The following is a 70867-nucleotide window of genomic DNA, read 5'->3' on the forward strand; positions in this document are numbered from 1 at the left end:
CAACTGAGGAGTGCAGGGAGGGGAGGCTAAGGCCTGGCCCAGCCCCAATTCCAGGCCATAGAAGTGCAACACTATAGCTTTAAGAGACAAAAGTGGAGCTCACGTTCCTAATCACCAGTTTCATTAACGATGACATTCAATTACAGCCCTTTCCGATGACCTGAACATAGACCTCTTTTAGCCACTGCTCTGGTAACCCACATTTATGCGCCTGTAAAAAGAAAGGATTAACTTGATAATATTCATTTTGGAGTACAAGATTTAAATTTTCCAAATGCTTTTAGATTCACTCTTAACCAACAATAAAATAATTACTGTACTTCTGTGGAGTTTTACGGTTCATATAAGACTTTTATATCCATTACCTCAGGTGCTGCGAGGAGCGGGTTATTATCCCATTTTGCAGGTGAGGAAGCCAAGGCTCAGAGACAGGAAGTGACTTGCCCACGGTCTCACAGGTGGTCTGGGCAGAGCCAGGGTTGCAGTCCGCGTGGTCTCCCCTCAGCCCCACAGGTCGAGGTCCACCTATGTCTCCCACTTCACAAATGAAAGAACTGAAACTTAGAGAGAAATCTCTTGCCCAGGTTCACACTCCCAGTAAAGAACCCAGCCAATGACTCTCACAGCCATCGTGAGAGTTTGTTTTACAGCGCCGACAACAGGACGGGAAAGAGCAGGAGTAAAAACCCAGGGTGGTAAGTGTACGCAGACCGTCTCTCCCCTTCACAACAAAGAGAGGTTGAGCCTGCCTTGTAACAGCAAAATGGGTCAGCAATCTCAGTTTACAGGGGTACAAAGAAAACACCAAGCAGCGGCTCTCTGCTTTTGGAAGATGTGCTTCCATTAACAGCATTTCATCTAATGCTACAGGGCATAGTAAAATAACCACCCATTTTGCAAACGCTGTTATTACAATGTTTCCTTGACGCTGCTGTCATTTTAAAGAACTTCGAGCTCCACTAAGTTCCAATGAGCCAAAAGAAAAGGGAGGGAGGCCGCAAGATGTGACCTAGCAGAGAAAGCAAGTTCAGTCCTTACACAGCACATATCGCGGCTTAGTCTGGGTGACTTGGCATAGAAAGGCGTTCATGTCAAAGCAAGGGGTGTTTGTTGGAAGTCTGGGATTTGGCACGGGGAAGGGGCTGACAGAAAGATGGATAGCACAGTTCTTGACTTCAAGGAGTTGGACATCTGCTGGGGTAGGTGGACCCAACCACCGCTAACTCAGATGTGAGCCCCACGGAGCAAGTTCTAGAACTCTCCTCTCCCAGCTTCTTGTATTTATGCCCAATGTTTTAACCCTCTTGGCAGCTCCCTTTCATGTGTATGTGAAGTAGAAAAGGTATCTCTTCCCCCTACATCAGCTAATGACAAATTCCACCACAATAATATTATTTCTAACGAGGGTAACAAGAATTTGTATTGTGCTTTGAACTTTACAAAGCACTTTTCCACTCAATGGGCCTTGAAACCACAGACTCAGGGATATCGAAGGCAGGCAATATTTTTTTCAGTTGAAAGCATTTATGTTCATCTTTTTCACAACTAGCAAATTTGAAGGATTACGCTTTCAAATATTGTGAGGAGAACCCCTTGCGGGCCATTCCCGTCTCTGCCAAAACGCCTGCTGACACCGTTCAAGTATTAAAAAGAGCAAGCCAAACATTTCAACTCTTTTGACTATGCGAACTGAACCAGTAGGGAACGCACATGACTCTCCAGAAACAAAGAACATTATTCAGCAAAAAAGACATGCATTCTGCATAAGGCTATACAATAATTTTTCCTAGAGCATATTTTTAGATCGTTGAATCGCAAGAAGGCTGATTTCTTTCTGAAACAAATTGATTATCAAAAATTGCCAAAACTCTGTTAAAAATAGCAACTAATCTAAATTCCTTGTCTGATGAGCATTAAGAAAAATTATGTACCCATAACTGTTAGAGGGATATGTTATATGATTCATAAATATATATGTAATCACATTAAAGCTAATAATTTCACTCAGCTAAATTCTTACTCAGTATACCAGATGCTTTTATTTCCGTCCTTAATTTATGGATGCAGGAAACCATGGACAGCCAAGGATGGAGTGCATGGGCGGGGGGTTGGGGGGCCAGCTCGGATGAGCTGCCGTCCCAGGGTCTGGTTGTCCCTCCTCACCCTGGCGGGCCAGACTCAGGGTGGGGATTTAGAACCCTGTCCTAGCTCTGTCATATGCTAGCTCTTTGATCACGGACAGATTTCCCACTCGTTCTCTCTCAACCTCAGTTTCTTCAGAATGTAAAAGAACAGGTTGAACAAGATGGCTCCAGCATCCTATGATTTGGTGACTTAAAATGGACAAAATATTTGAGCAAGTCACAGGGTTCTCAGTACGATTCGGCAAAATATTATTATGGGTGATGTCTTCTATATCATATACGGGGTTAGGCACTAACAATACCGTGATATATTGGCATCTTTTCCATTGAAACAGACATGACACACACTGTCCTGTGTGGGGACAGAGTAACAGTGATGGAATAACTGTCAGGATTACAGCCGGGACGAAGGTACCATTGGCGTGTGGACCCGTAAACCCTCCGACCGTCTTTCTGAATGCTGTTTGCTTTATTCTCATGAGGTTTTCTACTCAGAAGGTGTGCGGTAGTCAGAGACTGAGATGAACCTCAATTACCTGAACCTCCTAACACTCATAACCTCGTGCAATCCCCTCCCTTTGAATGTGGGAAGGCCCGTGACTTGCCTGTAACCAGCAGACTGTGACAAAGGCGATGGGGGCCACTTTCGTGGTGACATTATATGAGACTGGAGCATCTTCCTTGATAGCGTGTTTCCTCTCGTTGGCTCGGAGGAAGCCGGCGAATGTGCTGGGGACGCTCACGTGGCACAGCGCCCCGCCAGCAACCAGGCAGGAGCTCAAGGTGGCCTTTGGCCACCAACAGCCTACAAACCAAGACCCCCCTGGTCTTATGGGTCACGAGGACCTGAGCTCTGCCAACAACCATACTAACTCGGGTGGGGGGGGATCCTTCCCTACTTGAACCTTGAGATGAGGCAGGAGCGCCAGCCAACCTCGATTAAACCTTTCAGATGAGATCCAGCAAAGTTATGCCCAGACTCCCGACCCACAGGAACTATGAGCTAGTACCTCTGTGCTGTTTTAAGCCACTGGGCCTGTGGTATTTTGTTATGCAATAGATAAATCATACAAGGGGCCTGGTTCCTGAAATCCTCAGACGTACATCTCAAGCTTTAGAACTTGGATGGATCTGGAGACCACTCTTTCTCCCTTCGTGTTCAAAATCCTAATGAAAACCTCTGATTGGCCCAGCCTGTGTCAGGTTTGCGCTCTACTAACCACTGTGGCCGGAGAGGTTGGAATCAGCCAGGGGATGGCCGCCCATTCTAACAAACTGAGTTAGAATATTTCCCAGAAAGTGACATTCTGGGCAGGCAGAACAGTAGCAATGTGCTGTGCAGGGTGGGTGACGTAAACGTGCCCTATGCCTGTCATCTAAAGGTAAACGTTGACAAGTCAACAGCCTGGGAATGTGCGATCGTTCACGTGCTGCAGTACAGAGAAGTCCCGGTCAAAGAGGGACCCGTAACGCAGACTTGAACCTCATGTGTCTGAGACACAATGAAGTATTCGGTGGGCTCCCAATATTTTTAAAGCAGTCAGATTACAGCCAGGAGGGTGTGGGGGAAGTCCTAGGGTTTACGTCAGATTTTATCTGAAGAAAGAAAAGGAGAGACTGAAGAAATGTGCCAGGGCTGGGACCCAAAGGCCTTGTACTGGTCAGGATTCACGTTAACGGATCAAAGGCTCCACCCATCTGTTGGCTCCCGGAGCTGGGAAACCATGTGGTCAGAAACAATGTGGCCACAGCTAACGCTGAGCATGCCAAGATGCCATGGTTGTCCATACTCATCACGCTGCACCAGCCAATGCTGGGCTGCATGCCAGAAGCTGCCCCGGAGGAATCAGGTTCCTCCATTGTTTGCCTGACAAAGACCATCTTCTCAAGGGCTCTGATCGAGCCCACTCACTGCCTCCTGTAACACTTCCACATCCAGTTCTCAGCATGCCCAGGGTGGGGATCGAACTGGGAGAACCCAGGTCATGTGCCTGCATCCTGCCTGCAAGGAGCCTGGGAAATGTTGCTGTTGATGCTGGTTTTCATTTAGCCATGGGGAGGTGGGAATCATGTGTGGGAACTGTCAAATTATAGACAGATTGATCAAGAAATGTTAGACATCCATGAATGACAGCTGTCCATGTCCTGGGAAATGTCGCTGAAGGGGTTAAATAGGGGAATGGCATGGTTCCTATGCCAGTTTAGGGGGGCTCACCAGGCTTACAGGGTGGAGGATGGATTCGAGGCAAGAAGGCCAGGTGGGAGCCTGCTGTAGTCACCCAGGTGAGGGAGTCTGGGCGCTGCAGGTGAAGCTGGTGCAGTGGTGATGGGGAGGGCATGCCTGGGTGAGTCTTAAAGGGCATGTAAAGAAATGCTTTCTCTTATGTAGATGGAAGTGCTCAAGACATGACCCTGCCCTTCCTGCCTCCCATCTTAGCAACTACTGAGGGACCTCCCTTTGAATAGAGCCAGATTTGTATTTTTAAACCTATGTTCCTGAAGCAACAATGTTAGAAGTGATGGCCTATTTGGGGAACCTAACTAACATTTGTGACATTTCTTCTATGGCAAATTGGCTTCCAAATCTCTACTGAGCATAAAATCTTTCTTCAAATGAAATCTGACATAAAGTATAGGAAGATGGAAGTTTGGTTGGAGGGTGGGGCTTTGGATTCAGAAGCCTTCTCTCCTTTTCTTCCCCAAACGTTATTCCTGCAGAGGCTCTGTCGGAGCCTGGTGTCGTGTGGTACCTGGTTTCAGGGTGTGAGCCCCTTGACACTGTGCTTTGAGTCCACCACACAGCTCACACCCCAAAAAATGGCTTGCAGAAGAATGATATCATGTCTGCCACTATCAATGCTACAGGAATTCATGGGGGTGAGAGAGAAAAAAGGGAGGCTGGAGTTTCCAGAGATGTTTGTTTGGAGGAAGGTGTGACTGCCCCAGAGCCTCGCTGGACAAGAAAGGCCTGGTGAGGAGATGGAAGCAAAGGGAGCAAAGGCCTGGAGCCTGGACTCCAGCGAGGGAACTAGAAGTGGGTGGGTGGGTGTGGCTGGCAGACTCAGACACGCTGCCCCCATAATCGCGCCCACAGGGGCTGAATAGTCCCCTTGAATAATCCCCTTGTCTGCAGCCTGGGCAGGACCTGTGATTTGCTTTTAATCCACAGAATACAACAAAGGTAATGGGGTGTCACCTTCGTGATTAAGTTACATAAGAATGTGGTCTCCGTATTTCCAGCAGACCCGCTCTATTGCCATCCTCACACATGCGCATTGATGAAGCACGTTGCAGTGTTGGAGATGCACGTGTGGCCAGGGACTGAGGCTGGCCTCTGGCCAATGGGCAGCTAGGAAAGGAGACCTTCAGTCCAGTTTCCCTCCAGGAACTAAACTCGGCCAACAATAACGTGAGAAGAAGCCTGAAGCAGATACTTCCTCAGCTGAGCCTTCAAATGAGACCTCAGCCCTTTGGGAGAGACCAGCTAAGCCAAGCCCATATTTCTGACCCACAATAACTGTTTAAATAATACACGTGAGCTGTTGTAAGTCATAGAGTGTTCTGATAACTCATTACGCAGCAGTGAGTAACCAGTGCAGTGGCCGCAGGCGTGTTCTTCGTATCTCTGGCCCTCGACTTCCTTCTCTAGAAGGGACGGTAATACCTGACCCCCTGTCAGGTTTGGTAGGAGGGTTAAATAAAACAAGAGGTGAGAGTCAGCGTTTTGCAAGGTTAGTGGCAGGGGTTCAGTAAATGGAGGCACAAGGCTGACCGGCCACCACCGTCAACCTTGCCTGAAGGAGAAATAACTCTCAAAACATTTGCACAAGCTCTTCTTCATGTTTGCCATTTAGAAGGATGCAGAACTGCCCCCAGAAGTGTATCCCCAGAAAAAGGGCAAAAAACCCAAAAAACAAACAAAAACCAAAAACAAACAAACCTCTAGTTGCCTGAAACTCCTCAGTTCCTGGTTGTTCCTGACTGGGCGTGCTTCTCAGGGACACTGTACCAGAGAAACCGCTGGGTCCCTTCCTGTGGTTGGACTCAGCGCATGTATCAATGCATTGATCTTATGGTGGGGGGAGGAGGGCAAAGGTGTGCTAGCTTTTCAAGGCAGCGTTTTCCCAAGTTACTGTAAAAAATAAGTCTGCATTTTCTTTATCAGTCCCCCACCACACTTCAACCCAGTGCAGGCTATAACTTTTGGCTACTCGTCACTGTGCGGCGGTCGTAGTTAAAATGAGCAGGGTAAACATATATTCTGTAGTGCTTTGCCAGAAAAGCTTGGCTGATCCAACAGATTTTAACTCTGTGGGGCAGATTCTGCTGTATTGGTGCTTTCCTTTTTTCGTCCCGTCTTCCCCGGAGGAGTGTGAGCTCAGAGTCCTCACAAGAGCCCCTTGCTGCGTGCTGCTTTCTGTGCTGTCACTTGCGTCTCTCCTCTCGGAATTTCTCCAGCCGCACCGTTCAGCTCCTACCCACTCTCTCTCACACACGTGCAGGAGGCCACCCACTTCCGGAAGGGCAACAATTTGCCGGGGAGGTGGAGAACGCATAAACGCATTTTCATTTTTCCTGATTACACTTGCCTCTACCTTTTCCATTCTGCTCAAGGCAGCAGCGGGACCTGCCCTTTTAACGTAATCACAGCTACAAATCGCAGCTAAGGAGTGATCTTTGCAAGGCCTTAAGAAGACCCACGTGGAGTGGCAGCTCACAGAGAGGTACCCTCTGGGCTCATATGTTCAATGATCTCTGAAAACCTAATGCATCACAATGATGTGCTAACAAGGTTGCTGGTACTTAAATCTTAATGGTTTAGAAAAAACAGATTAAGAGATGGAAGGACATTTTTTTCTTTATTCAAAAGTAGGTGCGGTGACTGGTTTGAGTGGGTAAACTCTGAACATAATGGTAGCTTAAAATACTTGCTGTGAGCAAGGAGAAGAGGTAAGTCTCCTGGCGCGGCTTGTTTCGTTGCTCTGAAAATATTTTGTGGAAGTTCTGCATTTATGGTCCTTGGTGTGAGCGAATGCATTGCATTTTATTAGCTCTAGCCTTTGGCTGGTCAAATAGAAATATACTTCACTGTCACCATTAAATTCATGACTTTTAACAATTTGAAATATTCATCAACTATGTTCAGATTTTTAAAGCTTGAAAATAGCCTTGGGCCTTTGGGACCATTGCTTCTTTATCTGTTTAGTGGGGGTGAATGATTTGGACTTGTAGTGCTTCTGTGAATTTCGGACTGACATGTGGCAGTGCCTGGCACAGACTGGGGTCCATTAGGTGCTGGTGGTGGTGACAATGGTGATGATGATGATGTTGATGACTGATGAAGAAAACACAGCAGGGATTTGCATACCCTGATTATTCCTATTGCAAGTTTTCTTAACTCAATGAAACATCATTGGAAATCTTCCTAGATGGCTTCTTTGCATAATCACCCTAGCAATTCAACATCCGTAAGTTTGATAAGATGACTACCTTTCCATAATTGATCTAAAGCCCCTCCTTCTTTATTCATTTATTCATTTAGAGGAACGAAATGTGAGGCAGCCAGCTTCCTCGATCCAAACTTGTCTTTCTATAGAGCCTCGAACAGGCCAAATCTGCCTCTGGGCAGCTTGTTGAAACAAATAAAAATCTTAGCAAGGACTTTGATTGGAAGGACAAGGTGGGGAGACTTGTGCCTTGTCTGTAGTCAAGAGAGACTCATTCCCTACATATGACTGAGGTGACAGAGGGGTGGAGCACTTGGCATTGGCAGAGGACATGGTTAACTGCATGTGTGGGTTTGCGGGGGCAGGCTCGAGAGACCCACTCTGATCACAGATCAGCTCTGTGGCATGTTATTGCCTAACTCCCCCGGCTTCCCTGTCATTGGAAGTATTTGTCAGCTTGTAGAGCAATTAACGTTACGAATAGCTGAGACTAGGGAAAAATGAATGACTTCAACCAAACTTCATATTTTTAGTAATTTTATGAAAATGTCTCTTTTATGGGAAGATCTCCTCAGCAGAGGTAAATTATGACATTAATATTAATCCATAGAATAAGGTAATCTGTGTTTGAATATACAAAGAGAGATCAATTTAACAATACTTTCCAATTTCACATTGGGAGCTGAAACCAAGCATGCTGGCAGCAGGTAATTATCAATAAAATATCTAGGAATCATTTTATTTGTAATTAAACAGGCTGTTATTACTTCACCCCCTGCATTGTTAGTTGTCTTAACAATGCTTAACATATCTTAAACACACACACACACACACACGAATCAACTCTCATTTAAGAATACAACACAAGCTATAGCTAAGAGAGACAGTGAACATAAGACCAAGTTCAGGGCCACGTGTTCTCTGGCTCGGAAGAGAGGCGAGGCTGGACATGAGGCCACAGCACTGAGATGAGACAGCCCAGGTAGCAGATACAAAGGAAGGGGAGACGGAGGGGCACCTGGCTGAGGGGATCCCCAAGAAGCCTGGAGCACCTGCAGCCTTTTGTTTACGGCCAGGAGGAAGTCCCCGGCGTTCACTGTGGTCTTTCTCAATTCTCCGTGAATGCAGAGAAACACTCAGATCTCCCCTAGTGGAGAGCTGGCAGAACTTTGGCTCAAATGGGTTTCGATCATGATTAACTGCCTGGGGATGGGTGCGTCCGGGCCTGAATAGCATCGAACGCTTCTCAAGAGAAGAGCCGTTAGGGGTGTCTGTCTCTCAGCTGGGGAACCCTGCCAGTGGCAACCTGCCATCAAATACCTTGATTATCGGTCACCTGAGAACAAAAGCAGCAGGCAGAAAAATATGAAATGTAAAAATGTGAAATGAGTTTGTTGCTGCTGTCTTTTCACTGCAGTAGGGGAAAGGAATAAACACCCAGAGCAGCGATGGCTTCAGCAACGTCAGTCCCTGGAAGTCACCGTGGTGGGAACTGGATGGGCCACCTCGGGTCAGGGAGACAGGCTTTCTGCATGCAGACCCCAGGAACAGTATTTAATCGGTTCGCCGACGCTCCTTTCCAGGGTGGAAGATCTTTGCTTCAGCACGCAGGCTCTGGATTACTGCATGAGAAAATTTTCTTTTATTCCATCGGGGTGTTTGCCAGACGGTCTGTGATGGGGAAGTCGAAACTGTTTGTACTCTAGCTGAGAAAAAAGAAGTGAAATGGCCAGAGACTTTTTTTTTTCTTTAAAGAGATCATTTCGCTTTTCTTTGTGATCCCACTCAGAAAAAGGAAAAAAAGCAAATTTCTTTTCATAGCGCTGCGCAGCAGGGTTGCTTTGCTGGATAAATGCACCTGGCTGAGTCAGTCTCTCCCCGCCTTTGGGATCTGCCAGACGTGCATCTCATTCCAGCCAGGTTAGCTGGGTCTAGGTGACCAGCTCTTCAAGGGCAGGTGCTCTGCACAGTTCAAGGTCTAAATGATGTCCCCAGAGACCCCAACAGAAGCCCAATAAAGCTAAATAGCTTAGACCATTGCTAATCCCTTTTAAAGACACAGTAATGTGTGAGACCCGTAGGCATGTTGGTGGCCCTGAGAGGGTCTTCACGGTCACTCAGCAAGGAGTTTACGCGTGACTGCATCTTCCCCGGGGGGAGAGGCTCGGCTGTAAAAAGATTTCCAGCAGATGTTCACCCTTGAGCTTGCCTGCATTTGTACGTCAGCTATCTTACATTAAACAGGCCGAGAATGCCATTGCTCTCTTGCATGGACTTCAGGTTTAGTGATGAAACAGTGTAGGCCTGAGGTCCTACCGAGGCTGCTCTCTAGATGGATGGATTACTTATCGATAGCTGTGATGATAGTGACTGGCAGGCAGTGAAGAAATTTGAAAAATTGTTAACTGTTGGACTCTTAAGATCTCCAAAGAACCTTAAAGGTCAGTTGGGCACTTTGAAACATCATGCTTATCAGGGGCCCAGCTTTTACTTGAATGCCACGGGGATGGGGAACTCACTACCTGACAAGGCAACCCATTTGGTATTTGAATTGCTGTAATGCAGGGGTTGGCCAACTGTTTAGCAAAGAGGCAGATACTAAATACTTTAGGTTCAATGGGCCATAGAGTCTGTGTAGCAAATACTCCCGTCTGCTCCTGTAGCACAAAGGCCCCACAGATGACACATGAATGAAAGGGCAGGCTGTGCTCCCACAGAACTTTGTTTATAGAACTCGTCAGTGGGCCAAGTTTGGCCCATGAATTGGCCGATAATTGCTGTTACTCTGCCTTGTCCTGAAAGAGCCGTGGTTCCCTGGGGGCCTCATTCCACCCTGTGGGGCCGCACAGCGCGCTAACCAAACTCTCTCCTGTCATTTCAGAGACTTATTTGAAGTCAACGATACCCTCTTACCATCTGTTTTCTTTTCTCCGTTTTCCTTGCCTGTCTGCGAGTGTCCTGATTCCAAATCTCTCGTCCCCTGCTCAGTGTGGTTGGGTGGACTATTTTATTTTGAGAATCACTTTAATGTGAGTGCTGCAAGGGAAGATTGCAGACCCTAAGACCCCCTTTCCTATACCAAAACAGTGTTGGCGTCCTCTTTACTTCATTTCACCTGGCCCCAGGCCACCCCCGCCCAGGCCCAGGCCATCCTGTTAGCACAAAGGCAAGTGGTTCGAACGGCTGCCCTCCCCAGAGGCCTGGGCCTGTTGGAATGAGCCCAGTGACTCTGCCTCCAGGTCCCTGGCTGACCAAGGAGCTCTGCCGGGTGGACTCCACCCCTCCCTGGGCCTGCATTCCTCTCTTTGAAGCTGGAGCTGTTGGCACAGCCAGGTGAATGGACTCGGAGAGGTGGATGTGCTTGGCCAACCATAAAGAGCCAAGTGAAATTATTAGAGATTATCAGGACTGGACCACCTGAAAGGCAGCCCCAGGTTTAAGTTGTGGGGTCTACCAGGGGCCAGCTTTGAGGCTGAGGGTCCTCCCTCCCACCCTCCCATGTACTTGACGAGGGCCAGTGAAAGGCTTTGAACTCTGCAAAGCACATAAAAAACTGGAAAGTCATTAAAAAGTAGAGGTGCTGATTTTTAAAAAGGAGGTACGCTCCCGACTTTTCCTGAACCATTTCTACAGGAGTGCCTTCCTTCCTCCCTCCCAGGCCCTGCGGGCCCCGACCCCACAGCGAACACTTACCTGGCTGAGCTACACAGACATGTTCTCTAAGAGTTATAGCTAGTTTTGACTTTTCTCAGGGGCTACGTTTCTTAGTGTTTGAGGTTCCCCACAATTCACCTCAAGGACCCGGCAAGTGCTATCTCTGTGCGTGGAACATTCTTCCCCCTTCCCCAACCTATTCCCTTCCACTTGGCTGACTCCCACTCATCCTAGACAACCTCTCCACCAGGAAGTCTTCCTCCGTCCCCCACACCCGGGGAGGAGCCCCTCTTTGTGCACTGACCGCAGGTCTTCCCACGCTGGGCCACAGACTGGCGGCCCCCCTCGCACACTGAGTAACGCAAGGCCAGGGGCTGAGTGCCTGGAGCCAGCAGTGCCGGGCACGCAGTAAGTGCACAAATGAATGAAAAACCTGGGGGAAACCCTGCGAATGGGTGAACTGGTCATGCCTGGCCATCGATGCACCTGCGACAGGTGGCCAAGCCCTGTCTCACACAGTGGCCCTGCAAAGAGCTGAGGTTGGCAGGGATCATGAGCCCATTGTCCCTGTGGGTGACGGGAGGTGCCCCAGTCCAGCACAACCAGTAAATCTTTGTCTGGGTGGCTGCCTGGAGGCTGGGTCCTCTCCTCTGGCTCCCTGTCCCACTGTCTCTTCCCACACTGCACCCCAGAGGCTCAGCGGATGGCCTTGTCTGCACCTTTAGGGACAGACCATCACTAGCAGAGGCCACAGCCTCACCAGCTCCTGTCCATCCTCTCGCTTTCCTGTCTTGGGTCTCTTGGTTCCTACCCAGATGAGATGCTTGCTCACAGCTCTGTGTGTGTCCCTGAGTACTTTTCCTGATCAGCTGGTTGCTTCTCCTGCTCCCTCCGCCCACCCAACACCTACTCCTGCCTGGAGACCCACCTCAAATGCACCTCCTCCGTGCAGCCGGCTGCAGCCCCGCAGACAGATGTAGTCACTTTTGTTTATACCACCAAGAGTAGTACTCGGTAATCCTTGCCACAGCGACTTTCAACGAGAGTGTGCCAAAACTTTTAAAACATGCAATACCTGACTATTTAGTCAGGGGCACTTAGCTCTTTTCCCTTAGATTGTCAAATTAAAAAAAAATAACAATGGCCAACACAATAATAGCGGTCTAGTGTGAACACCCTGTTTCGAACCATAAACATATAGGTCACATAATAGAGCTGCATCTTATTGGTCACGTCACATAATAAGGTTGTGTCTGATTGGTTAACTTTTGGTACCAGAACTCTTTATATACAAGCACAGGCACCTGATTTTTTAAAAAAAGTCACGGTGGAACAAAGAACGTAGTAATTACTGTTACTATTTTTGTAAATCAATCAAAATTATACCTTTTGGGTCAGATCAGCAGAAAATATATTTTTTGCTGTGCCACAGACTGTTAGTAATTAGTTTGTGTGTGCCGTGAGATGACAAAGGTTGAAAATCACTGCCCTATCAGATAGAGCTTGTCAACTCAACACAAACCGAGGGTCGAGTGATGATAACAATGGCTGCCTCACTCTGAGCATTTCCTCTGTCCCAGGAGCCAGCCTGGGGTCTCTGCACACCCATCTCACTTGCTATCCTGCATGCCAGGTAGGCTCTTCTAGAGTGCTGTTGTCTCCGTTGTCCTTTATCCTGGAGGACAGAATAGAGCGATGGTTACGAATGTGGGCCTTCGGGTCAGGGAGGCCAGGCTGCGACTCCCAAGCCCGTCATTGGCCAGCTCTGTGACTTTGCAGAATGCAAGGTGCCCCTGTGAGCTTCCCTGTAAGAAGGGATATGGACACTACCTTACAGGCTTTGGGGAGGTTACACTGAGCTCTTGGGAAAAACCCTTCTGAGCTGGAGCCCCAGCCCCAGTTAAGCATCCCCATAAGCGCCCCCAGGAGGGTCTAGGGAATGGAGAGCTGATCTCATCCACCTTTGACTCCCCAGATCCCAGCACCGTGCCTGACTCCATGGGTGCTCCTTACAATGGGGCCATGTTCCTCCACTGTTTTGTAGGTGGACACCTTGGAAATACGTGGCCCTGGAGATCCACAGGTTTCCTTAATCCCAAGGCCCCCCCGCACTCCCCACCTCTACTGAAAAAAGCATGAGGAATGACAATGCAATGTACCCCATTTCCCCTTGTCCCCCCCACAGTACAGGATGGTCGTGCTGGCTTTGGATATAGCACAAGCCAACATTTCCAAACCTCTGTGAGCTGTGAATGAGATGCTTATGCAGTCCAATCACACCTCCCCACTTGCTGCCTCGTTTCCTGGAAGAGTGGGCCCCAGACACTGGCCGGACGTGGAACACCAGCTCTGCTATTCCATTCGGTGTAAGCACTGGGTTCCCGGATTTACTTCGGTGTTCAATGACACCTGCACGTGGGAAGTCTGGGCTGAAGAAGGACTACCTGCCGCAATGGCGCCAGGAAGCAGTCCTTCTGTGGACCAGCTGCATGGCGGCCATGGCCCATAAAAATGGGTGGGGAAATTCAGAGGTTTTGCTCCCAATTTCACTGGGAAACATTGGATCTCAAATCTTGAACCTGGGCTGGGGTGCGAAGTCTTTTTCCCAGAAAAGTGCTGTCTTAGGGCCTCAGTTTCTCAAGACACAGGTTTCTGTTTGGACAGGTTTGCAGGATGTTTCAACAGAAGTTACCGGCATCTCAAAAATGTAGTAATAATCGGAGAATTTGTCCCATCACTGGGACACCCAAATCCACTCAGGTGGTGATATTTCCAAAGCCCCCCAGGGATGGGATCAGCCCTGAGGAAGCCCACCAAGAACGTGGGTGGTTTAGGGAAGGCGTGTTCTCTGTTTTTCTCATAGGCTCTGTCTTCTACCTCTTTCTCCCCACACTCGTACCAGAGAAGAGAACAAGGCTGCAGGTTTGGTCCCAAGGGAGAGGAGACAGGCAGTTCTTATACTGTAGCAGGAATTGGGGGGTCTGCTGAGGAGTGGGGAAATGGGATCCCTGCACCCAGCTGTTATAGAGGGGCAGTGGCGGGGTGGGGGGATGAAAACAGGAGGCCTGGTTCTGGATCCAGTTCTGTCTTGAGGCACCCAGGGCACTTGGGCAGGTTACCTTGCTCCTATGTAAAAGCAGTGGTCAATGCCTGCTGTGAGGAAGGTACCCCCCGGCTTGCCCCACTGTCTTGCTGGGGTGTGTTTGGTGAGGTCCCAGCGGGACACAAACTTCAGGCCTTACAGCAAATACATGTTCACACACATGGAGTGCCTTATGTGCTAGCACTTAGCTGTGAGCTTTGGGGACAATTGCTCCATTTTACTGAAGGTGTTAGGTAACTCAGGGACCATTCTACATATGGCAAGCGACTGGACGGGAGAGTGGGGATTTGAATCCTGGTCTGAGAGGCCCCCAATCCAGAAACAGGATGGTTCCTGCAAGCAGGTTTGGGGGTCCCCATGGGTAGATAACAGGACAGGGGGGTGGGTCGGGTAGGTGCTGCCAAAGGGTGGGGGGAAGACGGTGGGAGCGCGGTTTGGGGAGGTTGGTTAACACACTGCTACCCCCACCGCCTAGGCCTTCCTTCCCTTCTCAGGAAAGGAGGAGGGGCTCAGAACAGGGAGCTGAGCGACCTGAGCTTCCATGATGAAGGACAGTCAGCCCAGGAGCAAAATGTCCAGGAAGGAAGGGGGGGACACCAGAAGAAGGAGGAGGGTCCTCCTTCACCCGAGTCCTCAGGTCCCCAGGTACGCCACGTGGGTGGGAGCTTGTCGCACACTCCCACGCGCCCACAACCACCTTCGCCGCGCTCCCACTCGGGCTGTGCCAGTCTCCGTGCCTGTGGGCGCCGGCCTTCCACCGGCCACATCGCCGCCACCTGCTGCTGCATCCCCAGTGAGGGGGGAGGAGCATCTTCGTGCCTCCCCACATCCGGCCTCCCGGTCCTCCTGGACCAGGCTGAGGCCACGTCTTCCCCGGGCCCCCTCCCCAGAGCCAAGGAGGCAGTGGAGGGAGGAGCTCAAGCCGCAGCCGCCGCGCTCCTCCCTCCGAAGCTCCCCTTCCTCTCCGCTCGTTGCCGCAGCCCTGCTCGCATCTAGCGTCAGAGTGGGCTCCCCAGAGCGAGTCGCTAGGTAACGGGGCTGGCTCCGCAGACCCGGGGCTGGGGAAGCCCGCGCGCGGCGTCAGCAGCGGCGCCGGCGTGGGGCGGGCGCGGGGTCGCACGGACCCTCCTCCCTCGCGGACTGCAGACCTCGGGTGGCGCTTAGCCCCCACCGTCGCTGCCGGGGTGCCCCTCCCTTGCAAGGACCCGGACGCCGCCAGCCCCCTCCTTCCCCAGCGGTGCGCACTTCTCTGCGCGAGACCGGGTGGGCGCCCCACCGCCGCGGTCGCCGTCGCGGCCGGTAAGCTGAGCTCTGGGGCCAAGGCTGTGGCGGGGCGGGAGCAGGGGGCACTCGGTGAGCGGGGCAGCTCCCTCCACCGCGGCCGCGGGACTGGACATGTGCTAAAGTTTGTGGGGCTCGGCTCCTTCCCGGGCGCGCAGCGCGGGGCGCAGCAGCGCTGTGGGTGGGGCGGTGCGGTCCTGCTGAGTGCCTAGCGTCCCCGGACCCCGTGGGGCGCAGCTCCGCGCGCTCTCACGATCTCTCTTTCTCTTTCTCTCCGCGCTACCTCCTTGAGGTCCTCCCACCGAGCCCCCGCGCGGGGCATGAGGAGCCCCGGGGCGCCGCCTGGAGACCACCTGGTTTCGCTCACGGCTCGCCAGAGGCGGACCGGGACTTGAGCCGCGCGAACCGGGTCCCGCGCCCGGCAGCCAGCCCCAGCCGGCGACAGCCGGCGGGTCAGCGCTGCCCGGGAGAATGAGGCAGGAGCCGGCCGCAGCCTCTTCTTTCTGCTTCTCCTCCTCGCCTTCCTCGGGCTCCGGCACCCCGGGCCGGGGCCGGGCTGTGGCTCTGCTGCCTGCCCCGCGCGGCCCCCGCTCGCCTCCGGATGCGCTGCTGGGTAAGCCAGGCCCTCCGCCTCGGGAACAAAGCCCCTTCCCCTGCCCCGGAGGCCGCCTCCGAGATCCCTGCCCCGCGCCCACCCAGAGTCTGGAAGCCTGCGGAGCTTCTGATTAAGCCCCTCCGTTTCCCCACTCCCCAAACCCTGTTTGGGGGCTGAACTGCCTGGGCGCCTTCTAGATCTGGTGCTTTCCTCCGCCATCCGGAGGCAGATGCGGGCTTGGCATGCTGGCAGAAGTATACCTGTTTGGTCTGGATGAGGGTATATGTATCCTGGGGTCACAGGCATTTGTGTGCGTGTGGTGGGGTGGGGTGGGGACGACTCATGCGTAGTGACCACGTCATGGGGGTCCAGGCCCTGCTGGGTAGTGCTCCTCAAAAACAACCCGAAGAAGTAGGTTTCCTCCTTCCGTGGCTCAGATTTGGAAACTGAGGCACAGGGGGGCTGACTGAATGACTCAATCAAGGTCACAAGGCCAGGAAGTGGGCGGCCAGGCTGGGAAGCCAGGGTGCTCTTTGTACTTCTCCAACCCCATCGCTTTGTAACAGACACGCCTGTCCCATTTCTTTTCCTTCTGGGTGACTGCTTTCTTCTGGATTCATTGCGTGTGCATGTGTGTGTGAAAATACTTGTGCAATGAGTACCTGCTGAGGGGAAGTACACTGCCGGTAGCGTGCATTCTTTGTCCATCCCTCCCTCACGTGTCTGCTGGCCCCTACCTAATGTGGACCGTAAGTCTACCTCCGTTTTGATGGGAGGGTGACATGTTCCCCTGCGTGCTGTGCCTCCTGGGATCCTCTTTCTCCCAGGCCTCCTATAGGATGGAAAGGGCAGCGTTTGGCTCCTGCTGTGTGCTCCTCCCATGCTGTGCCTGCCCAGCACTTGCTCAGCCTCCGACCGGTGTCCTAAACCTTGCCATGGGGTGAGAGCTAATCAAGGCTACCTGCCCCTGCTTGTGTAAGTCTCGGAGATGGTTACTTAACAGGCGCAGGGGCTGATCCCAGATGGCCACCAGGCAGGAGTCGACCCTGCTGGAAATTCCATCTTGGTTCACATCTGACAACCCTCCCTGTCAGCAGGACCTCACACAACCCAGAAAGGAAGGGGAGGGGTGTCGAAGGGGACGGGAGCCTTCTGCTGGTCCCCAGTTCTCTGGTTTGCAGCTTTTGACTGTTTGCTAAGTGCGTTTAGGTCGATCCTGAAGGGGGAAGCCACGCAGAATCGTTCAGTCCTGGTCTGAGCGGCTTGTCTAATCGGTTGAGTCACCGAGTGCCGGGCTTGGTTGTCTGCACAACTTGGGCAGTGTTGCTGTTGGTGCAGGAAAGTCCCCTTAGCAATAAGGGGCCTCCGTTGTTTTGTTTGTAGGAGCAGGGATGGACGGGAGGAGCTCTCAGCTGCCTCCCGCTGAGTGGTCCTGCAGTGGGAGAAGCAAGGGTTACGGTGTGTGAGCTGGGGCGTGTGAGCGGATCAGACACGTACGTTTGAACGAATAGCTCTGCACTGAATAGGTTGCTGATTTCCAAGAGGAGGATGTTGGGGGGAGGGAGCTGCAGGATTCAGATTCCACCCCAAGGAGTGCTCTGGGGGTTGTTTACTGGGCTAAAGCTTGGTGGCTACAAAATGTCCCAAGGTGCCAGATGGGGGGTACGGACTAGGGTAGGCATTTCATTTGGAGAGATGACATTGGCCCCCAAGAACCAACAAAATGCAATGCATCAGCTGGAAGTCCAGCCAGGTAGGAGGCTGCAAGCTTGTGAGCCTGCCTGGCCCTTCCAGAAAGAATCCACTAGAAGAGAACAGGTAAAACCTCAGCCTAAACAATTAGGGCCTGTAAATAAAGTGAGTTTTAGGCTCTCCACCTCTGTTGTTTGCTGGTCATAGTGATGCCAGGCGAAGCCTGCCAGAGCAGGGACAGAGGGACTGTGACCAGAAAGGTGGGCCGAAGGATGTTGACACCCTGACTTCGCCTCTGCCTGTTGGCAGCAGTTAAATTCATCACCTTGATCTGTGGACCCTTAATGGGGGTGTCATAGGTCTTTTACAGATGTGGATCAATGAACTTCTTCAAGTGCTCCTGAGACCCGGATGAAATGGACATATGTCACCTGTGTCCCGGACACGAAGCTCTCAGCAGGCTTTGTGACTGTTGGAAATCCACCAAACCAGAGCAGGGCTTTCATTTTTGACAAGCTCGTAGGGTCTGCGAGTGGCAAGTAATGCATCTTGCGTGGCCATGTTAATCTCTCAGCATTGTGCGTCTCGGCTCCTCGTGACAAACCAGCGAGGTTTTGAATAAAGATGACTACAGAGAAACAATCTTCATTAAGTTACTTTTGAAAAGGACAACACAATTACGGAAGGATGGTTTTTAGGCCATGTATCATACTCCTGATACCTGAAACGGGCTTGCACAGTAAAACACCACTCCCGTGCCTGATACTGGTTTATAATTTATTGGTTCTATTCCATTTATTCTGCCCCCTGCCCTGGCATACAGATGTGCAATCGAGAATCAGTCTTCCTCTTCCATATTGCTTTGTCTCAAACCCACTTCTTTCCTGGAAGATCTCAGACGCCGAGCTCTTCCACAGCATACATCAAATGGCCTCCTGGTAAAGTACGTTTTAGGTGCCTTCGATTTCCTTGGAGAGAGCAGGAAGGGTATGTATCACAAATGAATGACGAGACGTTGCCATGGTTGGCGTCCTGTTTCTAACTCCGTAGTCTAGGTCGTAAACTCATTTGACGGGAGCTGGAATGCCCAGCACTGTGAGAACCCAGTTCGAGTGCGGGGACATTTATGCAACGTTAAGGGTGCACACAGGTACCTAGGGGGGTGTAGAGGAAAATAGCATCCTCCAGAGGCCGGAAAACCTGGTGTGTGTTCCTGACTCAGTTGTGAATTGGTTTTGAGACCTAGGACAAGTTATTCCCATTCTGTAGGTCTCAGTTTACATACATGCAATGTGTATGTGGGTTTATGAATGTCACTGTGTCCACATGCGTGTGCATAAATTAGTGCCAGGCAGTCCCCTCCAACTGTAAGCTCAAAGAGTCCTCGGAATTTGGATGCGGCTCGTTATTAATAGCTCCAGAATGCTCTGTACTTTAAGGTTACATAACATTTTCAATTAGACAGCCACACAAACCGTAAGGAACGGGTCACTCTAAGATGCTACTCATTACCCTAAGTGGAGACTCTGGAAGTGTGACTGTAGAACTTTTATCTCAAAGGCGACTGATCGTGCCAGCTGCCCCGTCAGGGGAAGTCCCTTGCACAGTGGTGTCTCTGGCACTCGTGTGAGAGGGCGGGGATGAGTGGTGACCCTCCAGGGTCCTGGTGGCAGGCGCCACAGGAGCCGTTATGCAGTGTGGGTCAACGGGCTAGGAGAGATGTGATGTTCTCGCTGTGCAGCTCGAGGTCCAGGGGATTTGGAGTTTTTGGGTCTCTCTCAGGCTGTTCCTGGAAGGTAAGGGGGGGGAAGTATGTAATTACTGTTTGCAGTTGTTTTGAAAATGGGAAGTACTGTAATTAGAGGCTGGAACTAAGCTGACGCTGAAAAACGCTGGGAAGCGTGTGGATTTGGCAGCGGCGTTTTTGCCGGGTTCTCCGTGCAGGTTGCTGGTATCACTGAAGTAGTCTGCGAGGCTCCCTAGCGAAGCTGCAGTCCTTGTCAGACACGGGGGGCCAAGAGGAAGCAGTGGGGGAAAGGAGCCTCCCATCCTTCAACACTGTTCCCAGGACCCTGCCAAGTACAGATCATTAACACCCTGCTCCAGGCGGGGAACCCAGGGCTCAGCGCGCGGAAATGGGTTGCTCAGACACGGTTCCAAATGCACTCTGCTGGGGCTTCACTCACCCCACGGCACCACACTCCCACTGCCGCTGCCACGTGCCCGCCACCCAGTGTGTCCTTCGTCCTGAACTTCTAGATGACACCATGGCACCCAGAAGAAACACACAGATTTGACGCGGGTCACATGTGGGGGTCATTTGGCTGTCGGGTTCTGAATTCAGCGGGATCTTGGTTGAGACATTGGATTTCTTTTAACTCTATGTCAAGTGTATTTGATTCCAAAGACATTCAGAAAAGCCAACTGTTACCCCCAAAGGGCTGGTGTTGCTAGTGCTTGTGGGGGGAGTGGAAATGACTCCTGTGGGTCCCGTGTCACTTCTGTGGGCAGTGATGACAGGCTGGCACGTCGTGGGTCGTTCTAGAACACGCCTGAACATCCCCCAAAGGGCCGCAGAACCGAAGTTACATAATAGGAGCTTTTGAAAGGAGCATAACTCCTCCAGGATGTCACACGGGTTAATTGTCCCCAGCACAACAAACTGGAGAAGGAAGTAGAACATACTTAAGAACTTGAAGGCTCACCTGCAGCTCCTCTAAGAATTTGCAGGAGTTAGGAAATGTAGGTTTTGAAGAACGCTTTGAGCCACCGGGTGGAGATGCCGTCCTATCAGGCGTGTGGCGTGCGCTGTGGCTGCTGACCCTTTGCCGATAGGCCCGCACACCAGGGACCCAGCACAGGCGGCTCCAAGATCCCATCTGCAGCACACACACCTTGCAGACGGTGCGGGGAGGTCACCCACGCCCCTAGTCCTTATGTTCTCCTCGCTGGCAGTTCATGTTCCTTCCAGCCCTGATGCCGGCCATGCCCAGGACACGGGAGTGACCTCCTGATGAACACGACCCTCCCGCCGCCCCCCGCCCCTCCTGCTTTGGATTACTAAATTGCGTATCTGCCAAGAGCTTCAGGTTTTATGATAGGTGATTAACGAGGAAAAGCAGACAGAATGAGTTGGAAAACTCAATCGTGATTCATCTCTCATCTCTAAAAATACCAAAACATCCTGGCAGCCAGCTCAGTTTTTTTGGTTTGGTGAATCACAGATAACTTTGCATGTCCCCAGTGAAACCCATGGAGTCTGAATCTTTGGCCCCTGGTCTCGAGAAGCTGGATGCCCAGCAGTTTCAGCTCTGGGCCAGATTTCTAGAACATATGGCCACTGAGTGGCAGAAAATGTCCAAGCAGCCACCCAGAGGCCTGGGAGTTGGGGGGTAGAGGCCAGAGGGCAGTGACGTCATGGCCTCGGATTTGTGATTTCTATGAACAGTTATTTGGACATGGGACGGGGAAATGATTGAACAGGTTTCCCATATCAGGAATCACAGAATTTTAGGTGTTTCTGTGCCGTATTCCTGTGTGGTTTCTGACGAGTGTAAATGACGGTGGGCGCAGGGTTAAACGCCTACACCTTCGCAAGCCCTCCTGGTGGACTAAGGGTGGCACGTCTTGGGATTTGCGCGCAGGCGAGCATCACCGAAGCCTGACTCGTGAGGCCAGACGGCGGGGTTGAGGGGGTCGGTGTGCTCGCCATCCGCTCAGGTTCTTAACGATGTGGGGTGAGCTGTTGTGAGTGCCTCACTTAACACCCCGAGGCAGAAGAGCAAACAGGGAGTACCCCGTGCCTCTCATTCTCCCGCCATCGCGGTGTACGGCCTCTGTATGTTAATGTAGTCTGAGATGCTGAACGGCACGCCACGTCGTTCTGCCCCCGGCAAACCGTTCCGATCCTAGTGGCTGTGAATGTGACTGCCCCAAAGGTTCTTGATTCGTTTGATACAGAAAGTGGATGACAATGACTGTCATCTTTTAATAAACAGTATCAGCCAGTCTTATATTTTTAAGTGAAGTGGAAGGGTCTCAAGAGCATCCTGTCCCAGTGATTTATGAGTGGATGCCATGCCCGTTAACGCGCTGAGCGGTGTATTGAATACGTCCATAAAAGTAAGGCCAGCTCTGCCATATTCGGACCCAGAGGTGGACGTGGAAGCCCGCATCTCCGTGTTCTCCGGGCGGAACGCAGGAGTGGAGAAAATGCACTTGTTTTGTAAAGGGAACGTGGGGACTTGCCTCAGCCGCTCTTCCTGACAAGGCCAGCGTTGCCTTGGTCCGAAAGTTCCCTGTAGATGCTGATGCTGCTTCTACTCGAGGGCTGGTTGTCCTCAGACCTCCTTCTCCAGGGCGTCCCCGTGGCGTTTGAGAGCCACCAGTGCGGGCCACCAGTTCTGTCGTGGGCACTGCTGGGCGTTGAGGCCACAGCGGTGGACAAAAGATATGGGGTGTGTGTGCAAAAACCCTGGAATTTATCCACAAAAAATTGTGTATTGATTCTGACACGTTTAAACTCAGTCACCTTCAAAACACTCTCCATTTGACGCTATACACCTGTCGAGACTCTTCTTCCACTGCTCAGAAGGGTTTTTGAACTCGTTAATTTTGATGCCTCTTAGTGCTTCTGACATTTTTTGTTTCATCTTTTCCACATCAGCAAAACGTTTTGCTTTGAGGACTTTTTCATCAGGGGAAACAAAAATAAGTCGCCTGGGGTGAGATCAGGTGAATGGGGAGAGTGGGGGACGGGGAGGGTCAGGACAGCCTTGGTTAGAAACTGCTGAACACGCAGCGAGGTGTGCGCAGGTGCACTCGTAAATCACCTGGCAGGAAACAGGCAAATGTGTTGAGTCTTCAAACAAATGCACCAAAGCCAAACGCAGCCTCTCGCAATAACACCAGCTGGTGCACTGATACAGATGGGCTCCCAGGACACTCACCTGGCCAGAAAGCCTGTCCTACAAGGGGCCTGCCCTCCAGAAGATAATTCTTGGGTTTTTGCTACCCTCCACCCCTGTAGCTGCGGTGTGTCCATGAACAGCTGCTGTTCCTGTCAACTTGGGACATCACCCCCTGCCCTTCAGGGGGCCATTAAAAAGCTGGAGGACGTGGCTGTTGCAATGGAACAAGGAGGCTGGTGCGGGGCTGGGAGCCAGGGCCCTGTCCATCACTGTGCCTTCTCTCCACTGTCACCTGGGTGCCTGGGGACAAGCCGCTGCCCTGCCCTGGTCCTCACTGGTTTCCCTGGCTGTCAAGTGCAAGGAGTGGGCCACTGCTGTGTTTTTTCCAAGGGCCCCCTGAGGACAACTCTTGCGAAAGCTCCCAGGGAGCAGGCTTACTGGAATACACATTGCTGGGCCCTGCTGCAGACCTCCTGAATCAGAACCTCTGGGGGTGGGGGCCCAGAATCTGCATTTCTAACATCCTCCCAGGTCATTCTCATCTCTGAAGTTTGAGAACCACCGAATCTCACAGGTGGCTTAGAATGCCCCTTCCTGCTCCGAAATACTCAGAAGGTAGCCCCCTCCCCATGCTGGCCACTCTGTACCTCCACCCACAACCAGGCCAGCCACACCTCTCTCCACTCTTTCTGCTTCCCCTCTGCCCTCTACACTCTGCTTTCCAGGGGTCCCTGAGAGGGAACATTCCAAAAGATCACGACCTCCGCATCTGCTCGGAGCTCACCGGAGCTCCCTGAACCCCCGAGAGCAATGGCCAGGGACTTTCAGAAGGGCCCTGGGGCCCTGCACAATCTGGCCTGGGTCTGACCACCGTTTTACTACCTGCCCCTTGCTTGTCCCCCTCCAGCCACACTGGCATCTGTGCCGTTCCTAAAACCCACGCCGTGGCCAAGGGGGCCTGGGGACCGACCAGGCAGGGTGCTCAGAGGGTGGAGCAGCCCGAGGAGCTGCGGTTTTCTGTTCCACCTCTGCCTGGCCCACCCACGCAGCCAGAAGCCGATGATGCTCTTCAGCTCACAGGGACGAATCTCAGCTTCCAGGCCCTGCGCCGCAGTAGAGTTGTCTCAGGAGTAGCCCTTTAACTCCGGGTGACTCATCCCTGGACTGGATTGTCAGCATGGGTCTAGAAACCTCTTTCAGGGGAAGTTTCTAGAAGTAGACCGAACTGCCCCTACCCCACCCCGCGCCTTGGGCTGCATAGTTCCTCAACCACTGTTCATCCCAACGGCCCTGCCATCCCTCCTCCCACTTCCTCCACAAATGTTTGCAGAGCACCACGCACGCCCAGGCAGCGTTCCGGGCCCCTCGATACACGGGAGACGCAGCAGCTCTGGAGAGACTGCTTGGTGTCATGTCCGACTCCAGCTCTTGCTTTCATGCAGATGGAACGTGGGGCCTGGGCAGTGGCTTTCCGTCCTTCGCCGTCTCCCACCAATGAAAGGGAGCCCTGGCCCATTTAGTAGGGGTGGCTCTCCTGCGGCCTGGGTTAAGCAAACTGCACTTAGAACTGTGGATCTCATGGTGAGTCGGAGGGAGAGAGGGGCCATCTGGTAAGATTTACCTCTGAGGCCAGTGCATCACTGGTGTAGATATATAGGATAGGAGGGGCCTGGCAGACAGGATATGAGGGTAATACATTGCGCTACTTTGAAGCCGGCCTGCCCCACAATCCATCAGCGTGAGGAAAGCCTTGAGAACTTCACACCCTTCTGGGTCCTGCCCACTGTGGATGCTTCTGCTTGAATCTTATGGAAGGAACATGTTCACTCTTAGTATCAGTCTCCATGCAGATTCCTGCAGTGGACACCTTGACCAAGCCTTTGCCGAGAGGCAGGCAGGGTGGTATGGAGGATGGAGGCAAACGAGATGTTCCCCGCTGTCTTCGGTGGACTCGGGCAGTCAGAGAAACGTGTTATGTAACTACCTGTGGCTAATTAGAGTGGTTGATGTGCCCGGAGAAGGCAGAGCAGGGAAGGACAGGTTTGGGTCGGGGAGGTTGGAGGCATCTGACATGAGCCCTGAGAGATGAGTAAGGAATCTGTTAAGTGAGGAAAAGTATGAGCAAGGGAGCAGAGGCTGGATCACTGGGGACCGGGGAGCAGGTGGCATTGTAGCCGTGGCCTCCAGCTGTGGAAGCACAGGTGCATCTGCCCTGCTGCGAGGGGAGTGGGCCTCAAATGCCCAGTTAGGGGGTGTTTCATGTCTTATGGCAGATGGGGAGCCATGGGAGGGGTTTGAGTGAGGGTGTGCATTTTTAAAAGAAGGCTCTGTAGCCTGCTCCCCCGTGACCCCTGTGTCAAGAGTGAAGATGTGGCCAATGTCCGAGAAGACGTACTAGATGTACCGTGCAGAAGTGAGCTTGACAGTCTGGGAGTGCCCTGCCAGCCCCGTTCCTCCGACCTCACTGGCTCCGCTTGCCCCTACCCACCGAGTGATCCTGTGGGCTGAGCCTGCTGCTGGGGCTGGGAGGGAAAGCGAGGTAGCCGCTGGCTCTGGCACTTGTTGCCCAGCCATCGTGGACTCCGGCCAATAGGAAATGGAGCGGGCAGTGTCCCAGCTTGATTCACCGAGCCGTGGGTCTCCCTGTGCCTCTGCAGATGCATTTGGGCTGCTCCTGGCCTAAAAACGATGCTCTCAGACCTACATCCACAGCTGAGAAAATCCAGGGCATGCGTTTGCCGGCTGGCTTCCCTGAGTTTCCCCCAGCAGCTGGCTTCTGGGGCGGGGAGCGGGGGGTCAGTGTTGGGAGCCAATGTGTGTGCCTTTGTGGGACCACTTCCTTTGAAATCAATATGCTCAGCAGGGTGGGTAACTTCTGCAGAGCCAGCAGGGCACGTGGGACATGGGAAAGAATGTCCCAGGGGTTACTAGTGGTTATGCCACCTCTGTCCTCGACTGCCAGGCTGCTTGCCAAATCATGCCAAGGGCAAAGCAGCCTGGGAGGGTTGAGGAGCTGCTGGCTGTTGGAGAGTTCACTGCCCCAGTATGTGGACCAGAGAGGAGTGCAGCTTCACACCCTCCCTGTCCCATTATAAGTCAGCAAACGGAGGCCCAGAGAGGCGAAGCCACCGGCCCAAGGTCACACAGTGGGAAAGCAGCTGAGCGGGGGCATCACATCATTCTGGGGCCGGTAGTGATCTCTGGGGCGGGCCAGGGCCACGTTGGCAGAAGTCCACGTGGAAATGGGCAGCTCGTACTCACACCACCTTGCCACCGAGCAGGCATGGAGGATGTGGCTTTCTCCTTGTCCCGTTGCCTTTCCTCTTGGAAGCCAACCCCGGAGCCAGGGTCCTGGGACACCAGAGTTGCAGGGGGCTGGACATGACCCCCTGGCATGAGCTTTCAGGCCTTTTTGTCATTTCTTTGATTGCTGAAGCTTATGTGGCTGTTTAATGCAAGGAGAGAGCAGTAACAGAGCAAATTCGAATAGTTCTCCAGCTCTAGACATGGAAATAAATGAGGCTGAGGTCTCTGTTTGGAGCCGGCGTGTTGTGAAAAGTCCCATCAGTTGTCCCGGGAAAGCCTGTTGCCCTGGCTCTCAACACTCTTTGTTTGTACCCAGGGTTTAGCCCAACTTGTCCTGTGGTGTCAGTGTCGGTGTCTCTGCCTTCTCTCAATTGCCGGGTCCCTGGATCTCAGCACCGTGGACAGAGCTGGCTTAGCCCTGGTACCCCAGGCCTGGGCAGTGTGGAAGGTGACCTAACCTAGCTTTTGGAGAGACCTGGCTCTCCTGGCTATATTTTTGCCTTTTTAAGTGGGTTCTCCCAAATGCGTGAGAAGCTGTTGGCAGTCCTGCTAGCTGACTTCAAACAGCAAAACTTCCAAGGCTTTATTAAGCAGCTACGTAAGTACAGTTCCCATTCATAGAATGCGTCCGACAACCACGTGCGATGTGTAAGAATTGTTTGCAAACTTTCCCAGGCAAATGTCTCCCCAACGTGGTAGACATCCGTGTTTGAGGAGTAATCTTGAGAGGCTCGCCTGTGATTGCAGTTTGGGCCAGAGGTGATCAACCTGCTGGCAAATTTCACAGGTTCCCCCACCTTCCTGACCCTCATTTTAATGAGCGAGGAGAGCAGAGTGGGACAAGGACCCGCATGGGGTGCGATGCTGAACGTTTGGGCAATGTGGGGGTGTCTGCAGTGATAACTGTGAAGACATTTGGTGCTAGTCCTTCTTGTTCTTCTGCTCGAGGACCTAGCACGTGTCAGATTGGAGAGGCAGTTACTCCTTGCGATTTTGGTGGCTGTCCCAGCCGCTTCCGGGGGGCGTGCATGTTTCATTTGCAGCTGTTCTCGGGGTCAAACCGTGCAGCACCTAATTCACTGTGTGGTTCTTGGACAATTTGCTTTCGTGTGCAGTGGCCATAGTAATAATTAATGAAAACCATAGCTTTTCTGTACTTGGTGCTTCCTGCGGGTGGAGACCCTGAGCTATAGAAGTACTTGCCATGGACTAGTTCATTGAATTTGAGCAACAGTGTGATAAAGAAGGTACTGTTATTATTTCCATTTTATAGACGAGGAAACTAAGGCACAGAGAGTATTTATTGCTACATATAAAACACCTCCAAATGGCGACTTCAAACACTAGTTATCCTTTATTTTGCTCCCAAGTCCAGGGGCTGCGTGGGCACAGCTGGGTGGTCCTTGCTGGAGGCCTCACGTGAGGTGGTAGTGACTGTGGCTGGAATCATCTGGAGGGATTTCTCACATGTCCAGCACCCGGGTTGGGAACATGCACACAGCTGGGGGGGAAGGGGAGGCTGGCACAGCTGCGGCTCCTTGGGTCTCTCTGCATGGCCCCTCCCCCAGGGGGGCCAGGCTAGCAGACGCCCTACATTGTAGCTCAGGGCCCTCGTATCTGTGTCCCAAGAAAGAGTGAGTGGGGGAGGGTGTGTATGTCTGTATTTCCTTTTGTGGCTGAGACTCAGAAATCGAGAGGGGTCATTTCTAGTATATTTTGTTCCATAGAAGCAAATCATTAAGGCCACCCAGTGTGGGTAGAAGCATCGAAGAATTTGGGGCACGTTCTAAGCCACCACGGAGAGTTTGGGTGATGGCACAAGAGAGACGTTAGTAGGCAATAGAGTGGGACGTGACTCGGGCGGTCAGGTTCTGAGCCCGTCCTGTCCTATCTGACATTTTTAGACACTGACCACCCTGTGCTACAGAAACCAGAGTTCCACAAACACCTGCACCCCACCCCCCTGCTCACCTTTCAGCCGTCCTCCCCGAAGAAGCGAGCAAAGCGTGTGAGAGCTTTGTCCAGCTCACAGCACCTTTGGTGCAGACCTCGGTGGAGCCGCCCCTCCCCATCTCTCCTCTCCTCCCCTCGCCTCCCTTCCCTTCACCAGGGCCCCACTCTTGCTTTCTGGGGCCCTAGGCACTTTGCCTCTATGGACCATTTCCTCCATTGAAAAAATCCTGTTCTGCCCCAGCCGGTGTGGCTCCGTGGGTTGGAACATCATCCTGTGAAACAAAAGGTTACAGGTTCAACTCCCGGTCAGGGCACATGTCTAGGTTGCAAGTTTGGTCCCCGGTCTAGGTGCTTACAAGAGGCAACAGATTGATGTTTCTCTCCCTCTCTCTCTCTCCTTCCCCCCTCTCTCTAAAATCAGTAAGCATGTCCTCGGGTGAGGATTAAAAAAAGTTCTCTTCTAAGTAAAAGTTATTTTATTCCCCATTCGGATTATAAAAGAAATGAAAACATTTCCATGGGCCCTAGGCACTGTGCCTGCTGCCCCTGACAGAGATGTCAGGCCTGGCTTCCCCTCCCCTCCCCATCTGCCCTCCCTCTCCCCCCGCCCCCCTTGCCTTGCCCACACGGCTTCACGCTTCATTCCAGCCCCTGCTTTGCAGGCCATCCTCCTCTCCTGGACTGAACCCCCAGGTCTTGTCTCCATCCCCTGGGCTGGTACGGACCCTGGAACAGTGTTCCCTGGGCCTCTGGGCCTTCGCGGGGAAAGGCCTGTCTCGGACAAGGGGCTTCAGCAGAGGCTTCCTCCAGGACAGTCACCCCTGTCTGGTTCCTGGCTCGTCTTGGAACACGGAGCCCTGGCAGGGCCTCACTTCTTGTTTCTGAACGCTTCAGAGAGGGGGCCGCTCAGAGAGCCGCTTCTCTCGAGCTGCTGCCTGAGGTCATGCACCTTGACTGGCACTGGGGCGGCAGGAACCGGACACCCCCCTCCCAGCGAGCATACAGTCATCCCCTCGTCCGTCCAGAAACTTTTTATGGAGCCATTGCTCTGTGCCAGCCAGACCTGCCCAGTCTCTGTCCTCACGGAGCTTAGAGGGGCACAGGGACAGAACAAATGGACACACAAATGAATAGGCAGTGGGAGGTGTTGGCTGTGGAATCAGCATTCCATGGAAACCAAAGCAAAGGCAGTCTGACTTCAGGAAGGAGAAATGGTCACCAAAAATGACCAGCAACCAAGACAGCTCCCTTCCCCGCCGGAGTCCTGGTCTTACCGTGTGGTACACCCCCCCCCCCCCACCGTCCCGCCAGTCTCTCAACATTGGCCCTTTCTTCCCGCTCCTCCGAGCACACGGCCAGGTGTTGGGCACCGCAGAATGGCATCCTCAGCCCCACATCTGCTTGAACCCACAACTCACCCCATCTCCTCAGGCCCTTAGATTCCCGGGAACCAAGCTGAGGGACCTGGCCTGGGGGGGGCCCTCTGAGCTGTGACTGGGCAGGTGGGGTCCCGTGGAAGTGGCTGTCATCAACTGTAATTGGGACAGTCCCCGGGAGGGGTATGCGGGGCTGGGAGGAAAGACTAGCACCCTCCCCGCGCCTCGCCTGCAAATGATCTCATGGTCTAGGGCTGCGGTTGCCGGTCTGCTGATGCATGTAGGTGAGGAAGCGTGCTCGATGGCGGAGTTGGCGTGAGAGTGCCCCATTTTAATCTTCCCTCTGTTACCACCATCTTACGATAGATGATAAGAAAACTAGGAAGACCCAAACATCAGGATTTTCAAAAATAAATTATTTTTAAGTACACTTAATTAGATTTAATTAATGAACCAGTCCACATGTCTTGTTCTTGGATTTTTCATTTTGCCAAAGACAGCTAAGACTTCGGTCAGTGACCCGACCCGGTCTGGGGGCCCACCCTGGGGACCCCGGGCATTACGGAGCCAGCAGGTCCCTTAACGGTAATCACAGCACTCCAGCAGCAGCGAGAGCCGAGCTCTAAGGCAGCACTGGGCCAAGAGCCTGGCGGACACTATTTAATCCCCAGACCCCCAGAGGCCACTCTCACGGCCCCACCTTATGGAGCGGAGACGACTCAGGTGCCTTGTCCAAGGGGGCCCAGAGGGCAAGTGGAGGAGTGGGGTCCACTCCGGGGCTTGGACTCCTGAAAAGGGTCCTTTCTGGGGAGGGGATGGGTGATATGGGTGTGCCAGCGACACAGTGAGCAAGCTGTTCAGCCCGTGAGGGAGGGGCTCAGGGAGTTTTCCCTATAGGGTTGCCTCAGTCAGGCTTGAAGCCCAGGAAGGGAGACATCGGCCAGAGGCAGGCAGGGGGCAGGCCCCATGGCCTGGACAGAGGTCTGGGAGCATGTGGGGAGCCAGGTGAGGCTGGAGCGCAGGGAAGCAACGTGGCCCAGTCTGTGATTTAGAAAGATAGCCCTACTGACAATGTGAGGATTGGGCCAACATTTGCACGCTAGAAATCTGTGTTGGCAAACCCTTTTAAATAGGCAGATGTTCAGCAGATGCGCTCACCTTGACTGATTTCTGAAAATGCATTCTGGGTTGCAAGCTGCTGGCTACACCAGGGCCCCATTCACCTTCCCCCATCCCTCCCGTGGCTGTGCGGGCGACCCTAACTTTTACTGCTGATTGCGTTCTTGGAGAAAACCTCCAGCTGTTAGGATGACTTGCTTTCAAACACTAGCTCAGGCATAGAGCTGTGTTTATAAAGCCCCTTCATGGGCATAGAGTGCAGCTCAGTGGGGAGGGGGCAGGGCTTCGTAGCCTGAAACGACAGGTGAAGAAGAGGCCCAGGCTGCCTAGGGAGCGCGCCCAGGGTCGCTTCGGTGGAACAGGAGTGTGGACCAGGGTCTCCACTGCCAAATTCTATCCCCAGTGATTTTATACTGAGGTCACAGCCCTGCTATACATGACCCATGCAGGTGGGGTTGGGGGGCGTTCAGGTCTCGTCCCTGTTGTCCTGTGGACTCGCTTAGTTCCATGAGGCCACCGTAACGGTATCACAAGCTGGGTTGCTTAAAACAACAGAAACATGTTCTGGAGGCCAGAAGTTCAAAATCAAGGTCAGCAGGGCCCTGCTCCCTCTGAAGGTTCTAGGGTTGGATCTTTCCTTGCCTCTTCCTAGTCACTGGTGGTGGCTGGCCATCCTTGGTGTCCCTTGGCTTGTGGCTGCCTTTGTCATCGCAGGGCCTTCTCCCTGTGTGCCTCCCTCATGTCTCTGTCTCCAAATCTCCCTCTCCTTTCTCTTATAAGGACATCAGTCATTGGATTCGGGGCCCACCATCATCCCGCATGACTCCTCTTAACTTACGCCATCTATAAAGACACAAAGAAAGTCACAGGTCCCAGATCTGGGACAGCAACATATCTTTTGGGGGAATACAACTCAGCCCATTACACTGAGAGACTGCTGGGGGGGCTCCCTAGTGGGCCACAGCCTCAGCCAGAAGGCTCTGCGAGTCACCTGTCCCTTGCACGTGCCCCCAGTGGCCCCCAGGGCCCTCCAGCTCCTCGGCCAGGATGGGCATGGAGTCAGCTGCTACAGCTTGGAGCTCGTGGGGACAGGCTGTGCTGCTGTGGCATCTGGGATGCTGCCAATGCCTGGATGCAGCGAGTGGGTGGTGGCTTGGGCACATTGCGTGTTCTGGGGAGTAGACTGCCCCTGGCTGGCGGTGACATCCTTTCTCAGGGCTCCAGGCGGCACCTGGTGCCTTGCTCGCTCAGCGTATCATTCTGACTTCTGGGCCATCGAGGGGTAGTTGCAGTTAGGGAGGTGGCACAGAGCTTAGACGTCCAGCTCATCTGGTTCTTTTCCCGACCAGGCCGCCGATGTCCCCAGGGCAGGGACATCTGGCCACCTCTGTCTTCCCTCCAGCCCTGTGTCAGGTGCATGGGAGCTGCCACGTGTTTGCAGATGCAGTCACCACGTGGCGGGCGCTTGGCGACTCTGTGATTCTCCTGGGTGAGGCTCCTCACTTTTTCTAAGCATCCTGCAGGGCTGCTGGGGGAGTCGATGAGGTCACATATATTCATTAAAATCATGCACTCGAGAAACGCCAGCCCTGGTTATAATCTGGAAGGTGGTTCAGAAGGAGGTGGCCGGACTTGATTTCAGAACGGAGCGTAGTGACAGGTGGTGCCTCGCTGTGGGGCGCAGGGCCGGGTGGTAATGCGGCCCCAGTGGGAACGGTTCGCGGGAAAGGGCGGCGGTTGGGACCAGGAGGATGATGTCCCCCTGTAGCCACCATGCACTGAAAGTGAAAGCAGGAAGATAACTCTGTTCTAGATCCGTCAAGACTACAGGACGGTGGCCCGTGGGGTAGGACCAAAGAGGGGAACAAGGGCCCTCTAGAGAGTTCTGTTAGGGGCCTTTTCCCAAGAGGGGACAGTAGAAGGGGCCAGAGGCAGCCAGGGAGCCAGTCTGTCCCCTTGTAGTGCAGAAGACAGCCTGGAAAGGATGGCAATTCAGGCTCTTAGGAGACAGGAGTCCGGGGCAAACTGGGTCACCGTGGGGGCCAGCATGCCTGAAAATATGGCTGTCTGGCCCTTTAAGAAAAGTTTCCTGCAAAGAAAAATTCAAAGTGGCCTAGGGCCAGCCAGGAAGGGGCCATCCTCGGCTACCTCCTTGCAGATCTGAGGGTTCCATCTGTCCGCACCCCGTGTGTAGCCCTGATTCCCGAAGCTGCTTGGATGTTCCCCAAGGAGAGGGGCTGCTTCTAAGAGAACACAGGTTCCTTCCAGCAGCCAGCAGGGTGCCAGGAGCGAAGTAGGCAGACCAGTTAAGAAAGCAAGACAGGGCCCGCTGCCCGAGGCTGTGCTGAGTGCTGGAGCTCAGCCCCGGCTGCCTGTGAGAGTATTCTCCCCGGGGCATTTAGGAAATGCCGAAGCCTGGGCCCCTCGCTTTGCATTGTGACACAGCTGGTCTGAGGTGGGGCAGGTACCGAACTTCGCAAAGCTTCCCACTGGCACTGCCTTGGAGGCAAGGAGGCACCCCTGGGGCTGGGCTGTGGCTCCCCTCCCTGGCCCAGGCCTGGGCAGGGGTCATCACTGGTAAGTGGCCCAAGGTGCAGCCCTGCAGACGTGATGGATGTGGTGGGTCTGGCACCATGCGTGGCACACAGATGCCCTCGTGACCCTCAGTTCAAAGTGGAAAGCCGATTTGCCACTTTTGGGTGGACAGCCCTCTTAGCTCAGGGAAAGGGCAGATTTCAGAGAAAGGGAAGAGGGGCAGCAGGTGCCAGGAGGCCCCGAGCTGGGTTAGTGGCTGTGATTGCTGGTTAAAGGGCCAGTGCGACGTTGAGAATGTCAGAGGGAGAAAGCTCGCCTCCTTGCACTGTCTCCTTTTGGAGAAACAAAAGCTGTTTTGTCAGAAGTCCTCTTCTTGGGGATGAGGCAGTGCCGTTCCTGTTAATGAGCTCTCATTGGACACATGCTCCAAGCCGCGTCTGTGCAAGGGGTTGGGGACCCCTAAAGGTTTCACACAGATGAGACAAAGTCACGCCCTGTTGGAGCCCAGCGTGTGCTGGCCGGGGGCAGCAGGAGTGCCTGTGAGGGAGAGTCTCCAGCTTCACGCAGGTGGGCTGGAGCTCGGATGTGGACCCGGACAGGGTTTGCGGGGCTACCGGCCGTAGTCATCCTCTCGGAAACTTATTTTTCTCAGTATAAACCTGTGATTTTCAACCTTTTACATCTCATGGCACGCGTAAACGAATTATTAAAATTCCACAACACACTAAAAAATACAGTTTTTACCAATGTGACAAAAAATAGGTGTAATTTTGATTTGTTCACATCAAATGGCTACCGTTGTGTTGTCTGTTTTCATTTCTTTTCATTGGACAGTCTGAGGGAAAGGAGGTCAGTGCCCCCGACTGCACAGTCAGGTATCGCACGTTTTAAAACCCCCTGCGGCACACTGGCTGAAACGCACTGGCGTGAACTGCCCCCGGCCAGCTGACGAGCAGACTTGGAATCCAGCCCATGACCTTCTGCAGGTGCTGAGCTGTGGGTCTATAGATTGTTGGGAAAAACATGTTTAGAAAATCCCGAAGGCCTGCCCCAAAGAACAAGGCTTGTCTTTGCGCCACGGTGGAGCTTTGGGTGATCTTGAAGGAGGAGCCCGCCGGCCCCTCGGCAATCTCAGATGGGACTGGAGTCGTGTGCCGCGAAGGTCTGGATGGAGTTATGGCATTGATGGTGGGAGGCCCGGACCCGAAGCATCCTCATTCAGAGGGTGCTTGTGGCATGGCCTGGGTGCTGTGTGGCATCTCCATTGAGTGGTGGGTTGCTCACCCACACCCACACCTCTGCCGAGCACTCCCTCTCGCTGCCTGTGGGCTGGCGCTGAGGCAGAGACAATGAGGCCGGCCCTAGCTGTGCTGGGTGCCAGATCAGACAGCAGCGTCTCTGGACTAAGGGGGCAGATGCCACCAGCCAGGCAAGTGCAGGGAGCCCAGAACCAGCATGGAAACCAAATGAGGCTTCCAGAAGGGCCCCTCCCAGCTGTGTGTTAGAGGAGTTGTCCAGCCAGTCCGGTAAGGAGGACCATCCAGCAGGGAAGAACAGATCTGGTCTTATCCCAGGAGGAGGGCTCTAGGCATAGCCTGGGCCAGTGGGGCGGGTGGAACGCTTGGCCGCGGCCAGCCAGACAGATTTGCATGCAGGCTGATTTGGGGGCAGAGTGCTGGGACCTCAGGCTCACTCAGTGTCCAGAGGGCATGGTTCCAGCAAAGCACAGTGTGTGGGTGTACGTGGTGCATGTGTGTGCTCATGTGTGCATGCGTGGGAGTGTGTGTGTAAGGGCAGGGGAGTGGGGAGTCGTAGGATGAGGCAAATTAAAATCTGGGCAGTGGGGGGGTCAGGTCGTACAGCCGCACTTTGCAGGGCGGTTCTCAGTACGTCATAATACGGGGCCCCAGGGGTCAGCCCCCTGCCCCAGGGCCACGCGTGACTAACCCTCACGACATTGCTACAGAGTGGGAATTATCCCCCGAATTTCCCCAATGACCGAGAATACAAGATACGGTCAGGGGCTCATGGAGCCTGGAAGACTTTCTTGCTTCCACGCCTCTGCAGGTCTTAGCTGAGTGTCACCTCCTCAGGTAACCCTTCCTCCCGGGGGGGGGGGGGGGGGCCCTCCCACCGGAGGCTGTGCTTCCGTATCCATGGGCTCCCAGAGCAGCCAGTACTTGCCCATCACAGCCTCCACCACCCAGTGGCCTTTTAGGGGCTAAGTTCCTTGCAAGCCTACAGCTACAGCAGGCCTTGACCCTGGCCCCAGGGAGGTGTTTAGTGCAGTATTTGTTAGGCAAATGAGTGAATTCTTGAGAATACCAAAGCTCAGCCACGGTAAGAAAGGCAGCAGCAGCAAGGCGGCAGAGTCCGGCACTCCCAGGAGTCTCTCTGGCCCCACACCTACACGGGTCTCACCGCCCCACCCTGCCTCTGCAGCTCCGGCCACCCGGAGCAGGTAGCCAGAGGAAAGGGGCTGACAGCCTGGTGTCCTAGGAGGAGGGCACTGGAGAGAGCCGAGCAGGGTCAGTGCCTCGGTTGTCGGGCTCCGTGGGGGAGACCGAGGTTTGTGCAGGGATAGAGATCAGGGTGGTCCAGCTAAGGGGCGGGGAGTGTGCAGGGCCCACTACACTCTGTCTTCCGCAACAAGGTTCGTTCCAGCTCCCCCTCCTGGGACGAGGTACCGCCTGCCCTTGTTGGGCTCAGAACAAAACCGCTCCACACACTCCCACACTCCGGAGACCCGTCTGAGGCTCATTGTTCCTCTCTTCATGGAAACAGAAAGAAAGCCTCTCCAGCATTTGCCTTACTCTGCAAATAGTGTGAGCGGTACAGTGGCCGCCTGAATCCCACTTGCAGGTAGTTTTGTATAAAGTGCCCAGGCTCTCCAGAAGGTGTCTAGACTTTCCGTGTGTGAAAAAATAAGGCTTTGTTCTGCTGATACACTGCAGCAATAGAGAGCTCTGCAGTTTGCAGACAGTTTGGGAGCACAGAGAGCTGAGTCTTCTCCGGGCTTCTCTCTGGGACGCCCTCCTGGCTAAACCCCCTCCCAGCCCCGCCAGATTTCCCCGCCCACTCGCCCACCCCCAGCGCAGGCTGCCTTGCCCTGCTTAGCGGTCTCTAAAATAGTGCTCTACCGTTCTCGCTCTGATTTGAGGTCAGGCTTGATGTGTTCCTTCAAATAGTTCCGCTTGGCATACCTTTTTGTTTAACATTAAGAGTTCTTTTTTTAAATCAGCACATGAACATTGTAACAAGTGAAACGGGTAGGCTGACATATGATAAAATACCTGGTGTATTTTGAGTGCTTACCCGGTGGCACCGTCCTGGGGATATTCCTTGGGGCAACTGGTTCCCTCCCCACCAGGACCCTTTCCACTTCCTGCAAGGGCCAAGATTTGCCTCCAGGCCGTGGGTGTATCACTGTTAGGCTGTCTGTCCGTGGCTGTGGACCTTGTAAGAGGAGGATTTGACTCCCCCTCTGTGCCTCCTCACCTGTTTTTATTAAAGTGCTTCTATCGGTTACTTTTTAATCTTCAAGTAACTGCCTCTCTCCATCATCCCTTCACGATGCTTCTGCCTCCTCACTTTGTAAGGTGAGGTATTAGCGTCCACCCATCGCCCCCACCTTTCCCCTGGCCTTCGGGTCCACACCTTCTACAGTAGGATTAACATTACATCGGGGTTCTTTATATTTGTACCCCATCCTGTATTTTCAACCATGTGCTTTGTCCATAACTTGACTCTGATCGTGGAAAACAGTAGGCGACACTGATACAAGTGTTGCCGTATCGGAAGTGTCTGACGCCAAGTTGAACCCTGTGCTGGGTGGGGCTCCATTTCCTTGGCCAGGGGCCAGCGTCACACCCCCAGGATCGCCCAGGGCAGAACGACCTGACCCACCCCCCAACCCACCCTCGAGAGAATCAAATGGATTCCCTTCGCTTGAACTCCTTCCGTTGCTTAAAATCACGCCCTCTTTTTGTTTGTGTCCTGTTTGGATCACAGCCGTATTTTGCAGGGTTCGGTTTCCTGTGTTTTTTCTTTCCTGGAATTTCTAATTGTCTCTTGCATTTTCTTCTTGTTTTATCTGCCTTCACCGTGGCTTCCTTTTTTCATCTCTCCTTCTTTCATGCCAGCTGTCCTGTCGAGCTCTCCCTGGTTGGCTGGTGGGTTGGTTGGTTTTGGTTTATCGTCCTCTCGGCAGCCTCTCCGTTCCTGCACAGAGCCGTGCTGCTCCCTCTGCGCCCGGAGGTCATCCTGGGCTCCGCTTCCTTCCTTCCCTGGTGCGGGCTCCTAAGAAAACCGGCGTGGAAAGTGAACTGCAAACATCTGTGTTACACTCACACCAAAGGCAGAATTCCAGGTTCCAAATCGTTCTCCTTCAGAATTTCGAAGACTTTAGAACTTTTCACGCTGCTGGTGAGAAGTCTGATTCTAGGTCCTTGGTAGGTTCTCTGTATTCCATGTTTCGTTCCTAGCAAATTTTAGGACGTTTTCTTCACCCCTTGCGTTCGTATTTTGCGTGAGGCTACTACTGCATCCATTCATTCTTCTGGACACTTAATGGACCCCTTGACCCTGAAGACTCACCCTTTAGCTCTGGGAGATCCTAACATATTTGATTTTTTTAATCTCCACTTTTTCCATTCTGCATTTCTGAAACTCATTTGCTGGCTCTTAAACCTTCTGGAGTGGGTCTATAGTCTTCCGCATTTTTCTCATATTATCATATCCCTTTGCCTTTTTGCTATTTAGTCTAGATTTTGTTGACTCCATTTTCCAGTTCATCTTTCTTTTTTATTTTTAAAAAACACTTTAGAATTAATATTTTTAATTTCTTAAAGCTTTTTCTCATTATCCGATTGCTCCTAGAATCGATTTTTGTTTTATAGCTATGAACACACTCAGTAGTGGGATATTAGCTTTTTTGTTTGCTTGCTTTAGTCCATATTTCTCCTTCCTTTAAGATTGGTTTTAGTGTTTATCTTGACCTTTCTCTTTCTTATTGTTGCTCATTTCATGTGTCTGCTTATCCACAGCTGAGATAAGTCTGGCAGCCATTGTGAGTTTATTCCTTAGCTAATACGCAAACAGGCTTAGAAAAGTTGCATAGTTGGCCAAGGTCACTACACATAGAAACATCTCCCAGCTGGTAATCCGACCCAGCCTCTGCTCTCTGATCTGCTCCTGTCTCCCCGCCCCACAGCCATGCCTCCTAGCAGCAGGCGCCGCTCACATTCCCCACACAGCGAACAGCTCCCGGCGGTGCGCTCCGTGCCCCTGGAGGGCAGACCTGTGTCTTTCATGTCTGAATGCCCTTCCTCCGGCGCCCATACGTCTGGGAGGTTCTGGGACTGTCCGCGTCAGTTATTCTGTCCTGCGGCCTCTGTGCCAACTGTACCTGCATCCTCAGACCACGGCTTCACTTTGCCAGTGTAGGGCATCCGACCCAACGCTCTGTACGTGGCAGGCCTTTGGTACCTGCTCCCCAGCAGACTAAAGCGATCGTAGGTTGACTATAGGCCCCGATTCGTCCACTTGGCCGGCTGTATGAAGGCTGAAATGTTCTGCTCGTAGCAGGCCATGGAATAATTGTGTCAATAAGAAGACAAAAGATTTGGTCTTCAGAGCCCAGGGCACACCAGTTCCAAAGGAAGAACTACAAATACCTCCTTCAGCTTTTGCCACCTTCTGCTTTCACAACTGAACAGATCTGTTTTTTAAATTTTTTAAAGGGCAAAGATCATGTATTAGTTAAGGAGAGCAAAATGACTGTAACAAATGACCCAAAAGTGTACTGGCTCAGATACGGTAGAGGTTTATTTCTCATTTATACATAGTCCTGGTGGGTGTCCCTGGTTGGTGGACAACTGTCCTCCGTGCAGTGGTTCTGGGACCCAGGCTCCCCCATGCTGGGCCTCCACCTCATTGTGGTCTGTAGAGGGGTAGGGGGAAGGCACAGAGAGCCGCCTGGCCGCCCGCCCTCCCGAAGCACTGGCACGTATCACTCTGCTCACATCCTTTGGCAAGACATCAGTCGCGTGGCCACACTAACTGCGGGGCAGATGGGAATGCAGCCCGGCTGTGTGCCAGGGGGAAGTGGAGCCATCTCCACCCGAGAGAGTGTGGGGAGCCACCTTGGAGACATCTGCCAGAGGCCCACCCACCAGCAGGCAAGCGTGTATATCACGGTGCACCCACCGCGTGCCAAGTCCTGTGCCGGGGGCCTGGGAACACAGAGAGGAGGAAGACACACCTCTCACCCTCCCCAGGGTAGCAGCAGAGGCCGAGGGCGGTCTGAGAGCATCATCACCAGGAGGTGGGGGCTCTGTGCAGCACTAGGAGGAAGCAGTGGGCCCAACATCCCAGCAAAGGAGGAAGAGTTATTTCTGCAGGCAGATCCTGGTGGCTTTGATGGACGCCTGGCTTTCTGGTCCCACCCCACTCACCCGTATTTCTCACCTGAGGATGTTGAGTAACGGGATGTAGGAGCTGGAAGCAGCCCCAGAGATTGTCTGGTATCCACCCCGACCCAGTTTAAAGATGGGGCCCATGAGGTTGCAAAGGGGAAGCTGCCTGCCTGAAGCCGCCCAGCGACCACGATGGAGCCAGATGTGTAGGCGGCAAGCACTCTTCCCACGGCAGGGCAGGTGCAGACCCTTGTGTTTTCTTTTCTTTTTTTCCATTTCTCTAATTTCCCTTCTGACTGGTGTCGCATTTCCTATCCTCTGGCCTTGGCCGCCCCAGTGGGAGGTGTGCTGGCATTCCTTCTAAGTCCAGTGGTTGTCTGGGGGCTGTGCAGCACCATCCCTGGCTGGCCGCTTCTCCCTGGCCTGGTGTCCTTTGTCAAGGGCGAGGCCTGCAGTCCACCCCCAAGGTCCTCGCAGCCCCCGGTAAAGTCTGGGGCTCCTCTGTCTCCGGAAGGAGACCTTCCACTAGGGAAGTCACATGATGGGGGTGGGGGTGCCTGTGGAGCATCACCCCCTACAAGGACCCAGAACCCCGGAGCTTCCACCTGCGTAGGGAAGAATGTAGGGGCTTTACGACCCAGCTGGGGTGCAGAATTAGGGAAATGTGGAATAAACATCCACCACAGGTACTCGAGCTCATTTTGCCCTCATTTCCTGCCACTGAGAACTTCCTCCTTCGGACGTCCGACTTGCGGAGAAGAAGCAATGGAGTCACTGGGAGGACGTTAGCGACACTCCTCTGGCTTCGGTGAGCGCCCCAAATCGTGCCCATCGAGATGTGGCCGTTTACAGGGAGCTTTTGTTCACTCCTGCTTTTTTTCTGTTGATTCAGCGAATGTATACAAAATCTTTCTGTAAGCATAAAGCTGCTAAGTATCAGTGGTGTGGAGAGAGCTAGGACTTGGCCTGTGCTCTCTGCTGAGCCTTGGTCCCCGCATGAATTGTGACTTCATGGTACCAGATGGACCCCATGAGGAGGGCAGGCGCAGCCAGGGATGGGAGCTCCAGCGCTGTGGGGCCCCGGATGGGCAGCAGAGGACCCTGCCCCTGGGGGTTTGGGTTCTGTCTGATGAAGGCGTGGTACCCACCTCGTGCACAGACCTGTGCTGGGGAGTAACTGAGCCGGCAGGACAGACAGCGGGCCCGGGTCCTGGGTAAACAGCAAGCACTTAATCTGTATGTGACAAGGTGGCTAAGGATTCCAGGTGGTGAGTAGTGGGGCAGGTGAGGGCTGCTGCATTTCCGAGTACCGTCAGCGCTCACAAATAGTAAGTAGCAGAAAGGGGAAAGCCATGGGGGGACCCCACCCAGCCCGAGTCCCCATTGGGTGGACAGGCAACCAGAGGCTCATGGAGGGAACATGTAGCCTATTCACGTGTGGTGAGATGAGACGGAAGACATTTGTTTTTAAAGTGCTTTTTGATTCCTTTTTTTTTTTTGGCCTTCTTTACCAATCTTTTAAGGTCATATTTTTCTTTGCTTTTCATTTTCAGAGGTCACTTACTGATTCTGTCCTTCCTTTTTTAACGTGATGTTTCAGAGGGGTAGGAGGTGACCCGAGAAATAGCTCCAGAAGGCACGTACTTAGGGAAATAAGCAGGTCTGCTGTCTGGCTCGGTTAGGAACTTTCCGACGTCGCACTGACGGGAGCAATTGCTTGTGGGAGGTGGTGGGTCCTGCAGCCCGAGATGCTCTAACAGAAAACCGGCGACCGTGCAGTGAAATTATCCGAGAAGGGATTGAGTGGTGTCTGAGGAATAGGTTGGACAGGAAGAGCCTTCATGGTCCCGTCCCCCGCAGAGAGTCAGGGCAGGGGGTTCTGCCGGTGTGTGCAGACCACCCCCCGCAAGTGTTTGCTGGGTGTCTTCTGAGCTCTGGCGTCCACGTAGCTGGCAGCAGACACATCGGGGGAGCCAGCGCGCCGGGCCTGAGTCAGGCTGCGTACACTGTGCAGATGGAGAATGGGGGAGTTAATCCGCCAGGTTTGGACTCATGCATGACCGCCAGAGGGATGCCCCCCCCCACCGCCCTAGCTCCTCACAGTTCACCCCCAGTGAGCCACAGCTTCCTCTTCTGGAAGATGGGCACGTGTGAGTTCCCTCAAGGACTCACCGTCTCTGCGATGCACTCGGCACCGTTCTCAGCACTGGGGCTCCAGCGAGGACAAGGCTGTGTCATCAGGGGGTCTAGCTTCCAGGTGGGGAGGAAGAATGAAAAAATAATACACTTTGGAGGAGTGGTCAGCTTTGGGGAAAATAAAGTAGGGCACGTGGACAAGAGGGGGACCGTGAGAGACGGGGCAGTCTGAGGACTTCTCCGGTGATGCAGTACCTGAGTGAAGCCAGAACACTGTGAGAGAGCAAGGCAGCACAAAAGTTTGGGGGAAGCGAGTTCCGATGGAGGAGGCAGGAGGTGCAAAGGCCCTGGGGCGGTATGTTCAGAAAAGGTGTCAGTATAGTCAGTATGGGAATGACTACGGGGAGAGGAGGAGGAATTGGGCAGGTCAGCAGGGCCTGCATTGTGTATATTTTTAAATCCATTAAAAATGTTTTCCAATTGTTTTGGACAAGTGTTGGATCAAAATTGGAACCCCGACTTTTCTTTGCGTTGTCAGTAGCAGTTTCTTCAAAAAAGCTGTCCCCCAGGCAGTGCTGTCCCCAGCCTGGCCACCCACGCGCTGGGAGCGAGCCGTGTACAGGAATGAGGGGTTTGCGTCTCTGAGGACGGTGAAGCCCACCCAGCTGTCTGGCTGAGGTGGAAAAAAAGTCAAATTAAAGAGCAAATGCTCCTGAGTAAGTGAGATATTGGCAGGTACAACCCTCAAAAGAAAAATACCCATGAGGTACAGGCTGTGGGCCCGCAGCTAGCTGGCCGAGCGTTTGCTCAGCACTGAGAAATCTCAGCCTCCTCTGTGTGCTGTGTCCTCCGGAAACCCGGCACCCCCACCGGGTGGTTAGAAACGGGCACGCCCAAGTGCTGGGGGACCAGGAGATGGGGCAGGGAGCCCGCTAAGGACTTTCTGGCCACCTCCCTGTCATATTTTGGTGGGACCTCTCACCATGGACCAGGGGTCTCCGTATTACCAACAGGGAGGGTCCACATGCCTTCGCACCCGCTTCAGCCTCTACTCCTGATCCGATCAGCGTCTTCAAGGTGGAGTTCCTTACAAAGATCATCCCTTGTCCTTGTGGGTCTGGGGAGGGGGCATGAAAGGAACATCCGTGTCTCAGTAAATGTCCTTTCTGTGCACCTTTGAGCCATAAAGAGGGGCCGTGGAGAGGGGGGAATGTGTGTCCTGGGGGACGTGCACTCGTTTCATCTTTACAGCATCTCTGGAGTGTTGTCTGTCCGGTAGATGAGGAAACTGAGGCTCAGGGGTGAGAGAAGGGAGGGAGGTTGGTGGCTGCTTGCCGAGGTGCAGTGGAAGGGGTCACTGGGGACCGTAGGCGTGGGGCCGGACGCGTGGGTCCAGGGCCTGGCTCTCTAACCCCACCAGCTCTGGGACCTGCCATCAATGTCCCTTCTCACTTGGCCCCACTTCGCTCACTTATGAGTGTGATGGAAACCCCTCACCCTGTTCGGCTGTTGGGAGAATGAAGACAGTTGGGTATAAAGAGCTCAAGACTCTGCCTGGTCCCTAGAACGTGCTCAGTCAGTAACCCTGGGGGCCCCACTGCCTGCTCTCCATGTCCCAGGTCACTCGGCTGCCAGGAAGTGAGGTGATGGCATAGCCCAGCAGGATGGTCCCTGAGAAGGACAACCAGACTCCACACTCAGAGTCCCTCTAGGGTCATGGGTCTGTGAGAACTCAGAACCGAGGGACGAGGATCCTAGAAGGGACCCCTCCCCCCGCACGATGCCACACATCGAGCATCAGTGACGGACAGAAGAACCATCGACCACGGGTCCTTCGGCTCATTCTGCCCGTGATAGACACCTGTGCCGAGTAGATGCCAGCCTCTCGGTACAGCCTTTTGTCCCAGCCTTACGCCACCCGGTCGCAATCCGTTCTCCAGAGTCCCTTAGGCTAGCCTGTTCTTTCCCGCCCCTCCATGCGGGCATGCTGCTTGTAATACTTCGGTGCGTTTCTTACTGGTTATCTTCCACGGAGGGTCGGTTCGAATCATATTTTTGTGGGTATATGCAGGTCGTGTGACACATTACAAAGCTTCTAAGTCGGATTTGGGCCAAAAGAGGGACTCAGAGCTGTGCCACTCCCTCCTCGTCCCTGTCCCCCATCCCATCCTCTCTCTACTCACCTCCCCCAGGTTCCCAGGCCCTTTAATGTCTCACTCAGTCTTCCCGTATTCCTTTGGCACCAATGAGCGGGTCATGTGTGTCATAGCCCCTTTCTTACATGAACTATAGCGTGTAACGTTCATGAGTGAACGCTTCACTCCTCACTTCTCTACTTTATCTGTGTGTCCCGGGAGTCTCTCCAAACCAGCCCCTACCGCTCTTCCGCTTCCTTCTTTCTTCCCAGCTGCGTCGCACTCCCCGGTGTGCCTGTGCCGGTCCGTTCAGGCCCTCTCTTTGGTCTGGGCATCTGGGTTGCTTCCCGTGGTTTTGCATTTACAGGTGATGCCGCAGTGAGCAGACGTGCACGTGTCTTGCTGCAGAGCTGGAGGTTCTCTTCTCTGGATGGTCCGAGGAGGGTGTCGTGGGGTGGGAGAGTGAGTGCTCCCGTGGTGTGATTCGTGTGGCCCTGTCTCCCTCCGGTCAGCTCTACCCTGCAGCTGTGGGACAACATGTTTCTTGTTGAGAGTCAGCGGTTGGCGTCCGTCATAAGTCAGTCACAGGCATGGACTGGGGAGGGAAGGTGATGCATTTAAGGCGACACGACCCACTGGAGGCCAAGCCCAAACCCAAATCCAGCTCTTAAGAGTCCCAGGCTCCCTCCCTGCCTCCCGCTGGGCCTGGGAGTTGGGGCAGGTCTACTGGCAGGTGAGGTGCATGGCCTCGCAGAAGCAGCTGGTGGGCGGGTGGGGCACAGAGGGCTGCACCGCAGGCCTGCGGGCGTTTCCACTGCCTGTTCCAGCAGCTGTGCCACAGGGCTACCAGGGACGTGTGTTCCTCGGGGAAGGCTGGGCTGGCATAATTAATTTTCCCACGACTCAGAAATGTGCTCTCATCTGATCAGGGGAAAGACCGATGTATTTACCCTTAAGTGTTGGTACAAGGAGCTGTTTTTTTCTCGTTCTATCAGCGTTTAAGCTTTTCTTACTGCACACTCAGAAAACGGCGCCTCCTTTTCATCAGACTTCAAGGTGGGAGAGACAATGGGTGAGTCTGCCAACGGCGCAGGCACCTTAGCACGTGGGTCCACGCTGTCCTGGCCTCACACTGAGCTCAGGGACACTGCCCCCCGGCTCTCCCCCAGGTGGGAGCAGGGCATGGGGCGGGTCCCAGCCTCTCCAGGGCTGTGAGTGCAACACTTAAAAGGGCCAGTGTTTATAGATGGCAGTGGACAAGAGAAGGAAGGTTCCAGGAGCTGCTGGAGCAGGAGGAGTGGTCTCTTGGACCTGGCCTTGGGTGGATGACCCCTCTCTGTTCCCACATGTCTCCCCCACCCACACACACAACTAAGTGGCCCAACCAGCCCACCCTGGCTGACTCCTGCTCAGATAGTCAGGAAAGACGTCACGCGTGTCTGACACAGTTCTGCCTGTCCCTGTACAGCGAGGTCCGCCCAGGTGGGCTGAGCTGAGCTCTCCCATCACTTGTCCAGCAGCCGGCCAGGACTTCCCCTCCCCTGACCTGGAAGCTGGGCCTCCCCTGGCTCGCTCGAGTTTCATCATTCACTCATTCATTCACTCACTCACTCACTCGGCACCCTGAGTGCCTGTGATGCTCCAGGCCAGGCACAAGGTCTAGGAGACATGGAAATGAATCTCACCAGGCCTGTGCCTCCTAAGGAGCTCACAGTTCAGTGGGGAAGGGCCCAGGTAAAGGGATGGTTACAGAATAGACCAGAAGGTGTCTAGGTGTGGTCTGTAGCAGGCTTCTGACCTCAAGAGGAGGTCCCTGGAGATGCTGCCAAACAAGCTGAGCCTGGAAGGATGAGTGGCAGCTGTTGAAGCCCAGAAGAGAGCGTGAAAAAAAGCACTGGGGTTAGAGAGAGGGTGGTGGGGTGGGGTGTGTGTGGGGAGGCTGGAGACGGACGATGTCAGGGGGTGGAACCAGCCGCTGGGTTCAATCCCGACTCAGGTTTTGGTGAGTTCTTGGTTTTATTCACTGCTGTATCCCTGGTACCTACAATGGTGCCTGGTACACTATAGGTGTTCGGTAATTGTTTTGTGTTTCAGTTCCTTGTCTCTAAAATGGGAATAGCACTTTTTTGTCTGTGCTGCTGCTATTATATCCCAGTGTTCTATACTAGGGCCTGTCATATACTAGGTGCTCAATAAATACTACTCCAGTGGCCGGCTGGCTGACACTACGGTGCTCGGCCACATCACTAGTTAGCTGCTGTGATCGTCACTGTCGTGGTAGCTGGAGAGGCAGCTACTGGCCGCATCGGGACAGGCCTCACCTGCAGGACAGCACCCAGCACCTGTCGATGATTAACGAGAGACAGCACTCCGCTTGTTCGTAGTAATGATACCTGTGAGCCTTTGGCGATCAGACTAAGTGCTTTTCCAGCATCCTCTCTCTTCGGAGGCTCTTGGGAACTCCTGGGAGTGAGTCCCAGTCACCAGCGATGTCCCGGCTCTGTCTCCCTTCAGCAGTCCTCCTGTGACAGCCGGCCGTTCTGTGGCCACTGGGCCAGGCTTGGGTGTGGGTGGAGCAGTTGGTCTCCGGGGGGCTCTTGCCCAGCCCCTGCCAAGGACCTCCCCGGGTGCAAGGCACCTGTCATTGCAGAGAAGCCGCCTGGGGCTTCCTGAGGCCTCCCTGTGGACCACCAGCAGAGCTGAGGGCGCGCGGTCCACACATCCATCTTGGAGAGAAAGCTGCCGATGGTTACTTACTGTGGTCTGGTGTTAGGAGCTCGGTGGGTTTTTTAAATGTATGATGAAGTATATCTCATGCATATCAAAGAGTATAAATAGGATGTGTGTATGCTTGGGAAAATAAATATGAAACGAACGTGCGCGTACCCATTGCATCTACTGAATAAATAGGAGTAAATTCCAGAACTCTTTTGCACAGTGTTCGTGAGCCTCTGCTTGGTCTCTGCACCCCCTGCAGCCTCAGCTCCTACCCCACTCACTGCGCGGCTTCATGGCCCAGGCTTGCGGCCGCCTCCTGCACACTCACTGTCTCTGCTCCTGTCACCCAATTAGTGTGCCCTTCTTCTGTCAGCATCACCTGCGCTAGTCCTGCTAGCCTGTGAGGTTCCAGCTTAGATCCTGCCCTTCCCCATCCTCCAGGGACAGTTCCCTGTGTGGCCTCCCAGGCAGGCCAGGACTCCCACAATGCCCTGGGCTCACATCATCATCATGGTGGCCTGTTTGTCTTCCCTTTACTGGGCCCGGAGGTCCTTGGGGAGTGACCGTCTTCTCAGTGCTGAGCGCAGGGCTCAGCTCAGCGTGGGTGCTCGGGGGTGTTCCCTGGAAGCCTGGGCTTCGCCTGGAGTCTCTAGGGAGTGCTGGATTTGCGAGGACCACTGAGGTATCTTTTCCAGGGAGAAGTTGGTGCTTCCTTAATGCCCCCGCATCATCCCCTCCATATGTCACCCTGTGCGTCTGAGCTTCCAGGCATCACGCTTGTACATAAGGGCAGAACGAACCCTTCTCACCCAAACATGGAAGTGTTCTCAAGACGGAGAAGCCCTTGGAATCACAAGGCGCCGGAGCCACTCCCGAGAAGGCAGTCAGTCAGCGAGTCATGGAAAGAGTTTGGGTGAAATGGTCCCTCCCCCTTGTCTGTACTGCATGGTGCTTTTCTGCACATCAGGAGCCCAGGTGTAGTTCCCAGATGGGCGTTATTTTGAAAAACAAGTATCTACGAGAATCAAATGACACCGAAGCCGACTTCGCTCGGCCTGAACAGCCTTGTTGTGTGGCCGAGAGACTGTCAAGCCTTTGCCCTGCGTCATTCCCACACACAGCAATGGCCCCTTTCTGCCTCGGACCCCAGCCTCTCCGTCAGGCAGAGACTGACACGGAGACGTCCCCCGCACAGCTGCCATCGAAGGCTTTGTTCTCATCCCTCGGGTGGTGAGGTTCTCCCAGGATTTTAGGAACACAGAGGCACTTGGAGTCTTCTTAGTTTTCTTTCCATCTCTGTGCGCTTTGAACGTGATAAAAGTAGAATAACGTAATCAAGGACATTAGAGAAAATCTCTGAATATCCTCCCCAGGCATTTTTTTCCTGAACAAGCAAGGCTTTGAAAATATTATTTGTAATCGTCAGTGGGAGTGAATTTTAATATCTTGTGTTTTTTCCTCTTATCGGAGTGGGGGCATCTTCCTTTGTCACTTTGTCCCCATCATCCTTAACTGCTTGCAGTGATGCAGTGGGTCCTAACCCTGTCTCTGCACAGCAAGGGTCCTGATTTTTCGTTCCCTGGTTATTACTGGTCACTTGCCGAGTGGCTTGTTGAAGGAAGATTTCTGACTCTTGGTAAGTGGCTTAGAGACATAGGGGTGGAGGAGTAACAGAGAGGGCACTCGGCAAGCGGGTCGGGGACAGAGAGCACCAGGACCCAGTGTGGGTCCCTGAGACTGGACGTCCCTCCTCATGTGCTTCTCTGGCAGGGTCACTGTCCAGCAGACCTAGAAGTCCTAGCTGGCCTTGATGGCACCTTGTAGGGGACACAGAGATGTGTATGGGTGGGGGGAGAAGGCGAGCGGCAGAGTGATGGTGTTGGAGGGGTGCTGATTAATGAGCCAGCGTTCGCCTGGAAAGCTGGTCAAACATTGGTAAGTGGGTCACCTGGGCAGCAGCGGGGAGCGCTGCACGTTCAGGCTGTGGGTTCTCTGAAGCTGGGAGTGAGCAGAAGTCAGCCAGCTGATTTGATCCGAATACACAGTCCCGTCCTCGGGTTCGGCACACTGCCTCCCCCTGACGGGACGGGGGCAGGGTGGCTGGGAAGCATCACGAATCCCCAGCACAGCGTGGCGGCCCTAGAGCCGGTGTGGTTCTCTGATGCGGCCTGTGCTGCACCAGAACTGGGATGGGGGGCACAGCCCTGCCCCGTTCGGGCTGGGGAGACTTGCTTGGAGTAACGTTGTCCGTATGCGTACTGTGACTTTAGCGGGGCCTTTTCAGGAGTGGGGCCATGTTTAGGGGAGGCCTAATGGACAATAGGGAACAGGGTGCTCAGCTGAAGAAAAGTGGGCTCACGAGGCCTTGATAATGAACCTCAGTCATTGTCATCATCATCATCATCATCATCATCATCATTTAATCACAGTGGCTGCACGTCATTGAGGTGGATAATGTACAGCCATTACTTTTAACCCCACAAGCTCAGTATTACCCCCACTTTACAGTGAGGAAACTGGGCCTCAGAGAGAGGAAGCCGCTTGCCCAGGGCCCACAGCTGGTAGACCACGGAGCCACAGTTGGACCCCAAGGCCATTAGAGGCCAGTGTTGCCAATTTCTTCTCACTGAACATCCGATTTTCAACAACCGAGGCGTTGCCTTAGAGGAGATGAAGGGGGCCTGTGTAGTTCCTAGCTGCAGAAGCGGTGGTGGTGGGTGCAAGCCCCAGCACGGACACTTGGTTTTAAAGCAGAGAAGACCTTTCCTGCCGCGGCTGTCGGCAGGTAGGATAAAGCTGTCCTGACAGGTGGCAAGTTGCAGTGACGGGAGGCATTCACGAGGCTGGAGGAGCACCTACTGGAGCTCTTCTAGGGGAGATTCAGAGGTCAAGTGAGGAAGCAAACAACAGAGTCTTGAATACCCCTTCTGTCCGAGTAAAGGTTCTCTGCTTGCAAGGAGCAGATATTGATAAGAAATAGGTTCTGACCGCCTTACGCAAAACGCACCGTTTTTGCAGGGGCATGCGGTAGTCTGTGGGGTAGAAGGAAGTGGTGACTTGAGCTTTAGAAAGGGCAGAGATCCAGGGGACAGCAGCTAATCTCACTTCAGCACCATGGCCAGCGGGAACCAGCGTGTACTGCCCATCACCCCCTCCCCACCCCTAAGACTGAGCTCCAGAGAGAGCATCTGATGGGCTCAACTGTGACCCAGGCCCACCCCCTTAACACCTTGATTGACAGCGTCCGTGGGGCGGGGTAAGTTTCAGAGGAAATCAAGACACTGATACCAAAAGACAGGCATGGACGCCAGGACAGCAAAAGCTCCTGCACAGCAAAGGAAACCACCAGTTGTAAGAATGGTTAACTCAGTAATGGATTGACTCATTATTGGATAGATAACAGAAGCCTATTTAGGAAAGGTAACGCACAGAGCACAAGCACCCATGTACCCACCACCCAGGCTGAACCAGTATTGCAGGGAGTCCCTGAGCATCCCTCTCCCGCCTGCTCCCCTCCCCCTCTCACTCAGCAGTCATCGCTCCCCCGGCTATTGGGTTTTGTATTCTCTTTCCTTCCTTCATCATTTTATCATATCTATATGTCTGAACAATATAGGTTTTTTGTGTGTCTGAACTTCACGTAAATGGAAACATCCTATCCACATTCTTCTGCCGGATGCTTTTTCACGCGATGTTGTATTAACGATTTATGCGTGCCCGTAGTGCATTTCACTATTTTCACCACCGTCTGCAGTTCTGGGGTCTGAATACAGGACAGGAGATCCAGGCCACTGCAGGTGGACAATTGGGTTGTTTCCAGCCCGTTGGCTAATGCTGAGCCTGCGGCCCATGGGTGTTCTGGGCTGTGCACCTGGTTCATAAACGCAGGTGTAGTTAGGGCTTGTAGCCAGAGGTGGTGGTGGGTCACCAGGGTCTGAGTATGCTCAGCTTTGCAAGATGATGTCATCCTGTTTTCCGAAGTGACAGTAACCAAGTTGTGGTCCTTCAGCTGGTGTCTGAGTCCCTGTGGCTTCCCAAGCTTTGGCAGTGTTTGGCGGCTTGGTAGAATTGTTTAGCTCTTGCCGATCTGACAGCCCTTGTGTTTTTCTCTGATTCTGAGCTTTGCCTTCTTCACGATTCTTTACTCTTCTGAGAGGTTCATGGGCATAGTTTTTGCCTGGTTTTCTACTGGAAGTTTGTTTGTTTGTTCGTTTGTTTATTTGTTATTGACTTGATACTAACATGATTGCATGATTAATGAATGAATACACACACACACACATATATTCTTCCAGTTTCTGGCCAAACTCTTCACTTTTTAAAATACTTTTTTATAAAAAGAGGTATGATTTAATGTTATTGACATTATTAACATTTTCCCTTATAGTTTGAGCTTTTACGTCTTTATTAAGATATCCTCTACCCCAACATTATAAAAATATCCACTTACATTGTCTCTGAAACTTCTCACATGTTCCTTTCCCAGTCGTCCACAGTCCATCCGGAATTGATGAAATGCTGGCTGGGTTTTACTTATTTTTCTCACGGACCCAGTTCTTCCGGCACTGTTTCTCCAAAGGCCCATCCCCCGTTGACGTCCGTGACCCTGCGTGGGGAGCTTGTTTCTGTTCTGACCGAGTCATCTAAGGTTTTATTTCTAAAGCTGGATAATAACTCTCGGTGTCTTATAAGGCAAGTCCCTGCCTTGTTCTTCTTTAGTAGATATCTTGGCTGTTATTATTCCTTTGCACCTTGATGGACATTTTATTTTTATCTTTATTTTTTATTCAGTGTAATGGGGGGAACATTGGTTAATAACAGTACATGCCTTTCAGGTGCGTGGTTTTGTAACACATCATCTGTATTTTGCAGTGCATGCTCAGCACCCAAAGTCTAGGCCCCTCCTGTCACCGTATTTTTGACCCCCTGGTACCCATTTTAGAATCAGCCTGTAGAAATCGTGACTGGGACGGCAGTAAATCTATAAATCACCGTAGGAAGGACTGGTTTTTTGAGGTATTGAAGCTTACATTCCATGAAGATGGTATTTCTCCCTTTCTACAGAGGTCTTACTTTCGTGTCTGTTAGTGAAGTTTTCTGATCTTCTTTGTAACGATTTGGCTCACTTTTGTTAGCTTCATCTCACTTTGTATTTCAGAAACGATTACAAAGGCTATCTCTTTTAAGTAAACATCTTTATTGTGATACAATCCACACACCACAAAATTCTCTTATGTAAAGTTTTAGTATATTCACGGAGTTGTGCAACCATTACCGGAATCTAAGTTTAGAACGTTTTTATCACCCTTGGAGAAACACCTTCACCACCAGCCGTCACTCCCCACCCCCTGCTCCAGCCAGCCCCTGGCAGGGAGGAGCAGCGAGCGAGAGAGTGAGGTGAGTGAGTGAGTGAATGCAGCACACCTGTGCAGCAGGCTTTACGTCTGCCGTCGCCTGCCCAGCCTCCGCTGTTTTGTTTTATTTTGGTTCTGTTTTCCCCTCCTGCTTCTATTACTGCTCTGGTTTCCACGCTGATCTCCCAGCCTCTCTGCTTCTCCTCTCCACTCTTCATCCTCCACACCCTGGCCACACCACTTTTTCCAAAGACAACTCTGTTCCAACCACATCTGTCCCTGGAAGCCCTCGGGAGCTCCTTTGCAATTCAGCAGCCACCATGGTTTCTATGGAGAAGTTCAAGTTGACTCAAGCACCTTAGAAACAAACTTTTGGAATGCAGCTTGTTTGTGAGTCCAGGGAGGCCTGCTTATTCCCTTCCACTTCCTCCTGAGTCAGAGTTTTCTGGGGTTAGCTCAGAGAAGAGGCTAATCGAGCCTTGAAAGCAAGCTGCCTCCGTGGCAGGCGCTTTGTTTTGTTGAGTGCCCGTGATGACGGTCTTGGGTGTTTTAAGGGCAGCACTGATTGTGTCTCTTTAGACCGACCTTGGTGATCAATTCCCGACCCTGCAGAGCCAGGGAGATCCCCCCATAGTCCATTTCTTCCGCACACCTTCCCCAAGCGCCTGATCCATTGCAGATGCTGCGCTTGGACTGGAAATGAGATTCCAAAGTTGGCCCTCTCAGGGCTCGAAGTCTAGTGAAGGAAAGAAAACAAGAAACAGGAGACCCATTAAAGAGACAGCATCTGTCCAGAGCAGAGGAGGGAGTGGATTTCTAAAGCACTTCGTCTTTTTTGTGACTTTCTGTGAACACTGGGCCATGGAGTCACCAAAGTAAAAGAGAGAGGCAACCTAGCACTCACAAATACGGAAGCAGATACAACCACTTGCAAAACCATTTAGCAGTGTCTGTGAAAGCCAGACACGTGCGTACGCCACACCCTGGTCGTTCCTCTCCTGCGCTATGTAGCCTGCAGGAATTGCACCCGTTTGAATTGTACTTCAAAAGAGAAAAACTGCAAGCCAGCATAGAACCCTGGTTAATATGTGCGTGCTGCAGTATTTAAGCAGTAATAACATTTGCAGTTTACTTTGAAATGCACCCAAGACAGCAGATGGACAGAGATCTGATTAAAAAATATATATATAGTTAGAATGTTAATTGTGGGATTTAGATGGTGAGTGTGTGGGTGCTCACTGTGAAAATTTTTCAACTTTATGTTTAAAAAAAGTCCTAGGAAACTTGGGGGGCGGGTAGTGCATGCGGCCGTTTGCCAGCGGATGCGGACAGGAATGGTCGTAGCGGGACAATGTCCTCCAGCTGGAAGCACAGCAGCTGCTCCTCAGCAGTGAAATAGTCCACTCACTTCACTGCTCTGTTATGTGCCATCGTTGGGCGTGTTCATTGTGCGGACCACCACGTGCCCCTCTGCCCTCCTCTTGGTGCACATCAGATAGCCTCCAGTGCTCTGCTGTCACGAACAGAGCTTGTAGAAGCATTCCTGCCCATGTCTCCAGGTGCGCAGGGGCAGGGTCTCTCTAGGATGTGTGTCTAGGAGAGCAGGTGCGCAGCCCAGTTACAAAACACGCACTTCGTTTTTCTAAGCAAAACCAAGGAGCTCTCCAGAATGATTGCACCAATGTATGCCAGTCTGTGGTGCTCTCTTCCACCCTTACGGCCCTATCTGGTCTCAGGAGATGGCCTTATGTGGCTCCTGTCCAGCCCTGCCCATGGCAGAGCCAGCACCCAGAACGGGGGCCACTGTGATGCCCTCTTACGTGCTTCGTGCACATGCGGGACAGCGCGTTGCTTGCATGTGAGCCAGTCCGTGCTGTGTGCAAAATCCCTGCTGTCGTGGGAGAGCACACATGTTTTAGTCTGACTGCTACATAACCGTCTCCGTTTCCGCTTCAAGGAAAAGGGATAAACAAACACAGTAGAATGGGTAGCGCCCCTGCTACACTCCTGGGCTAATCTCTTTACACCACTGTCAAGACTGTTCGCCCTTGACATTGATAAGCCATGCTCTGCTGTTTCTCCGCAACCAAGCGCAGTGTGTCCCGAGCTTGGATCCGAGGGTGATTTTTCCTCCCACCCGTGCCCTAGTCCCTGGGCACGAAAACACCACCCTGCTAGAGCTGCCCAGCTGTGGAGTGGTTGCTTCTAAATGACGATCTTTACGCTGCCTCTTTCTAATTCCAGGTTAGCCTGGGGAGGAAGATAAAGACATTTGCAACCAAGATGGTAATCACGAGCGGGAATGATGAAGACAGAGGAGGCCAAGAGAAAGAGAGTAAGGAGGAGAGTGTCTTGGCGATGCTGGGGATTATCGGGACCATCCTGAACCTAATCGTTATCATCTTTGTATACATATACACCACTCTGTGAATGGCTCGGAACCTCCTTCGATGCCTCGGGATGGCTGGAAGACAGGAGTCCTGTGTGTCGACCAGTCAGTGACCAGACATTGCTCGAACAAGCAGGCTTGACCTACACACACCACTTGATCCAATGCACCTTCGAACTTTATAAAAGATCACAAAACTAAACCGATCCTGCTGCAAGGAGCAGACACTAAAGCACAATGAATCCAACAACACTCATTCACACACCAAGGAACTCAACGTCTTTGGCAGAGGGCCCAGAGGCGCGCTCGGAAGACCAGCCTTCGACGCCGTCGGTGAGCAGATGGGTACAGAAATTCATCACCGCGGATCGCTGACAGATAATCCCGTGTTCGAAAAGAGGAGACGCACTCGTCGGTGTGTCTCCAGGGACAGGCGTCTCATCTTCACAAGACGAGCTGTTGAGTACAAGAGACCACAGGGACCGTGGAGAGGCATCCCATCCATCCAAAGTGTCTATTTGATACAGGGGAGATGACTTATTTTTCTTTTTTTCATTGGCTTGACGTGTGTGTCTGTTCATATCAAGGTTTATAAATATATATTTTTAATAAATGTGCTCTATTTTTTAGCATGAACCAAATACTTGGAGAGGCGCTCCTGGAGTCCTCAGGCTTTCTTCAGTTTCATCTGCTTTGCCCCCTAGAGTGTCGCTGTTCTGTCGTGTAGTCATTCTAGTCCTGTTTCTCTGACCTGGAACCTTTCACCTTCTCTCTCTTTCTCTGTTTGGTCTGGAGGACATTTTCCCGTAATACCAGCCCTAGTCGTGGTTGCTGCATGTCGTGAGATTGTGTGTGGAGTGGCTTCTTGTTGTTCTCTCGGAGATGGGAAGTGATCGTGGGCATGTGGACCGCAGGTGCGCTGTAGCCTCACTGGGAATTTTGCATGAACAAAGGCTGAGCGACAGGTCAGCTTAAACGGTCGCGGAGGACTGCCACTGAGGAGGAGCGCAGCTGCACCTGCGGGTCAGCGGACTAACGGCATTCTCATTTCATTCCTGTGACCACGCATAGGTCAGACTTTGATTTGAATGGCCGTGTACCGTGAGAAATGGACAGGACGAGGGGGAAGCTCAGCGTTAGGTGCATAGTCCCTTCCTTGGCCAGCCACCTGGGACCCCTTTTCAGAGTAGGCAGGGTGTAAGTGACATGTGGACTTCCCACCGCGAGAGCTCACTTCGGCTGTGAGGACACCCCCAGGACGGGTGACTTCTCAAAGGCACAAGAAGGGGCGTACAGATCGCCCTAAAGGATTGCTGAGCTTAAAGCCCCTGGTTTACACCCATGTGAAGTCACTTTCTCTTTGGCAGGGATGGTTAAGTAAATACGAATTGACCCTGTTCTCCTGGCTCCTGCCTAGCTTCAGCGGCGTCGCCTTAGAAAGAGGGTCAGAATTCCTTCTGCCAGCACCAGACTTGCCCGTGGGAAAAATCGGCAGCAACCTGCCTAGTTGGATTCGAGGGATACCTAGAGGTCTCTGCTGCCAGGTCTGGCCCTACCCACGTGCGGCGCCTGAAACTCCACCATTAGAGAGTCGCTTCTTGGGCTCCTCTAAGGGACCAGGCTGTTTTATAAAGCAAACACCCCGAGCACTGGCTCTGACAGCCATTCATCAGGTGTCTTCCCCACTGGAAGGAAGGGAGCTGATGAGTAATTTAGGGCGCGATGTGTGCCAGGCACTTTATATTCCTTAAGTCATTGAATTCCCCCAGTGACCCGTGAGGGGGAGGCATGCCCCAGATTGTAGAAGACAGGGGGGCTCAGAGAGGTTAGGAAACTTTGCGGGGGTCACGTGGCTCCTAGTAGTGAGTCAGGACTCCAACCTCAGTCGGCCTGACTCCTTGGCCTGAGAGGGCCTCCTGGAGGCTGCTGGGAAGAGAGGAAGTGGAGACGTGGGGTCGTCACAGAAAAGGGCCCCAGGGGAGAGCAGGACACACCCCCGATGGCTCTGCTGAAGGCCAGCTCTGCACGCCTCTCTTCCCTTCCCCCCATAGAAACAAAGAGCCCCTGGGAACCCCTTAGACGCTGGCAGAATACCATACCAGTAAGGACGAGGGACAGGAGGAGGCTGGTTAGAAATAAAATGGAATGTCGGGGGAGGGGGCTATCTAACAGGTTCTGTGTGATTCTGGAACGACTGTATGAACATTCTGAACAGTGAACTGAGTAAACAATAAAGGTGCAATGGGAAAAAAGTGTCAGTGTCCTTTTTTAACCATGTGGTATTTAAACCTTCAGTCTCACTCCTTTGTCTACATATTTTTTTTAATTTTATTTTTCTTTAAAAAAGAACGTGACTCAGTTAAACTGAGGCTGTTTTATTTAGACTGTAGCTGCCCCAGGGATTTTTCAAATATACTAATTTGAAATTTATTGAGGGGAAAAACTGCTTTTGCAACGCTCTGAACGGCTCCCCGATGGTTCTCCTGGGTTGTCCATATCCACGGGCTGGAGATGAAGCTGCCCATTCGGCAGCCGCCAACCAAAGCGGCAGCCCTCTGTCCCGCGGCTCCCGCACGCCTCCTGTGTCTGTGCTCGTTTAGCAGAGCCCAAGAGCACGCTCTGGGCACACTCAGGGTCCGGGGCCTCTTGGGGGAAGGGGAAGTGAGAGGCTGCCAGGGGCCCTGGGTCCCGGGAGTCTAAGTGTGCTGAGCCCACTTTGGCGACAACAGCGGTAACCAGAGGGACACCAGGCCTGTATGCTGTACCAGCATTTCCCACGCAGCCTGTGGGACTGTCCCAACAACCTCGTGAAACCTGTAACCCTCTCCCCACCTTACAAGATGAGGGAAAAGGCGCCAGAAAGCTAACTGACTTCCCCAAGTCTGTGGAGCTGGACACCAGCCGAGTCCGGCCTCTGCCGGCGCGTCCACGTGCCATCAGCGCCTTGGGTGACCCAGGCTGAGGGTGTGAGCCCCGCTGCAGCCGTGTGGCCTGCTCGGTTTCACAGCACACACAGCACACAGCTCCCTGCTGCCCCTGCCTCTCCTTTATTACAACCTGGCTGGCCCAGGAGCATGGCTGAGTGGGCACATTTCACCTCTGCCCTGGGAAGTCATCTCGAGTGCCGGGCCTGGAAGCAGAGGGCAGGCGTGCCAGGGCAGTGTGGTCTGCGGGTTTGGGGCTGCAAGGTGCTGGTCATGAGGGGACTTTCAAGTGCAATGGGAGGGACGCACACCCTGCAAAGGCGGAGGAGAAGTTGGGGTCCCACTGATGCTACAGGTTGGGGTAGGGACAGCTCAGAGACCCTCTTCCTAATATTTGGTTTCATTTTTTTAACCAGTCAGCCAACTGAGAAGCCCAGATCCAGCCCCCGAGTCTCATCCAGTGCAGAGGCCTCCAGGGATGCCTGAGAGAGGGAGCTGGTAGAGATTTCTTTAAGGGCGGGTGGTTACAGGGGCTGGACCCCCAGGCCCCTCCCACTGCATGTTTCTGTGCTTTCTGTGCAAAGCAAACAGCTTCTCAAAGCATCCTTCTCAGCCCCTGCCTTACCCTCAGGAACGCGGGGCCCTAATCCCACAGAGCGCGGCTTTGGAGGAGCCCTTTGTCACAGGGAGGGCCAGGCAGAGGTTTGGGGGGGGTTTGCCAATAACAGAAGGGGCCCCATTGACCCAGCAACCGAGTCCTGCTCTCTCATTCTGTCTTTTCATAAATCGCACACGCACGGTCACAGTGGAAAAAGAGTTACAATCGCCTGAAAAGTTTATATAATTTTTATTTTTTATTTCATCGTTATTGTATTTTTCCCATTACTGTGTAATCCCCTTGCACCCCTCCCCCAGCCCTCACCACACTGTATACAATGTAAACTAAAGTGAAGTGTATGCACCAGGTGGCCCGGCTATCTGTCTGGTGGGGCCGTTTTCCTTGACATTTTAAAATTATGTTGCCTTCGGTCAGGACACCCTCTGTAGGTCACGGTCCCCATATTCTTGGTGGCCACCTCCCTCGACGGGACATTCGGTCATCCCCCGCAGGATGAACACTATAATTTACACATTATGGTATCCCCCATAACACCCATGCTGTGAACGGGTATTTTCTCATTAGCAATCATGAATGTGCTTCCATGTCAGTGAACCTGTGTTGGCAAACGCCTGTGCCGGCTGTTTGGTATTCTGTGCTCAGTCCTTGTATTACCACGTATCTGCCCGACCTCTAGCTGTTGGACCTTTAGGTTATTGTCAACATTTGCTGTGAGCAGCTGGGCCTTGCTCTCAGAGCATCCCAGGCGTTGTCCTTTGCTTCCCCCAGCCCCTTAGAGTCCTGTCAGGTGGTGTCCTTTACAACAAGGTTGAGGACGGTGTCTAGTTAACCCACCGTCTCCCACACCACACTGACCGTGGGGATCCCCCAGAGGCTTATTTAAAATACACATTCCCAGGCCTCTCCTGTATTCCTGGGTGGTAGTTCTGAGGGGAGGGTCAGGCAGATTTGGAAAGGTTGACCCAGCTGGAGCCTGATCCCGAGACCCCGGGACCCTGGTGTCTGCGATGGTCTTGGGAAGACCACTCACCTGTTTCACCTGGGTTTCCTCATCTGTAACACCTGGGGCCAAGTCATTAGGATCATCACCTGGGACGATGCAGGTGCAGCCCCAAGCAGAATGCCTGGGGAACAGGGCAGGGGGCTATCTGTGAGGGGCAGGATCAGAGGACCTCCTGTCATCTGTCTCTCTCTTTCTCCCCCACATTCCCCCTCTCACTCTTTCTTTCCCTCCCTCCTTTTCCCCTTCTCTCTCCTCTAAGTGCCAGGGCCTCAGCTCACTCTCCTGTGAATGTCTCCATCACCCACGCTTATTCGCAGGGCGCCCTTGTCCCATCGACTGCCTGCAGAGCACCAGGAAGCTGACCCATCCCCTCATGTCATTATTCTTACAGAGAAATGATTTCATTGTCCCTGTAAGTGCTTTCCTAAAAGCTACATCAGGAGCCCAGACTGGCTATGATAATGCCACGTGCTGGGAAGAGAAAGTTCCAGAAGCCAAATGCCTGACCCCTCTCCTGAGAGAGCTCTCCTGGAAGACCCTGTGGTCACTGCCTCCCTAAAGGCAGGACTTCTGTTGTGGGACACCCAGGGAGATCCCCTGAGGGCTAGAGGACCCTCTGACATCACCGTGTGATGATGCTTCCTTCTCATGGGAAGCAGATGGAAGGGACAGACCGTGAATATTTTCTGTGGTTTATAAACAACTTACACAGAACTGTGTGTACTTTATGCAGAAGAAAGGCCACATGCTGCCATGACAAATAAGATCACATAATATGTGTAAATTTTCTCCGACAAGACTCTGCAACAGGCATGCTTGTGTGCTCTCTCTATTTCTGAAAGAGAACGATGTTTGTAGAAAAAGGTAAGAGTCATGTTTGGATGTCTCCATGGTGAGGTATAAAGGGTCAGCACACCTCACCTCCCGACCTGGGACAGCGGCCAGGTGCATACAGACTTGTCTGCAAACCCCGGGCTCCTGTGCCGGGCACCGTGGAAATATAACAGGGAGCGTATCAGGGACCCTCCTCCTCCCCAGCCCCATCTGTGGACAAGGACGCTGAAAACTGCATTGTAAAATACTAAGAAATGCAAAGGTGAGGAAAGGCAAGGACGACATGGGGCCCCAGGGAGCACTGACCCCAGATTCAGGAGCTGTCTGACTTCTGACCCGAAAGGGGGATAGGCTCGTCCAGGCATAGGGTGTAGGTGATTGGGGGAAAAGAGCTCCCTTAGAGGGAACAGGCTGTCAGGGAGCCAAGACATGAGGAGGACGGCACGCACAGGGGAGTAAAAGGAGTCGGGTGTGGCTGGAGCACCTCCTTGGTGCCCAGATCGGTCTCTGGTACACAGCAGGTGCTCTGCAATCAGCGAAGGGACAAAAGTGACAGCCTCGTTTCTAACACGTGTTCAGGGAGGACAGTGCTCTCTGCGTGGAGCACTCTGTTTCCCCACAGGTTTAGTGGATCCTGTTGTTCACCTCAGACGAACAGCTCCCTGCGCCCCCTGGGGACCCCTCTTCCTTCCTGTCCCCTAACCCACCCTGTCTGCACCAGAACGTCAGAAACAAAGGGCAAGATCTGTAAACCGCAGGGAGCAGTAGAAGGAGGGTGGCGAGAGGATGCAGGCCAAGCCTTTGGGGAAAAGTGTTCAAAGGCAAGTCATTCATTCGTTCATCCACTCATGCATCTCTTCCTTCAACAAATACTTGTGGAGTGCTTGCTGTATGCTGGAACCATACAGTACAGATACTGGTCCACTCTTAGGCAGGGCCATGTCCACGAGGATAAGCCCTGATGAGTGTACAGACGTGGGTGGCAGAACAGTGCAGACCCCTATTTGCCTGGACAGCTAAGGGTGGGTTCCTATGGAAGTGGCTCTTGTTTGGGGGCCAGGGTGAAACCTACAACTGGCTTCCCAGGGAAATTTGAAGCATCGTGACCTAGTGTAAGAAGCAGGGGGTTGGAAGCTAAGAGACCCCATTTAACCCTGGCTTCCTTCCTTGCTAGCTGTGTGACCAAGAATAGGTTGCTTCACCTCTGAAATTCAGTCTTTCTTATGTGAAAAATGGAAACAACACCCCCTTGCTGGGTAGTTGCAAGAATTAAATAAAATCAGCTACGCAGAGTGTGTGGTACATAGAAGTCACCCAATAAATTGGAGTTTTTGCCATGATAGAACTACAGTTTTAATGTCACTTGCATTTAAAATTTTTTTTATTCTGTTACAATTGTCCCATTTTCCCCCTTTGCCATCCTCTGCCCAGCCCATGCCCCCCACAGTCATTCCCCCCACTGTTGTCCATGTCCGTGGGCCACTCATACATGTACTTTGACTAGTCCCTTCCCCTTCTTTCCACCCTTATCCCCCTCCCCCCTCTCCTCTGGTCATTGTCAGTCTGTTCCATGTTTCCGTGCCTCTGGTTCTATTTTGCTCATTAGTTTATTTTTGTTCCTCTTATAGGTGAGATCATATGGCATTTGTCTTTCACCAACTGGCTTATTTCACTTAGCATAATATTCTCCAGTTCCATCCATGCTGTTGCAAAAGGTAGGAGCTCCTTCTTTCTTTCTGCTGCATAGGACTCCATCGTGTAAACGTACCACCATTTTTTTGATGCACGCATTTACCGACAGGCACTTAGGCTGTTTCCAGCCTTTGGCTATTGTAAATAGCGCTGCTGTCAACATAGGCATGTGTAAGTTCTTTTGACTTGGTGTTTCGGGATTCTTAGGGTATATCCCCAGCACTGGAATTGCTGGGTCAAAAGGCAGCTTCGTTTCTAGTTTTTTTGAGGAAATTACTTGCAGTCACCACAAGCCTTTTTTCTATTTTGGTGACTGGAAGGAGCTCTCCGTGGTGCTGATTTGTTTTATGGCGGCTGGGGGCCTGGGTCCCCTGTCAAGATACATCTTTGCAGCAAGCTTCGACAGTCGGAAGCAGCACCCGTGTGTCCCCAACAAGGCGATCCATCACGGACGTCCCCCATTACTCACTGCTCACGCGGTGGGAAGACACCCAGACTGAAGGAAGGAAACTCTGGAGAAATACCAGTTACAAGAAGACTATTCTTGAAAAACCCACCACCGTTGGTTCCATGTTCACTGATGTGAAACGTCACAGTGAGAATAATGACAGGAAATATAATAACAGCAATGTCACAACAGTACAACTCCTATTAAACAGCAAGACGCAGAAGCGTACGGTGGTGAAGAATGCAGTTTCCAGAGGAAGGACATTGATTTCATATCCTAGCTGTGTGGGCCTCAGGTGAGTTGCTCAATTACCTGGGCATCCTGATCCACAAAACGGAGTCACCATGCTGATTAAGTCCATTAACACATGACAGGCCTTTAGAGTGGTGTCTGGCACGCAGGGGCGACTCCATAACCATCAGCTCGTAGCAAAGCAGTAAGCACCTTTTAGCACCATTGATAAGCAGCCCAAACGAGACACTTTAGCACCCTAGCTTCCTGTAGCAACCAATTACTAGCATAAATCGCACTGACCACGTGCCAGGCACTGGCACATAATCTTTTCACACACCATCCCAATTAATAGTACAGAACAGGTTCTCCTTTGTGCTCAGATGAGGGCCAGTGAGAATAAATGCCTGATTTTGAACCCACACCTGCCTTATTCCTCAGACTCTGCTTGAATGTCTTGGGGGAAGCTGCCACCATCCAAGAAAGGGCAGGTGTTGCCTGATCCCTTCCTATTCCAGGTCCTATTTGCTACAGGTTTAGGGGCCACAGGCTTCTGGAACCAGGCGCCTGAGCTCTCATCTCATCTCTGCCCTGCACTAACTTGATCAGGTTGTTTGACGTCTCTGCCTGTTTGTGCATCTGTCAAATGGCAGTAACAAATGCCTGCCACACAGGGCTGCTATAAGGATTAAATAAGTTGGTAAGTGTAAAACATTTAGGATGGAGTTTGAAACATAGTAAATGATGCGCTTGTTCTCTCTACTGTTACACAGCGTATGCATGGAGTGGAGGGGGCAGCACTAGTTTAGGATTTTGTGACTTTGCCCACGTTATTCCCTTCTCCTGAAATACCTTTCCCTACCTTTGCTCTGATGCTAAACATCACCTCTTCCAGGAAGCCTTCCTTTCATGCCCCTAGACCTCCTGAGGTAGGAGTAGTGACCTCTGAGGACACCCACAGCCCCACACCCGTCCCGTCCTGGGAACCCCCATGTCTAGGTCATCAGCATCTTCTCCTAGCTAACAGTGAAGCCCTTGGGACAGACAGGACTTTCCTGAGAGTGCCTGGTCCAGGATGCTTTCGGTACATGAAGTTAAACTGAATTTATCTGAATTGGAAACAAACTGGCCTTAAAATCCAAATCAATTTCCCAGCGCAGCCCATGGCCTAGGGGGGAAACTATTGCCAGCTACATGGAAATAAAATTAGCAAGATCTACTCCCTCCAGAATAGCCAGCTGAGATTCTTTCCTCTAAACAGAAATTAATTCTGCCCAGAAATAAATCCCCAATGAGCCTCCCACGGAGCCCATTAGTAAACCACAGTTACCACTGGCAGGAGTTTCTCCCTGTGAAAGTCCCATTGAGTCACTGCTGAATTCTTTCCCCTGCACAGCAGGGGGCCCAAGCCTGAGGGATGGCCAGCAATTACTGGAGAGTATATACGTCAGCGGCATGGAGTTGGGCTTCTCCACAGCCAACGGGAAGCTCTTTCTCTTTCCTTGAAACTCTTTATTGTAATACAAGGTGCACTCCAACAAGGGAATACATTTCTCTGCCTCTTCCTCCAATTAGCTACTTTTCCTGCTTTAGCAAAACCTCTGCATAAACTGGAGGTAGAGTGCTTTCCCTTCAGGGCACCAGGAATCAGATCCAAATCCCTGCTCTCCCAGGAACCAGTCATGTGACCGTAGGCAAACAACTTTTCAACTTCCTGGGCTTCAAGTTCAAGAAAATGGGGGGCGGCTTACATGGCTGAAAGAAGATGGAAGTGGCCGGCTCAGTGGCTGCCGCGCTGCAGGCCATCAGCAAACTCCGCGGCTGCCTGCAGTCGTTCCTCGCTTCTCCTCTGCAGCAAAGCTCCCCTTTGGTTCAGGCTTGGGTTGCCACAGACTGAAGAAGGTGCGATCCTCCCAGCCCAGGACATGAGTCCTGTTTTACACATGCCATCATGGTAATTCCAGTCCCTTTTCATGGCTGTTTTTTAGGCTGTCATGATTTATTGATACAGCACAACTGGTTTAAGAACGGATAAAGGACACATGCACTGGCCAATGAGACATGAGGGGAAATGGGTTGGGGGTGGGGAGGGCTTCCAGGAAACATATCCTCTTCTCCAAAAGGGATGCCTCAAGGAGTGTCATCAGCCCAAGGGTGGAGGCAGTCCCCGACTAGTGTCCCGGCTCAGCAGCAATGCTTTGGCAGACATCCATGACACAAGTGCCTCTGCAGCAGCTTTGGGATCAAGGCAGCAAGCTGTGGGACCTTGGTGGGGCCCAGGACCAAGGAGAGTTATGTTGCAGAGGCAGGTTCTTGCCCAGGTGGCAGACTTGCTGACCACAGTCCTGACTACAGACCCAGAAACAGCTTCAGCCCCTGTGGACTCAGCTGCAGCCCCAACTGGCCCTGGTTCTGCCATTAACATTATCCAACAAAGGGCCCTACAGGAGTCTCACCTACCTGTGCCCTGTGTACCAGGCCTGCTGGCCGCAGTTCCCGCTGTGGACCCTGCAGCAGCTCTGTCCCTGGTTGCCCACCAGCCCTGTCCACTCAGTGACCAGGCAGGGGACACGCCCATCCGTGCCTGTGAGGCAGGCCCCCCAACCAGGGTCCCACTGCAGATCCAGAAACAGGCCTGGTTCCAGCCTCACTCACCTGCAGTCCTGGGGACAATGCCATCAGCCTGGGGATCTGACAGGAGAGGTCTCTGCCTGCTGACGTCAGTCTGCAAAGACTGGAAGAGGTATCTGATCCTCAAATGCACAGGCACCCACACAAGGACATTTTTTTTCTCAAGTCATTTTATACCCAAGACACAAGTCACAACCACGGTGATGAAGATATTCGAGCTGCTTAGGATTCTTTGTTGCAGACCGTAGGCCCACTCTATCTAGTTTCAATGAAAGTGGAATTTACGAAGATTGTTAGGAGCTTACAAACTCTCTCGAGAGAGAACCAGAGGCTGGGTCTGGAGGCCACATGTCCAGGAACAGAGTCCAAAACTCCCCTGCACTCAGATCCCATGGCCTCTGGGCACAGGCCCCGCAGATGCTGTGCAGGACGCAGATGCTGTGTCCATGGGGTCAGCTGGCTCTGAGATCTGGATGCTCTCTCTGCCCCCAGCCCTCGCCATCCTCACCAGCAGAGGATTCCACGTGGGGTCTGCTTCCTACGCTCCCTCCTTCCAAACCAGATCCTTGCCCGGATGCCTCTGATGGCCCAGTCTGGGCAACATTCCTAGCTTCAGGAATAGCTGGGAAATGGACTTCTGGCTCCTGCTTGGGAAATAGGAACTCAAAATGTGCCAAATGCCTCAAATATAGAAGTGTTCGGACATGTCGAGTTCTAGGACAAAGGTTCATTATACCATCTACTCAGAACCTTGATTCGGCTGGAAAACTCCCTTTGGATGAGATGGCAGTGTGGGGGGCTTATATGCCAACTTTGGGGGTAGTAAATGGTTGGGTCGCCTGACTAGAAATCTGAAGACCCAGGCCCAGGTCTTGGCTCCATCACTAACCAGCTGAGACCAAGTAGCTCCTGGACTGTTAATGGTGACCTAGTGACCTCCCCAGAGACTTACAGGAGTGAGCCTTCTGCATCTGGACCCCAGGCCCTCAGGCTCCCTGTCCAGGGCTCAGAGTCAGGGAGCTGGGTTTCAGTCTTGGCTTGGCCATGAATTGTCTGGGTGACCTTGAGAATGTCGCAGGACCTTCTTGGGTTTCAGCGCCCACACCCTTTACATGGAGGGTTTGACCAGTTGGTGACTGGGGTCCTTTCTGCTCCATTCCTCACCCTAAAAAAAAATGTTGTCACATCCAACAACTCTCCAGAGCCATCTGGTTTCTGTCACAATAATTCCCCACTTAGTGCTGTTCCCTTTTTCAGGAATCCCCCAAAAGCAGTTTCCCCAAGGAACTCTGATGCTCATACATTAGTGAACTTGCACTAAATACGCCCCAAATTAAAAATGACCAAAAACTGTTTTGCAAATAGATTGCCATGTCACCAGCACCTTCAGATCCAATGGTCTCTCCCCCAAGATGTGCTGCCGACCTGCAGAAGGCAGCTGACCAGCTGACTCATCTACCGTCTCCCCGGGGTGCCTTGGTGCAAGCCCCTGCCAGCCCCGCTGGGCCAGCCCTGCCAGCTCATGTACAGCATCATGCTCTACACACCTCCCCCATGTCTGGGGAATGCTGTCCACACTGGCTTCCCTGTCCTTAAAAATGGGGATAAAAAAGAATCAGTCACAAAGAATTAGCCAATGGATGCGTGCAGAAGCTCCTAGCCAGGACCAGGCACTTGGTAGGCGCTCAGGGAGTGTAACTCACCTGTCTTCTTTCAGAAAAGTCTTCTGCTCCCTGGTTCCCCCTCTCTCTGCAGGGGGCTCCCAAGCGCCCCCACCCCTCATCTGTAGCCCCCCTTCTGACCCGTCCTGGAGCCTCTGAGGCTCCTTCTAGCACAAACATTCCAGGAATCCTGCCACACGAAGCTGCTGGGAGTTACTGCAATTGTTGAAATTTATTGCTGCCCTCAAATCATAAAACAGGCTCAGATGGTTTGCTTTAAACGGGATAATTTTTTTTTACAGTCTCAAAGGTGAGTTGTGCCCTCACCCCGAGTTCCCCCTGCTTGGCCCCTCTTCCCCACTACCTCCACCTCCTCTCTCTCCTTTGCAGAAAGCTGGTCATTTAAAACAATAAGAAAAAAGCCACTCTTGGCCTCCTCTGGCTGCCTTTCCCACCAGCTGCTGTTGCCATGGTAACCCACAGGCATCTGCCTGCCTCTCAGCCGAGCCTCCTCCCCCGGGTGCACTGGTGCTGTGGCAGGCGCTGTGTCTGTGTGTATGTGTGTGTGTGCACGGTTGGTCTTTCCCCTGCCTAGCAGGCCCCGGAAAGACACATTTAGGATTCCCCTATTTGCCCTTAAGTTTCCCAGCCAGCCCTCCATCCTTCCTGCTTTCTCTGTTCTGTTGCCTACACTCAGGAGGTAGGAAGGACCGTCCCAAACAGCTGCTCCCGAAGGGGGCGACAGCCTTCATTCATTTGCTCCACAGATGTCTGTGGCTGGCCTGCTGTGCATGGGCACTGTGCCAAGTAGAAGTCTGACAGCGCCCCAATGGATGAAGAAGACCCCTCATTTTACAGATGGGGAAACTGAGGCCCAGAAAGGGGAGGAGCCTGCTCAGGTCCCACAGAGGCAGCAGGGCCTGTCTCAGAACTTGATGTCCAGGTGTCTAGATGAGTCATGTGCCTTTGCTTTCATTAGCCTTTGCCACCCAGCAGCCACCTGCAAGCCCAAGCTATCCACCTATAGATACAGTGGGACCTTGGAGCCATAGAAATGGCTGCAGCTGGCCCAGACCCGCCCCCCACCCCTTGCTCTGACTGCAGCTGAGGCTGGAGACCTCCTTAGGTGCGTCCTTTTAGCACGGCCAAGGCAGAACTTCCCTGCAGGGTCCCATCCAATGCAGCAGACTCCCAGGTATACAAGGATTCTCCCCTTCTCCTCCTACCCCAGCTGGCTCCTCACCATGGGCACAGCTGGAGTGGTTGTGGCAGCAGCCAGCTCTGCTCCACTTACCTGCCAGCCCCATCTGTGGGCTGACGTCACCTGAGCTGGCCACCATTCCCCGCCGGGTATTTTCTGCTTATTAAAACACACATGCCATCCTCCTCTCCCACACCGTTAAGAGGTTTGCTCTGCAGCACAGATTCAAAGAGCTCAGGAAAGGGAGGGGAGCAGGAAGGGTGCCCACACATGGGAAAAGCTGATGTAGAATGCCGCATCGGCTCCGGCTCCCCAGAAGGTGGCTGGTTTGAGAGGCAGATGGATGCTAAAAGGTTCTGATCGCTTCATCGGGTATCCTTAAAGTGAGCACCCATTGTTATTTTTTCCCCTTTCAGGGAGGGAATGAGACAGGGGTTAAGTGAAGAACTACTATGGACCAGGCACTGGGTGCATGGAATCCATCATCATCGTCAACAGCATGACTACCGCTTACTGAGCACTTACTACGTGCCAGTGCCGCAACCAGCTCCCTAATTCTAGTTTTCATGTGTGCGTACTCCTGCCATCTCCGCCGCTTCTCCCTGCTCTCCTGGTCCTGTTCCTCCGGGACAGCACTTTCCATTTTTTGTGCTGATTCTTTCCCCATACACGTACACACATGCACGCAATGGCAGGATGCTACTTGATTTGGGGGATCACCTTATTCACAGTCCACGATGGAATGCAGGCCTCTTTCACCACCTCCCTCACCCATACCTGCCACATACACACTTCCTGCCTTCATCCTCCCAACATCACTCTTTTGTCATTTAATTTAGATCAGCAGCCAGGCTATGTATGTGAATGCAAAACCGAGCCAAGCCAGGCAGCTCCTGTTTTGTTTTCCTTGGTGCGGTGGCCATGAAAACGCACCACTCAGGTCTCCTGCTGCAGGAGTGTAACCAACTGACAGCCCCAGCTGCTGCTGCTGGAACATGGGTCCAGCTCCACATTCTCCCCAAGGCCGCATTCCTGCAGCCTGATGACTGAGCACAGGCTCCTTCCTGCTAAAAGCAAACCCCCGGTGGCCTTCTCTGGCAGGAGAACACCCTGTCATCCTGGATGCTCCTTTCTGGGCATGGTGCTGCAGTCTAGATTCCAACTCACCCAGCCCTCCCTTCCCTCTCTCCCTCACCCTGCCTGTGGGCTGAGGGCTCCCCAGGTTTTCTGCCCCCCTTTGTCTGCACAGTGTGTCTCCCCCATTCAATCTCTTGAACATCTGATTCCATCTTGGCCTCCTGCTCATCAAACTCAAACTGCCGGTGATTGTTTCCCCCACACTCTTTGTTTTTGTTTGTGTGTTTGTTTGTTTTTGTTTGATGTCTTCATCTGTAATTCAACCTGGGACTCTCCTGGTACATAAATCTTCCCCCCATGAGTCCAAACATACCAGGTGACCTATCACCTTAAAGAACCCTCCCCCGGAGCCTTCAGACCTGCCCCGATCTGAACTGACCTTTCTCCCCTGCCACACAGCTGCCCTCTCTGGATCTTCCTTGACCAGCCTCCCGGAAGATTTCACTCACAGCTTCCTCCCGCTGCCCGCCCCCGCCCTTCCTGGATTACCTACCTCGCCCACTCACCACTCACCACTCACCCCTCCTCTCCGTGCAGGCGTCCTCCAGCACACCAGCTCTGTTCTCCCTCTTCCTTTTTTGCAACTGCTTGTGTTCAGAGTTGCTTTAGGACCTCCTCAACAGGTCCTCAAATTTGCTTATCATTTATCTCTGATTTTCTTACCTCTTTGCCTTTCATTCTACTTTCCAGGAGGTTTTTCAACTTTAACTTCCTACCCCTTGATGGAATATTTAATTTCTGCTCTCATATCATATCATACTTCCCAAAGTCTTCTTCCAGTCTTGGAATGGTCCTTTTTATAGCATTTCCCTGGTCTTAGAATGAAGGCATGTCCCTCTTTTTAAAGCATTCTTCACTATAAAAGAAGATGTTAATGGTACTAATTGTTAAGACCAGCAGGACTAATTTGTTTGAAGATTAGTCTGAGTGGCTTTCCTTCTTTTCAAGTGGCCTTCTCTTGTTTTGTTGTGATGGCTTTCATGTTGAGTGGGCCCTCAACATATCTGGCATGAGTGGTAGTATTCACGCATACTCATTCAAGGGCTGATGGGAAGTCTTAGAGAGTAGTGGGGGAGCTTGTTAATGGTGCTCCTATCCGGCCATTTCCCAGGGAAATCCCAGATCTCAGTATCTTTAGTTCTTTTCTCTCAGGCTGATTAAACTTCCCAGGAAGACTCCTACTTTCTTTCTGGAAGCCAATGAAGGAAGACAAACCAACTTTCGGTCAAGCCACACCCAGCCGATTTCTAGAACAGATCCTATTGGCAATCCCTGTCTCTATGTGAGAGAATTATTTCCAGCTATAATCACGTACGGATCAGTATTAATCATGTTAACTTTCTTCTTTAGCATTAAAACAAACTGTTAATGGTTGAACAGAGGAATAAATTTCAATTTTAATGATATGTAAATTCAGTAAAATATTTCATGTAAACCAAAATCCGCACTTGCCAAACAAATCTGCGTTCAATTCATTCCCTGATTCACTGGTGTAAACGTTAATCATTAGTGAAATTGCAGGGGTCACACAGAATGCCGAGGGTGGAGTAACTCAAGTAGCTTCTTTATCTTGACAACCACTGGGCTCTCAGGCTGATTTTGAGTCACCTTTACAAATGCAAATGAGACCCGCCTCACACCCCGAGAGAGGCTTGAACGGATCTGAAATGTGAGCAACTTACTCTCCAACAGGAGCAGTGTTGAGTCTGCATGTGATGGGCGTGCTTCTAATTAACTCCCGGGAGAATAAAATAGAAAGGTGGCACAATGAACACAGTGCTGATTGAAGCTTACATCTACGCGATCGAAATTCAATGGAAACCACAGTTATTTAGAACAGAGATCAAAAAAGATTCTTTGGTTTTAAAAATAATAGTTGTTCTAATGTGTGTGAAGTAGCATACCACCTTGTAATCAATTTTGTGGCTTTTGTGAAGTTCTGGACAGATGTGTGGCACTTGTCTCCTGCTCTTATGGCAGTCCCTTCTGGTGCCTGCCCGGGTGCCTGGCGGACTTTCAGCAAGCAGCGTGCACAGAATCCCCCTCTCCCGGCATGATCCTCCATGTTCCGAGTCCAGAGCTCCTCTTCTTACCCTCCCCAGAGAACAAGGTTCCCGTGGTCCACTGGAGCAGGAAGGGAGCATGCCCAGGGACATGAAGTGGCAGAAGGAAGATGAAAGTTTCTTGAACTTTTAACCAGTCCTCTTGTTTCCAGCCCCAAAT

The 70867-nt window shown here is 52.6% G+C and overlaps 1 protein-coding gene across 1 annotated transcript; it reads left to right on the top strand.

The window, feature by feature from the left end:
• The first annotated feature begins 16110 nt into the window (after nucleotides 1-16110).
• On the top strand, nucleotides 16111-56498 carry TUNAR (transmembrane neural differentiation associated intracellular calcium regulator). Its single transcript, XM_053928644.1, has 2 exons — nucleotides 16111-16242; nucleotides 54119-56498. The coding sequence occupies exons 1-2, from the start codon at nucleotides 16231-16233 to the stop codon at nucleotides 54302-54304; spliced, it is 198 nt and encodes a 65-aa protein (XP_053784619.1). The 5' UTR covers nucleotides 16111-16230; the 3' UTR covers nucleotides 54305-56498.
• Nucleotides 56499-70867: the final 14369 nt, after the last annotated feature.

Source organism: Desmodus rotundus, chromosome 7 (assembly GCF_022682495.2).
Source record: "Desmodus rotundus isolate HL8 chromosome 7, HLdesRot8A.1, whole genome shotgun sequence".
In the NCBI taxonomy this organism is placed as follows: Eukaryota; Metazoa; Chordata; class Mammalia; order Chiroptera; family Phyllostomidae; genus Desmodus; species Desmodus rotundus.